Source organism: Eimeria tenella, genomic scaffold (assembly GCF_000499545.2).
Source record: "Eimeria tenella Houghton genomic scaffold, Eth_scaff15, whole genome shotgun sequence".
Lineage (NCBI taxonomy): Eukaryota > Apicomplexa > Conoidasida > Eucoccidiorida > Eimeriidae > Eimeria > Eimeria tenella.
This window is the reverse complement of record NW_013541522.1, coordinates 302,198-369,593: the sequence shown is the minus strand read 5'-3', so window position 1 is coordinate 369,593 and position 67,396 is coordinate 302,198. Positions and strand designations below refer to the sequence as shown.

At 51.8% G+C, this 67,396-nt stretch overlaps 11 protein-coding genes across 11 annotated transcripts; 9 read left to right on the top strand and 2 right to left on the bottom strand.

Annotated features, from left to right (window-relative positions):
- Positions 1–506: 506 nt before the first annotated feature.
- Positions 507–6,676, top strand: ETH_00030260 (26S proteasome non-ATPase regulatory subunit 2, putative; the record flags this gene model as incomplete). The annotated part of the gene is made up of 15 exons (XM_013373514.1): positions 507–533; positions 695–766; positions 1,099–1,168; positions 1,297–1,451; positions 1,610–1,690; positions 1,847–2,768; positions 3,203–3,358; positions 3,698–3,888; positions 4,092–4,224; positions 4,462–5,003; positions 5,156–5,333; positions 5,489–5,568; positions 5,667–5,818; positions 6,042–6,427; positions 6,597–6,676. The coding sequence occupies 15 exons, from the start codon at positions 507–509 to the stop codon at positions 6,674–6,676; spliced, it is 3,225 nt and encodes a 1,074-aa protein (XP_013228968.1).
- Positions 6,677–9,339: 2,663 nt separating this feature from the next.
- ETH_00030255 (uncharacterized protein) lies at positions 9,340–18,499 on the top strand (the record flags this gene model as incomplete). The annotated part of the gene is made up of 23 exons (XM_013373513.1): positions 9,340–9,505; positions 9,620–9,817; positions 10,266–10,442; positions 10,550–10,954; positions 11,081–11,361; positions 11,460–11,609; positions 11,722–11,775; positions 11,897–12,266; positions 12,400–12,858; positions 12,952–13,001; positions 13,109–13,193; positions 13,312–13,335; positions 13,488–13,807; positions 13,943–14,479; positions 14,593–15,011; positions 15,128–15,366; positions 15,465–15,752; positions 15,841–15,968; positions 16,105–16,648; positions 16,804–17,283; positions 17,397–17,723; positions 17,898–18,335; positions 18,393–18,499. The coding sequence occupies 23 exons, from the start codon at positions 9,340–9,342 to the stop codon at positions 18,497–18,499; spliced, it is 6,246 nt and encodes a 2,081-aa protein (XP_013228967.1).
- A 2,963-nt stretch (positions 18,500–21,462) lies between these two features.
- ETH_00030250 (glycine hydroxymethyltransferase, putative) lies at positions 21,463–26,545 on the top strand (the record flags this gene model as incomplete). Its single annotated transcript, XM_013373512.1, has 11 exons — positions 21,463–21,723; positions 22,013–22,201; positions 22,387–22,500; positions 22,624–22,836; positions 23,094–23,192; positions 23,287–23,630; positions 23,732–23,843; positions 24,080–24,304; positions 24,486–25,564; positions 25,774–25,905; positions 26,164–26,545. The coding sequence occupies 11 exons, from the start codon at positions 21,463–21,465 to the stop codon at positions 26,543–26,545; spliced, it is 3,150 nt and encodes a 1,049-aa protein (XP_013228966.1).
- A 1,750-nt stretch (positions 26,546–28,295) lies between these two features.
- On the top strand, positions 28,296–31,554 carry ETH_00030245 (Serine hydroxymethyltransferase, related; the record flags this gene model as incomplete). The annotated part of the gene is made up of 9 exons (XM_013373511.1): positions 28,296–28,391; positions 28,542–28,815; positions 29,037–29,220; positions 29,487–29,645; positions 29,841–29,883; positions 30,201–30,354; positions 30,630–30,716; positions 30,989–31,099; positions 31,424–31,554. 9 exons carry the CDS (start codon positions 28,296–28,298, stop codon positions 31,552–31,554), a joined length of 1,239 nt encoding a protein of 412 aa, XP_013228965.1.
- Positions 31,555–33,751: 2,197 nt separating this feature from the next.
- On the top strand, positions 33,752–35,645 carry ETH_00030240 (uncharacterized protein; the record flags this gene model as incomplete). The annotated part of the gene is made up of 7 exons (XM_013373510.1): positions 33,752–33,845; positions 34,060–34,260; positions 34,368–34,540; positions 34,711–34,760; positions 34,905–34,942; positions 35,222–35,302; positions 35,521–35,645. The coding sequence occupies 7 exons, from the start codon at positions 33,752–33,754 to the stop codon at positions 35,643–35,645; spliced, it is 762 nt and encodes a 253-aa protein (XP_013228964.1).
- A 1,016-nt stretch (positions 35,646–36,661) lies between these two features.
- On the bottom strand, positions 36,662–38,197 carry ETH_00030235 (uncharacterized protein; the record flags this gene model as incomplete). The annotated part of the gene is made up of 3 exons (XM_013373509.1): positions 36,662–36,924; positions 37,025–37,366; positions 37,600–38,197. 3 exons carry the CDS (start codon positions 38,195–38,197, stop codon positions 36,662–36,664), a joined length of 1,203 nt encoding a protein of 400 aa, XP_013228963.1.
- A 1,268-nt stretch (positions 38,198–39,465) lies between these two features.
- On the top strand, positions 39,466–39,873 carry ETH_00030230 (myosin light chain TgMLC1, putative; the record flags this gene model as incomplete). The annotated part of the gene is made up of 1 exon (XM_013373508.1): positions 39,466–39,873. The coding sequence occupies one exon, from the start codon at positions 39,466–39,468 to the stop codon at positions 39,871–39,873; it is 408 nt and encodes a 135-aa protein (XP_013228962.1).
- Positions 39,874–41,815: 1,942 nt separating this feature from the next.
- On the bottom strand, positions 41,816–44,687 carry ETH_00030225 (lanthionine synthetase C-like protein 1, putative; the record flags this gene model as incomplete). Its single annotated transcript, XM_013373507.1, has 3 exons — positions 41,816–43,693; positions 43,916–44,288; positions 44,518–44,687. The coding sequence occupies 3 exons, from the start codon at positions 44,685–44,687 to the stop codon at positions 41,816–41,818; spliced, it is 2,421 nt and encodes an 806-aa protein (XP_013228961.1).
- A 1,651-nt stretch (positions 44,688–46,338) lies between these two features.
- Positions 46,339–49,750, top strand: ETH_00030220 (uncharacterized protein; the record flags this gene model as incomplete). The annotated part of the gene is made up of 3 exons (XM_013373506.1): positions 46,339–46,964; positions 47,130–47,343; positions 47,564–49,750. 3 exons carry the CDS (start codon positions 46,339–46,341, stop codon positions 49,748–49,750), a joined length of 3,027 nt encoding a protein of 1,008 aa, XP_013228960.1.
- A 2,557-nt stretch (positions 49,751–52,307) lies between these two features.
- ETH_00030215 (uncharacterized protein) lies at positions 52,308–59,228 on the top strand (the record flags this gene model as incomplete). Its single annotated transcript, XM_013373505.1, has 11 exons — positions 52,308–52,913; positions 53,355–53,475; positions 54,288–54,485; positions 54,773–54,856; positions 55,470–55,546; positions 56,316–56,439; positions 56,865–57,024; positions 57,279–57,536; positions 57,931–58,077; positions 58,659–58,752; positions 59,004–59,228. The coding sequence occupies 11 exons, from the start codon at positions 52,308–52,310 to the stop codon at positions 59,226–59,228; spliced, it is 2,094 nt and encodes a 697-aa protein (XP_013228959.1).
- Positions 59,229–62,352: 3,124 nt separating this feature from the next.
- On the top strand, positions 62,353–64,433 carry ETH_00030210 (uncharacterized protein; the record flags this gene model as incomplete). The annotated part of the gene is made up of 2 exons (XM_013373504.1): positions 62,353–63,609; positions 63,864–64,433. The coding sequence occupies 2 exons, from the start codon at positions 62,353–62,355 to the stop codon at positions 64,431–64,433; spliced, it is 1,827 nt and encodes a 608-aa protein (XP_013228958.1).
- Between the last annotated feature and the right edge of the window lie 2,963 nt (positions 64,434–67,396).

Sequence of the window (67,396 nt, the reverse complement as noted above, 5' to 3'; positions counted from 1 at the left end):
AAGGCTAACTGTCTCCCAACTGTGCCACTCATATACGAAGCGGCAGTTGTCCTTGTGCTGCCAGAAGGCTGCCGCATGCACCCCAGGCTGCACCGCAGCCAATAGCTAAAGGAGTGCCGCTGTCACGCTTGGAAAAGCACGTGATCGGCCCATAGATCTGACAAGTCAGGGGTGGCCTTGGGTTGCTCGCGGCACAGGCGCCCAGCGTAGAAAGAAGGTAGGTGAAGGGGTCCACGCCAGCAACTCGCTAACATTCCCAGGGAGCTGCCAGTCCTGGGCCTCTCGGGCCTCCCCTATCGACATATATGCGTGCATAAGTGTATCCGGTAGATATCAATTTGGGGCCCGTCCCCAGCCTTACCTTCGGTTTTTTCCATTTTGCTCGCAGTATTCTTCTAATCGTGTGGCACTCAGGTCATCCGGGCCGTCTCCGCAGAACTCCTTTCCTGTGCGGAACCCTTGACGTCTCTCTTTTCCTACGAGTATCGGGCTCATAAGAGCTGAAAATGGCAGGAGAAAACGACAAGAGGGAGGTAAGGGCGTCGAGATAGTTCGACCAGTTCAGCATTTGTGGTCAGGACGTCGATACCTCCAGCTTTGGTGTATCAACATAAGACTGCCTCACCTGAAGGATTATTGTTGTACCTTTTAGTGCTCACATTCGGCGCTACTGCTTTTACGTGAGTTGCGTCAGGCAGTGAAGGTTGCGGTCCCGTCAAAAGACCCAAAAAAGGCCGGAAAGAAGGCAAAAGGCACAGAGGAGATGGTATGGTTGCGTATTGAATTATATGAATGCTTTCACTTTTCCTACGTGTAAAAATCCCCCTGTGTTTACCTTTTGCAGGAGCGTGTATGTCCACTCACGAAATCATTCCCTCTGTGGTGCAAGCCCCCTCTTTTAAGCGAGTTTTACTTGCTGGCCACAATTAGCATCCGCTTTAGCAAAGCTGTGGAGGCCTCATTGATACGCTTATCTCTTCTTTAGAATTGAAAATTCTCTAGCTGTACCTAAATCTGCACTGTGCTGCTTAGTAAAGCCCGTGCAGCGTGGAGGGATGGTGAAATTTGGGACTGTACTTGGCTGTTAGCTCTGCGCAGACTGAGGATGACAAGAAGATCCAAGAAAATATTGACCTTCTTGTGGAGAGAACCTGTGACAGCGATCTTGGTGTGTTCATTTCTAGTTTCTCTCACCTTTCGTTGCTAGTGTGCATTGAGGGTGTTGCTCTTTGCTCCGCCGAAATCCCTCTGCGGCAGAGTGCATGCGGGATGTTCAGTGCACGTGCTGTGCTGCAGAGATTGTGGCGTTGGCGCTGGAGACGCTTTCGCGGGAACTTAAGGCCGCCACCTCCTCTATGACCAGTGTTCCCAAACCCCTTAAGTTTCTCATGCCCCACATCGACAGACTCGTCGATCGCTACAAGCAGCTTCCAGATGGGACAAACCTCAAGGTAGCGTGACAAGGATACACGCTATTGCTCATCCCAATCAAGCAGCTGCGATGGAAATTGGCAGGCAACCGAGTGACGAAGGGGCTGCTGCGTAGGAGCACAAGTAGAAACGAAGTGTATTGCGTTTTGAAGTTCCACTGTTTATTTGCTGCGTGCAGCGTGACTTTGCGATGGTGCTGTCAGTGACCTGCACTACTAGCGGGGACTCTCGGCGATTGTCTCTGCACTTTTGTCTGGAGGTGTGCTTCATAAAAACAGCGAAAATGCGGTGGCAGCAGTCGTCATAGTTCCATAGATTCGCCTCAATGATTCTTTTTTATTCATTCGGAAGTCCCGAGAATCCTTTGCAACCAACGCCTAGACTGGGATTTCCGTTGCTTTTTCTTTGGCTGCAGGCCGAGTGCAAGGATGTGACTTCGTGGGGTTATGAGTACTTGAGAAACCTATCTGGGCAAATTGCTGGAGCCTTTGCCGAGCTGCAGCTGCAGGAGGCAGTGACTGGCACTGAGCAGCAGAACGCAGCAGGGGGAACAGATGGGAGAGCCAGCGCGGCCTCAGGAGAGGCTGTTGAAATGGATGGCCCCGCGCCCTCAGAGCAACAGCTAAACGGTGTAACCAAAGAGGTTGATACCCAAGAAAAACCTGTTAGTGGGCTTGCGTCTGTGGTGGTTCCCCTGCCCACTGCGGAGCAACTGCTGCAGCTGGTGGAGGAGATCGTGCCGTACTACATGCAGCATAATGCTGAAGTAGACGCAATTGACCTTCTCACTGAAGTGGAAAAACCTCAGTCTCTGCTGCCCCTCCTGGACACAAACAACTACCAGCGTGTTGTAGCGTATCTCCTTAGTCTCTCCAACTACGCGGCAAGCCCTGAGGAGTCCGTAAAGCTGCAGATGGTCGCGTTCGACGCTCTCATGCAACAACAGCAACACTTTGATGCCATGCGTGTGGCGTTGAGGCTAGGAGACCGCGCCCTAGTAGACAAGGTTGTGAAGGACTGCAAGGATTCCCTGGTACAGCAACAGCTGGCACTCCTTCTCTGTCGGCAGAGGGTGGATGTGGAATTTGAAGACGAGAAACTGCAACGGCTTGTTAGCGGTAGTAAAACTTCGCCGTTCTTCCGCTTTCTGGCGAAGGAGTTGGACGTCTTGGAGCCTAAGGAACCTGAAGATGTGTTCAAGAGGCACTTGGAGGACCCTCACGGCAGGCGGGCCCGTCTTGCTGGGCTTGAAAGCGCGCAACAGAACCTCGCTTCCTCATTTGTGAATGCGTTCGTCAATTGTGGCTTTGGTACAGACAAACTGATGACGACTGACGGTCAGTGTCACATAGTTTCCCCAGGTGCAGACCAGAATTAATCTCAAGTATGTTTCGAACTAAGTGTCTGGGGAGTAGGGTTCGTACATATTGGTTCACCTGACTTGGTTCTGTATGATTCTGGGGAGTAGGGCACGTACATACAGGTTGGCCTGGCTGCAGCGCACAAGGCGTTGATATTAGTGGTGCCATGCTACAGTGGTCGCTGCTGTTTGTGCACAGAATGCACAAAGCGAGCTTATTGGGGTCTCACGAGCTTTTCCCATGTTGAAGCGTTGCTGGTGTTGCGTTAGGTTTAATGTAGTCTGACTGAAGCTGTGGCACTGAGTAGTTGGTGAATAGGACTGGCTATTGCACAGTGGGCGCATGAACCCTATGGTCGTGTGCCGTAGTGACAGTATGTGGCCCTTGCACTCGAACGTGGTAATCTGCAGGAAACAGCTGGCTGTTTAAAAATAAGGACAGAGGGCTGCTGTCTACAACAGCTTCTCTTGGCGCGTTATGCCTATGGAACGTGGATGAGGCACTGCAGCACCTGGACAAGCACCAATACAGCAGCGATGTGAACGTCAAGGCAGGCGCTCTCCTCGGTTAGTGAAATTTGGCTACTGCTTCTATGCCCCGAGTTTATGTGCTGATAGGCTTGCTATTGAAACCACTAGTTGGGCAGATTTGCAGCCGTAGCTGTTTTTCTCTCAAGGATTGTAGTTGGGCAGCCACTGAGGCAGCTACAAATTATTGGTTTTCAGTCGAGCCTTGCCACTAGCTTGCAAGGCACTCACAGCATGCATTACGGTTGGACTTTGCCCTATTTTCAAATGGGCGTGCGACAGTGGCTGAATGGTAGTATGGAGGAGATGTGTATTCATTTCGCACCATTGTCGCACTGCGATGAGCGCGGTCTCATTTTGCACTGGTATGGTTTTCAGGGTTCGGAGTATCCAGTTGCAACGTCCGTCATGAGTGCGACGCTGCTTTGGCGTTGCTGAAGGATCACTTGGAGGCAACAGAGATGACGGCGGAAACTCCCCTTCTTAAGGCTGCAGCTGCCATTGGTTTGGGCTGTGCTTATGCTGGGAGCTGCAGGGAGGATGTTTTGGAGCTTTTAACGCTCGCAATCGTATGCTTTTGTGCCAGTGACGCCCTCACTCATATGCACAGTTTCCAGGTTGTATGAGTGCGTGCACTTCCAAGCTTGCCCACATACCAAAAAGAAACAGCAGCCAAGACGTTGAGCGGCCTTTTTAACTTCGCGCAACCAGGCTTCCTGATGAATACAATGTTTTAGTCTCGAGCTTTGCATGAGCTTCCTCTGTGTTTCAGCTTGATGGTTCCCTTCCTCTAGAGTGTTCGGCTTTCGCGTCACTTTCGCTAGGTCTCTGCTTCGTAGGGAGCGCCTCGGCCGATGCAGCGGAGGCGATCCTGACGGCTCTTATGGATCGATGCACTGCAGCAAGTAAGGCCGTTTGTAAGCATGAAACCAGCACTTCATGCGATCGGTGCTCCTAGTGTTTTTTCGCCTCATGGCTAAGACGGCTGTGATTGTACTTCTGCCACTTGTACCTTGCATAGAAGTTCAGCGTCACTGCAGGGTATGCCTGTTGGCCACCTTTTGCGTGGAGTTGCTTCTCATCCTTCTGTGTCTGCATACACGCGTGCCCTAGGCCAATTCTGTGCTGCCTTTGTGTTTCAGAGGCCATGGATTCTCCCTTGGGGCACTTTTTATCAGTTGGTTTGGGCCTAGTATTTTTAGGGACTCGAGACGCTGCAGAAGGGGCCTTGTGTGCTGTAGCCGCCCTGCCTCATGCTGCTTTCTCTGCAGCTGCGACACGTATTATCGAAGGCTTGGCAGCTGCCGGTAGCGGTGATGTACTGAAGGTACAGCGCATGCTTGGAGTGTGCGCGGAATCTCGCCCAGATGGGCACTGGAGGCAGAAACAAAAGGAACTCAACAACGAACAGCATCCGGAGGAAGCAACGACAGGCGATGCTGCTGCTGCTAACGGTACTGCTGCACCAGGAGTGGACAGCGCCGCTGGTTCTGCAGTGGGCCGGGCTGCTACTGTCGGCTCATCGAGCGAATCTACATCTGGAGCAACAAATACAACAAGTACAACTACGGTTGACGATGATGAAGACCACCCTGACGATACAGACCAGGCCGTGGCAGTTTTAAACATTGCACTCATTGCTTTTGCAGAGGAGATGGGTGCAGAAATGTCGCTGAGATTATACGTACGTCGACAGGCAAACTTACTTTATTCATATTAGCAGCAACCCTGTGCCAGCCTTTTTCCAAGTGGTAAATTGCAGCTCCGCCTGAAGGCCTCTAGGCACGCTTCTCTTCATGTGGACTGGATTTGTTTTCTGGCTGGCCCGATTTGCAGGATCACATCCTTCAATATGCTGATGCTCACATGAAGCGCGCTGTGCCCTTAGCAGTAGCGTTGCAACACCCGAGCAACCCGAAACCCCAACTCATTGACTTGCTGAGCAAACTATCGCACGATGCTGACCCTGACACCGCCCTAAATGCGATTTTCGCAATGGGCATTCTTGGTGCCGGTAGGTTTTAAGCAATGGGAAACCGACCTGGTGCTAATTTTTGTTTACGACAGTGCGAGGAATGCCTGTTTCTTGGACTAGATAAAAGGCAGCAGAGTCTGGCTGAGTTTTCCTTGTGCTGACCATTGCGTATGGAAGGTGAGTTTGGCTCTCAGGAACGAACCACTCAAGGATTGCTTCACTCCTTCGTCAGCTGGCATCTTATTATGGCAAAGATCCCAGCGCGTTGTTTGTGGTGAGTTTACCTGCCACCTACAGAGGAAAATGCACCTCGAATTCCTGACTTTGCTGAGGAGCATTACGTGCTAGCGAGCAGGTGGTGTCTCATTACAGGTTCGCCTTTCACAAGGATTGTTATACCTGGGGAAGGGCCTGTTGCATCTGGGTGCATTGCACTCTGACCGTCAAGTTATCTGTCGGGTTGCTTTGGGAGCCTTGGCAATCATCTCGTATTCGGCTCTTCTAATGCGCCACACAATTCTAGGGTGAGCACTCCTAACGTGCACTTAGAAAACACTTCTGCCTTGGTAGGACACCATGTTTCGTTTACTTTTGAGTCTGCCCAGCCAAATCTGCAGTAACTTTCAGCTGAGGAGTCGTGAGAAATGCGGGCCTAGCCTCCCGTAGTTGCCTGGGGCAGGCTATGACGGAGCTGGGGCTTTCAGGTTGCCGAATGATTTTTCCTTGCATTCATGGGTTGTGTTTCAGGAAGTTCCATTTCATACTCTACTACCTGTTCCCAGCAGTTCAGCCAAGGTGGCTTGTGACTGTTGCTGAGCGCGTGGAAGGTGTGGGTTCTGATGAGAAGCCTGATCCTGCTTTGAAGACCGAAGGCCCTGCTGTGGTACAAGACGAAGCGGAAGCAGCAGGCATCGATGCTGCTATGGAAACAGATGGGGCTATGACTGATAAGACCCCCACAATGGAAGGAGACGAAGACCTCAGGATGCTTCCAATACCTGTCCGCGTTGGAGAGGCCGTTGATGTAGTGGCGCAAGTTGGCAGGCAGCCAAAGACCATCACGGGGTTCCAGACCCACACGTCCCCTGTCCTCCTTAACTTTAGTGAAAGAGCCGAGTTGGCAACAGATGAATGTAAGACTTTGTTGTTCTGGCTCAGACGTACACCGTTCCCTGTTAGACAGGCATTTTATCATGTGTTTCTAAGCACCATTTGGTAATCGCCCAGTAGCAGTATGAGCCTAAAGGTCTCTACATGCGTCCTCAAGTGTCAAGGGCTGCCGATATGCTGTTGCCTTCGCAGACTTGCCAGTTGCTCGTGTCCTTGAAGGCATTGTGCTCCTCCGCAAGAATCCTGAATATCAGCCGCCAAAAGCCCAGTAGTTGGCGGCCTGTTTTGTTTTAGCTCCAAGATGAATTCGGGTGTTCCTCAACTGCCATGTTGACCAAAAGGTACCTATGCTCACAGCTGCGTGGATTGCTCTAAATGTCCCAGTGCTGGGCATCTTCTTCTCCTGTGTATTCGGCCACTATTAGCTGAGAATCCTGATCACTAGCGTGTAAGACTCGTCCCCAGAGATGGACGAATATGGATGGTTGCAGTGTCCAAGGGTTAGTTGACTAGATCTGCTGAGCTCGCATCACTGCCGCTTGGGCGCAGCGTGATACAGTGCCATTGTTCATCGGCATTTAGTTGCAGAGATCTTCAGCAGGATTTCTCAAACGCGCCCTGGTCACGACGCTTTCGGGTACCTTCGACTGTTAAAGTACCTAGAACTACGAGCCAGCACGTAGAGTACCTATTGTATCTTGTTCTGCGGTTCTTTAGCAGCTGGTAGTTGCCCAAAGTAAAATAAAGATACTCAGTAGTTAAGGGGCATCCTAATGCTTTAGTGAACATGGAACTTAAGGGGAATCAAGCTTGGCTAGTTGCGAAATGCTTCTGGCGTCCATTTATTTGGCGGCTGTAGCAGTGTTACTGACACGTAGAGTAATGGAGGCGTAGTCTAGGTACCGCGTTGCCACGAAGTTCAGCTGTGACTTAACTGAGCCCCCTGCGAAAACGAATTGAAAGTTTTACACCAGCTGAACTCGGTAGAGGCACGTTCTGAATTGCAGGCGTGGCTTGCAAAGCGTTGCCTTCTGGACACCGGAAGCGGGACTAAGGAGGCATCTTTACAGTCCGTTTAGAGAGTTAAGGTGCGAATGAATGTGCAAAGGCAGGGGAGTCGGCTCTCGATAGGACTGGATGATGTGCGTCTTCAGCTATATATCTCTAGCACCGTGCTTGCGGAGTGTAACTTGCTGTCGGCATGATTGCCCTCAGCACTGAGGGCTTCCGATTGTGCAACTCGAAAACCTTACTACCTGTTAAGCTAAATGCGCAGGGCATTTTCCATTTTTCCTCGTCTCTGGACACGACGTTCGCTCATTTTTTTTTCCATAGCAGTTCTTCACTGCTGCATCAAGCTGAACAGGCCTGGCTTTTCTGCTTATGCTTGGCACTAAGAGGACTGCCGCTGCGCACACAATGCGAGGGGATTATTTCTGTACATCATTATGTTTGGAAACGTCTCCACGGGTCGAAGAGCTGCATTACGGCTCCTGCGAAGACGTCGGCTTGGGCCGTTTTACATTTGCTGGGTAGGATTGCAGCTTACCTGCTAAATTTCCCACTGCAGACTATGCAACACTTAGATTCGCACTGCGTGGCTGTCCCACAGCAATTATCAGCAGGGTATGTATTCTAGTAGCGAATTAGGGAGGAGATCAACATGGCCTAGCCATCGTCAAAGGAAGTAAGCCAGCCGAAGTTTACCTTGGTATATGCTTAACTCAACATCCGCTGGCAAACATTGTGGATAGAGACTGTGGTCGGAGAATTTTTGGGAGAGATCAGGAGAGGCTGCCTTGGTCTTCCAATGCTTAGAGGCTTCTGTTGCCACTAGGTTGTCCACCGGCCCTTCTAAAGGTAGGGCCACTTGAGCCGACATGCTCACTATCGGCTCAGTAGCACGCTTCGTTTAACTTTATTCCATACAAAATACTTGCATGCTTACGCGTTCCCGTTTTTACTCTCTAACAAGCTAACTTGGATTTTTCTGTGCACAGCACAGGTAGCTGGCCGTTGCAGGAAATATATGCCTGAGGGCACTATATTTCGTTAATAGAAGAAAATCTGACGTGCATGACAAATTTATCAAGCCAAGATTTTTAAAACAAGGTAGATTTGGGGAGTTTTAGATCTTTGCACACTACGAAAATCTCACTCCGCAGTTTGTTGGACCGCAGGTCTTTCCGAGCAGGTTGTACAGGAAAACTACGACAAGCCTCCTCTTATCCCCCCAAAAGAAGCATAATCCAACATAGAAAAGCTAACTGAAGGTTTACCTACTGTATAGGGGCAAAACTCGTGTGCTTGCTCTTTTGCTCCGTGACCGCACAGTGATCTCGAGTGCTGCCTATCGGACGCTACAAATACTAGCGTCCCACGCATTTTCCACGCCTTTGAAGAATAATTACGCAATGAATACTCTTATATTTTCAGCATTACAGGATGTTAATGCAGGTTTACCGAACAGGCGGCGTAATCTAGCTGCGCGACCCAGTGTCTGGACGAAGGTCACCAGCCCGCCAGCAAACGCATCGCCAGCCAGTGAGCGCGCCGCAAAACCGCTTGTAGCGAGAGATAACCAACCATTCGTTCAGCAGTCATTGTTGCGATTGTTTTAGCAAGGATTTTTATGTTTTGTCTTTGCTTTTTTTGCAATCACTTGTTGGTCGTTGTGGTCCTGTGAAGGCCAAAGGAAACATATCTGGCCAACGAGTCTCTTTTATGCCAGCTGTGCCGACGCTACGGTTGACTCTCCAGTTCGCCATATCTAAGCCGGCTTTCTTTTGACAAGTTGATATATGCATTGAATCATCTGCATTCAAAGGCCTGAGTGCATTTCCAGCCAATACGTTTACAATAGAAGGGCCGGCAGACGAGTGTCTCCATTTGAAGAGCAACCGGCCCCTTGTCCGGAGACCCGCACATTTCCACAATGTCTAACAAGGGCAAGTTATCCTGCCTTCTCCACGAAGTATGGATGGGACTGTTTGTTTTAGGGTTTTTAACTGTGTGGACTGGGATATCAACTGTCGCTAAGGAGCGCAACCAAGCGATATCTCCCCATTTTGGGCCACCAGAATGGCTCTCGGCGCAGCCAAGTAAGTCTTTTTTGCAGCTACTCTTGTGGTTTTCACCGCAATTTACAAGATACAAAGCCAGTCCATCGTTTCCTCAAGGCCAACTTGTGAGACGTGTTTTGCTTTCTTCTGCAGGCCACTCGGCAGGCGAGATCTCTCGGCTCGCTGTAATTGGAAAAAGTGAAGTCGAATCCTACGGAGGAAAAGAAGTCGATGACAGCTATGGCCAATCCATGGTGGAAACTGGGAAGGAAAAATCGAAGCTTGTTGGGCTACTAGAGCATGAGCAAATCATGTACTACTCTCAGAATCTTCAACACGCCTTCAAAAGATGTGAGTAGAACATATGTATCGTTCGCAAGTTGTCTTTAATTGATACAGTACATCAATCGCCTAAGGCATGACTTTTACTTCTCACTACTTATTTCGTAGCTGAAGGGTCCAATGGAACGGTAGAAAAGTGCAAGTTAGCAACTGCTTTCCCCAAATTGCCCTTTAACCAGCGTTTTTCCCGTATCGGTGTGTGCGTATTAGCCAGCAAATTCACCCATTCCTTGCAATTTTTGAGAGAACTCTTTTCAACAAACCCATTCCTCAAATTTTTCGCCGTCCGCTACCGTGATCGAGTTAAGATCGTAGATGCGCTCCAGAGGGCTGCAGAGAGATGGAGCCCAATGCGTAAAGGTGCGTCGAATAAATGCTTAGCTTGGCTGTACGCATTGTTCAGCCTACAAAAGCGATTAAATGGATCTCCTGTTCAATTGTCAATACATGTATTCAGACAAGGCAGTGGCTGCGGAAGAAGTAATGGCGTCACTTGCTTTGAAACACACTTACACATTCAAAAAGTCGCTTTTGGATAGAAAATCTTACGCGCAGAGGAAAATGGAAATTTTAGAAGCTCTACGTGCCGTCAATGCTGGCGGACAAGCCTTGGATCTTATTTTGGCAAATAAAAGTAAGAGTCACTTCCCGACAAAATTTCTTGCGGTTTGCAAAACCCTTCATTAAACAAACAGCGACTTACCATAAAGTAACCCTGAGTGAGTTCTACCAATTTCTCAGGCAGACCACTGTTTTCGTGGGCAAGCTCTCTTTGGAGGAATCCTTTAGCAACGCTTTCAAATGTGGTTACTGTTGCATTTAACGAAACATTCGAGAAGACAGCAGGATTTCCAACTGATGAAGTTAAAAGTGCTTGCTTTTCTTTCGGATATCGCGTCAATAGCATTGCTCCCTACACCGCTGTTCTTCCTGGGGGCATTTTTGGATCAATGTTGAAATCACTTTCTCGCTCCTTCATGCTCGTTTTCTACCCTGCTTATGCAAGCTTCCGAGGGATTTTCGCCCTTATGATTGGAGTTATCTGCAAAACTGGGATTATAGCTTCTTTCGAAAAATTGGTTAAGACATTGGTTAACATCGCGCGCCTCGGACTACGTGGCACGCGTATGCTGTTACGTCGATTTGGTAAGCATCCATACATTACTACACCAAACATCACTCTAGTAAGGACACGACATTTCTCTGTCTAAGGCTCGGAGTCTCGGATATGTTTCACTTCAGCCGTGCAGTGTTGTGCTGGTCTGTTTTCAGCTGTTCGTGGAGACCCTGTGGCATCTCCACTTGTGCAAGATCTGCTCCGCAGATCGTCTCCGGCAATGATTACTCTGCTATTCCAGCTTTATGCCGTTGACGTGAGAGACATCACAGAGAAAGGGAAGCTCGCAAGCGAAGCCCTTGCTGCAGGCACCGCGTCCTGGAACTACGCTGATGGTCTGTGGATAGGAGCATTCGACTTTGGACGGGCATTTATCAACACTGTCAGAACATACAAACAGCGGGCAGAAGCTTTTGTTGGATACTGTGAAAGTAGGGTGAGCATCCAACTGTATTTTCTCATTTCACATTCCTATCGTTACATGGCATGCGTACCTCAACCTAGCAGCGCCAAGGACAATCTGCTTCTTTGCAGGCAATGGAAACTCGACCACGTACCCCGGAGGAGCAAGCAATGCTAGATTTAGGCCAAGAGGCAGGCGCTTTCGGGACAACGAATGACTTGTCTTCAGGCTTCCAGGAAGTACCGTCAACGGAAGAGCTAATGAACGCTTTTGACGCAATTGTAGGTGGATCACCGAACTTCATGTCTAAGACAGCAACGCACCACACTCTTCTGTTGCTTTGTTTTCTCGCACTATACATATATATTGTATTGACTGTACATTCTTATGCAGGCTCCCGGCGTTTCGGTGGAGCCTGAAGAAGCTAAGCGTCGCTTGGACTCTGCCGTAAGTAGTATAATCCTAAGGCACCTGGCGCTTGATAACAACTCTTATCTTGCCTTAATTTCTGCATACAAATACACCTTGATGAAAGTTTCTCCTTTTGTGTGTTGCGATACCTTTGCAGTGTCGGAAAAATAGAAGATTCGTTGTATCGTTCAGGGCCGATCCCATGAGATATGTGCAGTCACTTGTGAATCAAACGGTCAAAATTTTGAAATACGATTTCAAGTTTTTTCAATCCTATATCGGCGAGATGATGTCGATCTTTTACGATACTGCCTATCTGTTGCTAAATGCTGACGTGGCGAATGTTTTAAATGAGAAACTGCCTCTTGACTCGGTTGGCGAACAAGTTCAAGCTGCCATCGGGAGATTCCAAATGCATAGGGAGGCTGCTCTTGAAGCTAGCAAGACTTCTCTACCAAGGAAAATGTTCAGAGAGCCATGGCTTGTCAAGTCCGCCAGGGATCTTGCGCACGGCTTTTTCGAGAGTGGTACGGCATGAAGCAATTATGGCTAAAAGATAAAAGCAACAAGAGCGTTAGAGACTCACGACTCTTTTGTTCTCTCTGTAGCTGCGATGAGCAGTTGAAACTTTATGTGGGCAAATTGCGCCTTATTTTTCAGCTGGCGGTCTATCTCTGTATTATGTAGTTGAGGATATGGGCAGCGAGACTCTCAGAACCCGTCGTGACAGAGCGGCATTCAAGTTTTTGAGCACTGGCGCTGGGAAACTACGGAAGGCCGTGGAGTCTCTTTATGGACAATTCCTCTCAAGTCGTATCATGATTACGCGCTTGGAAGGGCACGAATCAGTCAAGACTATCCAAGATTTTCTGGGAAAATGCAATCCAAAGCTCGGTGTTCCAGATCCAGACGTGTGCGGTAAAATTGTGACCTCTGAAGTTGATTCTGTTGCCTTCGTTAAGGAAGCTCTCTATGCCCTTCATGCGCCTATGGCGGCTGCCCCGGATGATATAGCTGCTCTCCGAGACACCGGATTCGGTGAAGTCTTCGCTCGTTGGAATGAATTCTCGCAGCTCTCCAAGCGTGAAAGAGCTGTAGCCATCGCTGCGAGTGACAAAGGTAAATCTACAAAAAGCTGCCATCACATAGTAGACACTGTCTCCTTTCTTTGTGCAAGTTGTTGTTTTGGTGTGAATGCTGTATGATTCTCAGCCATTATGGAGAGTTTTTTGACTCACCTGCGCCGCTCCGTTATAAGCAGGGTAAGTGCGCTATTGGTCACCTTGCATAAGCGGCGTCATGTAATACGTCAAGCGTTGAGGAGAATCTTGCTAGCAAAGCCAACTCGAGTGATGTTTGATACGTGCAGCTTGTCTTCGCACGATTCGATTATGCCGACAACTTTTCAAGTCTAATCCTTCACGACACCAACGGACGAAGCCTGAAATTTATACGTAAGGAGCTTTCATTCTAAATACCTATAATTCCAAAAGTGACTTATTGCTAACCTGTTGCTAAGCGTCTTTGTACATTGCTTCTGTTCTTGCTTGCGATTTTCCCCATGTATCTCAGCTGAAAATCCCGACGACGTGCGAGGTAAACAGAAATGACCTGTTCGCGCTTGTTTATCCGTAACCCTGGCTACACAGCTTTAGCCTTCCATTTGCACTGATTAAGTATGCCGCGTATACCAACATAGTTTCTCCGGCAAAAAACACCTGTTCAAGGCGTTCTACTTTTTGCTGCAGCTCTCAGTGGACGTGGAGAAGAGGCATCCAGCTTTAGGCCTTCACCACTCAACACCTTTTGCTGGTTTCACCTTGAAGAGGGCTCAAAGGGAACACTGCAGTTCCCACTTGTATCTGAATGGGCCGCACTGGAAGGCGCTGAAGCAGCAACGGGTGCGGTAGCTCCGACAGAGGGTTTGCCTGTACATAAAATCGCAGGGCGTATCCATTATCGTGATAGACGCGAAGAACTCTCCACAATAAAGAACGACCCTTCGGCTGTGCGTGATGTGGTGGTCGCTAAATTCGTCGACTATCAAGGCCGGGCTTCAGCTGAAATGGTTAGTGCTCACCAACCTTTGGCGACTAGTGCTCCCGTCATTTCTAATGCTAGCTCGTTAACATGAATTTGCCTTGATGGTGGCAGCTGTGGCAATTCTCAGGCTGAGTGCCATGACTGTGTTGTCGCATAACAGATGGCGAGCCTGCTTCACCTAATCCACTCGAAGTCATCCTCTTTTTGGAGCCACAGCCCGTCGGTCTTCATGCAAAATGTTACTCCAAAAATGTTCTTTGATGCCCTTCAAGCTGTCTCCACTGCAGCAAGCACAAAACCACAGGCTGGTGTCATGTTGGAAGGACGTCTGTACACCTTCCCACTCAACTTTTCGACTTTGAAGAGCGTCTTTCTGGGGGCGGTTAACCGGCTTATTACGCGCATGCATAGTCTCGACTCCAAAGATATGGTTGCTGTTTTTGCCATGACAGTAGCTGTCATGACATACCACAAGATTCAGAAACACCGCACTGGGAAAACACTGATAATGAATCTTTACCTAAGGGACGTCCTGCACCTTGTACAAGCCAGCAAGCGTAACGCACTGTTCACGGAGGCACCTTATTGCGCATGGCTTGAAACAGAAACTCAAAATGTTGAGGAGCTTATGGTAAAGTGCTCAGCGCTTCGCTTCCTCAAGATTGGCTCCGTAAAGGATATTCCAGATACTGATAAGGTAAACTTCGCCCATTTTCTTTACGTCTAAGCACAACTGCGGAGTAGCTTCATGAGTTTCACAGAATTGCCATGTAAAATCCATGCGTTTATGCAACAAATGCGCATTTTCAGGGCAATGTGCTTAACTATCTTGCATCTTTTTACAACATTTTGGAAGCTGTCCGTGGCTCAACAAAATGGATGGACTTTCTTAACATTCATACCTTTGCTCCTGAGGCCGACATCTACGCCGCCACTGTTGCCAAATACTCTTACGAAGATTTCCTAGAGGAGCTCCGTGTAGAGCAAGCGGGTGCAGAAGCTGAGGACGTGGTTACGAAACTGTACACTGATATCCATCCCGCATTAGGCGGGCCGCAGCGGTATGTCAGGGATCGCAAGGACCTGGTTACAGCATTGAGGAGCTTTGCAGAGAACATCAAGAAACTACCTCCCAGCCTAAGAAAATTACTGCAAAACTACGTCAATTCTTGCTATGGCAAACTTCGAAGATTTATCGGAGCAAAACAGTTTACTCTATTCAGAACTATGTGAGTGCAACGCAGCGCTTGCTTGAACCCTGTCTGAAGATACGAATGAGCTCTTTTCTTCCTTCAATGGAAAAGTCACACTTATAATAATGATGCGATGTTCTGCTGTGCTGCAGTCGACCCAATGTTCTTCATGCCTCAACATTCTTCGCTGCAGTTCAGGGTGCTGAAGGGTTGGTGTTTCCAGACCCGAATTTACCCCGTGGAGTCTTCATCGACTCCCTAGATCTCGTTGAATATGGAAAAATTCAACTTGCCTTTGAAGAATTGGCCATGATACTGTCAGATGCTCAATCGATGCAGAGCATCATAGCTGAACTGCGCTCCGTCCCGGTTCAAACAGTAGAAGCGAAAGGTAATTGCACTTTCATAAAGCATAGTTTGTTCATAATGTCAAATAGGGAAAGCCCCCTCTCATACGTTCGTATTGCACATGCATGTGGACTGTCTCAGAGGAATATAACAAGCTGAAGCGTAGAATTGATGCACTACCACTAGCGACAGTCGAAATAGCTGCAGGGTGGTCGCTTCGTTACATGAGCGAAGGCAAAGGAGGCATGGATACTGCCATTGGCATGCTGGCTCTTAAAAGCCCAGAATCAGGGCAGCTCAGCAAGGCCTTGCAGTTGTCTTTCGCGAGCGTTGAAATTCTGACATTTCTTAATAGCTCTCTGAGCGTCGCTCAAGTCTTGCAATTCTTCGACAAAGCCACACCGGAGGATTTGGCGCAGCTTCGGATCAGTAAGAAAATTTGCCTTCCCCCTTAGGTATTGACCAGTACAAATTAGTACCAGAACAAGACTGGAATTACTTTTTGTACTGGCTGCAGCGCTCGGAGCTTTCAAAGCTATTGCACAAGGCGAACCACGAAGTACTGCGCTCAATTTGCATACAAAGCACTCACTAGATCGAAGCATCACGAACGTCATGGAAGCTCTCGATCAACTCCAACTTTCGGTAGGAGAAGAAAACAACCCGACAATTGACAGTCGTCTTCTTGTACTCGGCACGAATAGCGACAACACTATTGCCTCAAAGCACTGGTGTAGCCCCAGATGCTATATGTGCGTGCTCCCTTTGCGTGCTTGCTCAGTTGGAGGGACAGACATTGTTTGAGCAATGCGATAGCCTGCTGAGACACAAACCCGAAGTGTATTTCAACGGTTCGCTGGTTTCTAGTAATATGGACGAATCAGTTGTTCTGTGCTATCTTCTCTTGGAGTTGGTGAACCGTCAGCAGGCAAAAGAAGAAGAAGTCGCTGCAATAGACCTTGTGCAAACAACAATGATCGACAAGAAACCTGTGCAAATGTATATTCAAGACCTTGTAAACACACGCATCAAGAACGAAGTTCGTCTAGGGATTGCCAATGACGTGGCACCCTTTCTTCGCGGCTTGCTGACTGCCTTCATGGGGCACCAGATTGGCCTCATTAGCGCTGCCCAGTTCGCATCTGTGGATATCGCGACGGGCGTTATGACATTTCTTGTAGTCCAAGCCGTCGAATATTCCAGCTTGAATCCCCACAATCCTCTCAAACCGGCAGAGGTCTTCAAGAAAATTGCTCGCGTCACATTCGGAGCAGAGGCTTTCGAAGGACAGAAGAGTTCCAAGATAGTTGCTGCAACCGTCTCCTGTGAGTTAGGACAAAATTACTAACTGCTGTCTTGAAAGGCACACCAGAGCACTAACGCTGCGCAGTTGAATTCAGTGGCAGCCTTCGGAAAGTAGCTTTCTCCCGGCATGCAATTGCTTCTTCTTGGTCTATTGTGTCTCATTGACTTGTGTTAGATCCACCTTGCATGGAAGACTGGTACGCCATGGTTGACGTAGACAAGCTTGAAAAGCTAACAGAAAACCCTGCCCTCTTAACAGGGGAAGCAGTGGCGAATGTTAGCGCGTCTAACCGCTTCAGCGACATTGCCGACTTCTTCTTCACATTGCGTCAAGCGTCTCCAGTCGTGCCACAAACAATGATCTCAAAAGCAAGAGATATCATAATGAGAAATGAAAGTATATCCTTACTTGAAAGAGTTGGACTCACTGTCCTTATATCTGATCTTCTAAAGCTCTCAGAAAGGGCGAAGGTTGACTGCCTTCAAGAAGCTATGTCAGACATTGCGTCATACTTACCACTCACAATCCAAGGCCAGTATCTGTTTAGGTACGATTGTTTTGTTAAAAAGTTCATCGAGGGAGCAGCAGCACCTGACGCAGCGAAACATACATCGAATGAACTGATCAATGAAGCTCTCAACGCTATCGAAGCAGGTACGATCATTTCCCGCTCGAAGTTTAATAGAATGAGTCAAATGCAGTTGTGCTAAGTGTGAATATCACTAACATTTTTGCTTTTTCTACGGCATTATTTTTTTCCTGTACAGCTTACAACGAAAAGGCGAACGAAATATTCAACAATCTTTTAAGCAAGACTGAGGAGCTTCAGACAGCGCTAGAAAGAGGATTTCAATACCTCCAGCACGTACCAATACTGGCTTTCGGGAAACGAATAGCTGAAGAAATCATTTCTGCACTTTCCCAGCGCAGTCCTTGGGATTCCGTAAGCGATCGCCTGCAGCTGCTCAAGGAAGTCAACTGGTCGATTACAGAGAGGACACCTCTTCGAAAAAGGGCGATAGAGAAGCTAACGCGGCCAAGGTTCTTCAACCCACTACAACTAGCTGCAGACATTCTCAGCTTTATGGCAACTGGTAAGCCTAAAATTCCCCATAATTATTAGCTATTTGAGCAATGAGGAGCCTTATCATTTACGCACACTTCCGTAGCATGTATTATTCTATCAGCGACCGCTTACAGTTGCTCAAGAAAGCCAGCACTTGCACAGCAGAAACCGTTTCTTTGGTGTGACACTCCTTCACATTCAGGGTCATACGAGAGGCGAAGACTTCCCAAAGCTCTACTGATTAAGCGTGTCAGTGCGGCTGCGAAGAAAATAGTGAAGCGCCTCCGGCCCGTTGGCAAAGCTCAGGACAGGGAAATGAGAATTGCAGCAAGCGAAAAGCTTCGTGAGCAACTTGGCGCAGCTGCACCGGCTCAGGAAGTAGAAGCTGTACCATCTGGAGAACAGCCGGGAACAGAGATCCCAACAAGCGAATTTGCTGTCGGCGAAAGCAGTCCCTTGGGTTCTCAGGAGCTCGCGAAACCAGTAACATCAGAAGAACTGGAAGCTGGTTCAGTGCCGCTTCGCGAAGAAACGGTGTCTAGTCAGCAGGGTGCGGCTGCGGAAGAAAAGGCGTCTGATATCTCGGCAGATGAGTCACGTGAGGGCTTGCCTACACAAACTGGCTCACAAGACATCAGCGGTGAAACAACTGATGATGAATTTCTAACGGCTCCACTTCTGCCCTAAACCTCTACAGCACATGGAAAGGAAGCTCAGCAAATTCTGTCAGCACTTATAAAGATTGAGACTGACACACCCATGGTGAAAGATATTATCCGCCTGCCAGTGGAGTTTCAGGATTGACTGCCGCTTAAAATGGTTTTTGTTTATGCACGGAATCGGTGACGCACGACCTCAACCGACCACCAAAAGCCGTCACCCAGCGTCATATATATTTTATAGCTTTCACTTCGAGAGAGAAGTGTTGGCATTCTGACTTTTTGCAATGCTCATGGCTTTCGCAGCTTTGCGCAAACCGTTCATACGCTCGTCACTTTAGATTCTTTTTTAAAGCTTTACATTTACGAACTGGAGCTTTGTTGCGTCTCAGAACTTCTTGCATTCCAGCTGCAGAGTTTATTTAGGCGCTCTATCGGCCACACATAGGTGATCATCTACTTCTTTGCTATCTTCATGTGCGTGGGCCTGTTAAAGACCTAGCCGTTATCACAGGCAGTGAACTCCCCGCATACTTTCAGTCTTCCGAGCAGGTCCGTCAACCCACTACTGAACAAGTACTGTATGGTGCAGCACTGGACCACCGTGAATCATTCAAAACACAACTTCAGTACCATAGTCGATGCTTCAACATTCGATTCGATAGAAAAATGCTTATATCATGCTACTGATCACTGGCACGGCGCTTGTCCCACTTCGCGCAATGTGCAGACTACTTCTGCATGAATGCTTCTAATGCGCAGAACCTAAAATGACACTTTCCCCAGCTGAATCAGAAACGAAGTGCCTTCCTCGCTAGAGAACTATGTGAAGCTGAAAATAGCCAGTAACTGTCCATTGAGGGTAGCAAAATTACCGTCAGCGTCCGGGGAAGAACTGCATGCTACTAACACATTAACTTGTCTGTTGACAGCCCATAGGAAACTAATGTGAAAGAATGCCTCGATTGGATCACATCTAGCACGGCATTCGGTTTTCGCGGGTTCTGAGGCGAACGACTATGGGTTACATGTCCAAGCCTGCTCATGCAGAATTAGGGCCCCTTTCGTACGTCGTCCGAAAATACTATTGGGCTCGATACCCAGCGTGTTTCGCGAGAGAAGCTAATTTGCAATTAGAGCTGAAAGGGCGAAACTCTCACAACGCCACGGAATCCCCTCGTCCCCAGCAACGCAGTTCAAAAGGGGGTAGCAAGCACTTGCCACCCATTTCATGAGAACAGTCTACAGCATTATCGGCATAAGTGCGCAACAAGGCTCCTCTAGTTGCACCTGTAAACGCCCACCTACGCAGTTGGCAATGTCCGAGCCTCAGCGCAGTGCTTCCGGTCCGTCTATTCCAAGCTGGTAACACAACAGCAATGCGAAAGGCATAGCTCTTCTTCCAAGGAGAGTCTCCGATAAACTACCCGAAAACACTATCGTACTGTTCATTTGCCGGCCGTCTGCTCGGGCCACGCGGGCAGAGATACCCGTAAAGGAGCTTCAGCAATCAACGCACACTTCAGAAGCACTGCACATCTTCAGCAAGGATACACAAGTAATCATTATATAACTTCCGCCTTTAACGGCGGGAAGTTCCACGCCTGAACTGACTACAAAAGCCTTCCTTGAACCGTTCTTGCTGCAGGTGTCTGGCTCGGGCGCGTTGCCTCTTACAGTCCTTACACAGAGCAACCGAACGTAATCAGCAGTGAATGTGAACCCAGAGACACGCTCTCTCATGCCCACCTGAAGCAAATTCAAGCTCTATTGAATTCAAGATCTAAATATTCATGGGGGGGATGGTGCGTCAGCAGCAGCCAAACTTCACTTGTAGGCGGTAGCCGTGGAGGCGGCTGTATGTATGCTTGACCTGGAGCGGCAAGAGTAACTGAAGCGGCAAGAGCTGACCCTGCTGTGCGCTATGGCAAGCAGAGTTTCGCTTGAAAGTTACTTTTTGTCTGTTATTTGGCCATTGCATGTCTGCTCGGCCCTCCCTGTGGCTCTCGCCACTCGTGGGGCGCTGCTTACCACCGACTCCACCAGTGAGGCTTTTCTACCTGTATTAAGCGCTAGCAGCGGCAGAGGCTCTGTCAATAAGTCAGCAGAAGCTGCTCAAACACCCCGCCTCTAACGTAACAACTGCAGCGCAGCCCCCTCTCAGCCGACCGGCGAACCCCATCGACCACACCCACGCCTGCTGATCTGTATGCTGACCTTCTCTGTGAATAGAGAGCTGCCAGGCCACGTAGCATCCATACAGGCATCGCCGCTTGCTACGGGCTTCGACGGGCGCATCGTAGTTTCGCCAGTACTTCCTTCCCTTGAGTCCCACCAGCTGTGTGACTCAAGGCTTTTCTTGGCACTGAAGATTCCAGCCATCCTAGGGAGGCCCTCTTGCTTGCATGTCCATCTCCACAGTAAAGAGCTTCTCGACTGCGTCTTCAGCGACGCCAGCTGAATGAACGGGGCTGGCTCGTGATATTTCTGTTCGAATGGCTTCTGTATCTCGCGAACACACCCAGGGCCGTCCTGCGTAGGGAGCATCGCTGCCTCGCAGGCCGCGAGGGGGCCTACGGGGCAACACACAAGTTGTGGCCCTGCGAAGCAAAGCAACCAGTGGCCAGAGATGATCGGAGAAGCACTCTCTCTAGCCTGGTACGGCTGAGCTCCCCAATGTTGCTACCGCACCACAGCAGCCTGAAACGATAGCAGCAGTTGCTGCAGCACCAGCAGCAATTTGTGGCCGTCTTGTGGAGCACTTTATTAACGCTTCAAGCTACTCTGTACCAACCGCTAGCGCCAAATCCGGGCCACAGAGTCACGCGTTCACTGGGGCCACTACTTCTAAGTCCCACCGCTGCAGCACTAGCAGTGGCTAGCGCTGCAGCGACATTTAGCTTAACAGGACACGCTTCCATGGCAGCAGCGAGGCATCCCATGCACTCCTCATTTGACAGAAACGACATCAGATGGGCGCACTGACGCTTCGAACGTCCTTCACGTCTTGCCAGGAATCTTGAGCTGCCCCGAGCGGCTTTCACCGCAAGTGAAAGCAGTTGCAACGAGTGTACATCAGTGGTCTCTGCTGCACGTACACCGTAGACGATGCCTGCTGTAGAAGGACTGGCCGCTGCTGGCGGGGCAGGTGGAGGAGGCGGAGTGATGATGCTGCCGTCCCACCCGTTGTACTACTTCTCCACCCACAACGCTTTAAGAGGAGCTGATGGAGATGATCTACATTTCCGGGTCTGCTTCGAAGAGCTTCACGGGTCGAGGTCCTGCGAACTTGATATTTATCCTTTCTATGACGTACAAATGGTCAAGAGGCTACTCATTAAAAAGCTCAGGCTCCCAGCGTCCATGCAGGTAACGTCAACATTCAAGCAATCGCGGATTCACAGCGTCAACAAAAGTGTCATCAGTTGCACTTGCAGGTTGATTTCCTGTCTTGTGCAACCTCACCTACTTTGCTTTCTGTTGGATTGCGACCCAGTGGCTAAACAAAAGTGCGATGGAATGTATGAAGGTGGTGTCTGTATGGCAGTTGGATACCTCGTGCACACAGCATCTATTGTGTGATGGAAAGAAAGAGAAGTGTAAGGAATGGGCATCTTCCTCCAACACAACATGCATAGGACCTGGGTTTTTTGCTCAGGTAAAAGATGTACGGTTAATTTTCAGGGGAAGTGAGCTGCCAAACTGGCGGCCGATGACGGTTTTCTTCGAGAATCCTGTGAAGCGACTGCTCTGGGCTGTAAGGGGGGGCAGCGCTCAGGCCTCTATCAGGCCCTTCGCACGCAGTCAAACCTTTCGCAGCAAAGAGCTTCTTAGAATTTTGGAAGAAGTAAGACTGCTGCTGCCAGCTGTAGCGAGATACATTGCTTGTGGGCCCCCTACGCGAGAGACTTAACCATAAGATGTCACTTCTAATAGGTGGTACGATGTGCAATTCATTTTGCTATCGCATCCACTTTCTTCGACCAAGACAGCGGTCCGTCTTCGATCTTTGACCCGTTTATCGTGCTTCAGGTCCGCCTCGGCTTCCGCAGGAATGTGGCGCCTAAGCTGACTATGGATGGGACTGGTGGCACTTATATTTTGTTTGACGGTCGTCGGCGTCCTGTGGCAGTGTTCAAGCCCGAGGTCAGGGAAAGAAAAAACAATCGAAGGACATCGGGCAACGAACTTTTCCGTCAAGTGCCGAGTTTGCCCAGACGGAAATATCTTGACCCGTGAAATTGTTGCATGTGTTTTTCGTGCTTTTAGGATGAAGAGGCATTTGCCCCCTGTAATCCCCGGGGCTACGAGGGACGCTTGGGTCAGCAAGGGCTACGGGGAGGGGTGCTAAGCGGTGAGGGGGCGGGTCGGGAATTCGCTGCCTACCTCCTTGACGCAAGCTATGGCGGGTTTGCTGGCGTCCCTGCAACTATGATGGTAGAGGCGTGTCACCCAGCCTTCTGTAGTAAAGGCCAAATCGAAGTACGCCGTTCGGCCTGACCTTTTGTTTGTTTATCTTGTGGCATTTCTCATGTAGCGAGGACATTACTTGCCCTGTAGCATTCCCAGTTTGTGCGCGTTTTCACGGACAATTTAGAGATGCAAGAGGCTGAGGTAGAAGCAGGGGCGAAGGCTGATGGCGAGGCGGCTGATTCTGCGGCATGACAGACCACTTGATGCATCCCGTGAGCTCACTTACTCATCTTTTTTGCACTCTTGTCCTGCGGCGCGTTGAGCAGGTCGACGGGGACGTGATGATGAGTACATATGTCCGCAGCGAGTCATCTCCTAGCGTCTCTTGGAAAGTTGGCAGCTTTCAGGCGTTTGTAGAGGCCAAAGTAAGGCTGATCTGCCGTGAACGCATTGTGTAGAAAGTATGTGCGTGCGCTCATTCAGCGTGTGACCTTCTGTCGTCTGTGTTGTCTCCTGCAGGAATGTGTGGGGAACTTTGACGCGCGTCTGTTCTCTGTTGGAGATGTACACCGTATTGCTATATTTGATTTACGTGTTATGAATCTTGACCGGAATGATAGTAACATTTTAGTGGCTCCAATAGTAGGGTATCAAAAGGAGCCATCGGCTGGCAGCAGCTCGCGGAGCCTTCGGGCTTCAGGAGGGGTTGTTAAGCAGATACAGAGCAAATTGCTGCGCAGTGTTTCTGCTGTGGGCTCTTGCGGAACTCAACTTTGCGTGGCTGACAAGGCCGCAGTAGTTGGTGCTGAAACCGCTGCTTCTGCGGCTACTGGGGTACTTACACCTGATGGGAAGCCTACAAAGTAAGTCGAATAATCTTCCACAATACTTTCTGGTCACGTGGCGAGCGTCTAGCAGTGGAACATACCACAAGAGTTTTAGCGTGACGGAGATGTTGCTTCAGGTGGTCCAACCGCAGGTTTCGATTAATTCCAATCGATCACGGCATGATCTTGACGGATGTTCTTGACGTCGCTTCGTTGGACCTCGTGTGGTTTGATTGGCCCCAGAGCAAAGTAAGTACACGGCTAGTGTTATCTGCATAACTGCGTCTCCTTCCGGCGTCTCACGGACTTCCTACTATGAGACGTTTAGCGCTAGTCCGCGTGCCAGTGTGTGATCTATTGGTGCATTCACTTTGGACACCAGTTTAAGGAATCTTCAACCAGTGTGAATGGTCGACCGTATGTTTACACTGAGCAAGGCTCACTGTATAGTTCCGTAGTTCTTGGCTGCTTGTGCGTTTCCCCAGGAGCCATACAGCGAAAGCGAGCTGCGCTTGATATACTCTTTCGACGTAGACAAGGACTTGGAGCGTCTGTCACGCCGAGTTGCTTTGAGAGACAATTGTCTGAGAACGCTGCGTCTGGCTACAAAGCTACTGCAGATCTGCGCCCGCCACCACTTGACTGTTAGGGAGACAGCAGCAATTGCTGTGCGTGATGACTTCGACATTCCGTCGCCTCTGGAACACCTTGTAAGCTTCAGACGAGGTGCAGTGTATTATTTCTTGCCATGGAGAATCCTGTGAATATTGGGACGAATCTGCGTTTGGAAATAGCCCCTGCCCAGTGGCAACCGGAATGCAGGTAGGATGTGGTGCGCACTGCAGCTCAGGTGCATAAACATCACAAACGTGCGTTTATGGCTTTACTCAGATTCGGCGAAGCCTGGAAATATCTTACCTAGCTCTAGATTCCACATCGCTGATGAGCACTAACAGGCTAGGCTTCGGAATTATGGATCTTGCAGAGCTACAAGGAGATCCAGGCACACAGCAACAGGGGTTGCGGCGGGGGTCATTCGAGGCCAAATTGAAGAAAGCGTTCAGGAAGAAAAGGAGGGATGAAGATAATGAGGGTACCGTGCCTGAGACCACAGGAGAAGGTAGTAGGATTTGCAGTCGCTGCGGCGGTTTTTTTGGTGCAGGTGTAGCAGCGGCATCTCTCCCCAGTAGCGCGTCAGTCAGCCGCGCAAATTTGCTATCGGTTACACCTCAGCGGGTAGAACAAAGTACAGAACTGGAAGAAGGCTCATTGGTCAGGTCGTGCACAACTATTGAGGATTGGGCTGATGCACAATCCCCCATGGAGGCAGACGTTGTAGGAGATCCTTGCACGGCACTGAAAACACGTGGTACTGCTCTTGCTTCGGCGAGGACGGCGGATTCGTCACGAGACAGCAGGCTCCCTGCCACTGAGAAAAGTAAAGAGCTTGCCCACTCTGGCGTGACTACGGTAGATGATGGTCTCCCTTTGGCTACCCCTTTGTCACCTTGTCGGTGCGTGGACAGGCTGGGACGCAGTAGCAGCAGTAGTATGGTTGATTCGGCGGACAGTAGCAGCGACAGTGATTTAAGCAGCAACAGCTTAAGCTCTAGTAGCAACAACGAGACGCACAGCAACTGGATGAGCAGTGGTAGTGATGCCGATAGCAGCAAGTCTCTTTCTGAACCGGAAAGGCGTCCTGCACCTCCGGCAACTTTTGGGAGCTTCCAAGCACCGGGAGCTGCAGGCGGCCCACATCGGAACCGTCCCAGTGCTGCTCTATTCCGCTACCCGTCGAGGGAGTCTCGTTGGGCTGGTCGCCACAAACGGAGGACTTCTCGTAACCGGCGACGCAAGGCTGAGGCAGAAGCAGAGATGAAGGCAGACGACGCGGCACCTACTGCCCCGGCAGCGCCTCGCAATGAATCAGGCGTATTTGGCAACACACACACCAAGGGTACTGTCAGGCGGTAAGTTGTTTTGCTGTTTCTCACTAAGGTAGCTTATAGTGGAAAAGTTTTAGTGCGGTTTGTGAAGGCTTGAATGCATTAAGTGGTGGAGTGGCTTTTTAGAGTTGCATGCCAAAGCAATGAATTTGCCGAATCAGCTCTTGCTACCACATGCAGGTGACAGCTGCTTTCACTTTTGCGTAAGATCTCGATACTTGTAATTTCTTCAGGCTAAACGGGACGGCGCGGGGCACTGGCTGTCGGCCTAAACAGCAGCCCTCCGCCACAACCAGCACGTGGAGCCTGACGGATTCAAGCGGTCGTGTAATCCTGTTGGACTGGCGCGATGGCCGAATGGAAAAGTAGGTCGAAGTGCGCAGATTTTGTGTTCAATTGCGTGCACGAGCGCTCTCCGCGTACATGTTTTTGATTTTAAAGGATTGACGACTGTATGCTCTTCACCTTTTTGAATGCTAGTTGACTCATTTCGCGTTGTGGCTGGGTGTCAAGAAAGGTCAGTATGAAGTAAGTTACAGCTGAGGGAAAAAAATTCTCGCCGTGTTTCTGGGGCAAAAGGGGAAGGGGGTCCAATGTGTTGTTTGAATGTGTTGTATTTCTAGGCTTTTTTTCGAAGTCTATGAATCGCTGCTGAGACAGCATATCCTCCATAACCACCCTCAGTGGTTCACATATCCCTACAATGGGGAAGCTATTGAACGAAGTGAACGTCGCCAGCAGACGTTTCGGCGTGAGGGGAGCGCGTCTACGGTGGCACCCCATAGTACATTACCAGCAGTGCAAGCTAGTCCGCCGCCCGCAACAACAGTAACTCACCGCAGGCTTAGCTCTGAGGCGAGTGATGATGCCGCTATTACAGGCCATCAATATGCCCACAAAGACCCCAAAACTCTGCATCCCCGCCAAAATTCGCCCCGGCAACAAGACGACAAATCACCCGCAGTGTCCCGGCAGACACGTTTTAACATTACACCGGACGATTAACTTAGAAGCTTGGCCCATTCTTGAATGAGTTAATGAGTGGTTAGCCGCATCCCTATGAGCAGCTCAGCGTCTTCTTGTGGAGTGCACCCGTCTTTGACCCTGTATGCATATGAAGGCTAATTGCGCGTCCATCCTTGACCCTGCATTGACCGCGTTCGACTGTACTGGGCACACGCGCTGATGATTGCATGTTTTAATGTGTGGAAGTTGTAGATACGACAGTTTGTGGCAGCGCCAAGGACGCATGCGGGTGATCAGAGCAGAACTAATCGGATATTGATGGTCTTGTCTGTTTGATTGTTCCTTAGAATGAGGGAAGACGGCAGGCGACCCGTGAAGTGCCTGGAGGCCTAATATGCAAGTCCCTCTCCCCATTAAGGGTCCCAAAAGGACTGCAGCGCATTGGAAAGAGCGGCGATACCCTCTTCCAGTTTTGTGCTGGCGACCCATGGATCGCATGTCATAGCAGGGAGCCACGCGGCTGGCGCTTGCCAGCCGCGTAACCGTTTTTTTCTAACTAATGCATTGGCTGCTTTTCCTGCCATGTGCTCGAAGCCTACTTTGTTTGGAGCAAACATCCTTTTCAGTTGTGCACGGCGTTTCTGCTACGTAATTGCTATGATGGTTTCAGTCCTCGGGTAGTATATTCGTTAACAGTTGACTTGAGGCTGGCATCCCGTCTGATGCAGAGTAGGAGCCGCAGTGTACTCACACACCCCCACGCGTGGAGCCGAAGTGTACTCACACACCCCCACGCGTCATTGACTTTTGCTACAAAACACGCGACTGAAATGTACTGTTGGTCCACCTAGAGGGGGAGAATATTAGTGTTGATGACATGTACGGAGCTTTCAGCCTTTCCAAGACGCTTAATGGGCCGAAACTGGACAAGCCTTAGAGGGCTAAGTCCTGTGGTCGTGGGTCACCGAGGGGCGAGCTTCCTGAATCCTCATGGTTTAGTGCCGTAGACCCGGCTGTCACGATGAGGAAAATGTGCGTTGAAGTCCTAACTATAAGACATGCAGATATAGCGATGGAGATCTTCCGGAGCGGCCACCCCGGCATTGGCTACAGGTGCTGCGACTACTTCACCCTCAGCACATGATACCCCTATCGGGGCAACAATTACTTAAATTAGTGAAAGTTGCCGTATTTTACGACAGGGTACTAAGCAAAACGTTTCTGTGACTCCTTGGCACCGCAGATCCCATGTGGTCACTGAATTGGACTGCTGCCGAGCAACCCCACCAAAAAGCACGTCGCGCGTTAGTCGGTGCTTCATGTGACTCAACCTTCCGCCACAGTACCTAAAGTTTCATTTAAATTACAATACCTTTGGCTATTACACCCCAAGACAGCCTCGTTAGCATGCAGTTGTTCCGGGCAACGTTGTAGGCGGTGAAATGCCGCTCACAGGCTCGCCGCGGGGATCACTGCATCGTCCCCCAATGCAAGCAAGGATGGCTATCTCTCTGGCTGACCTGGCAAGTATTAATTATGTGCCATATTGTGCTAGGACCAGTTCGTCTTGGCTGTGAACAAGCGAGCCGCTTTACTCTTTCAAGGACTCGAGATTGAAGGATCGGCAGCTAATGGATCTTAATTGTTCGCTGCATACTCTGTGCCAAGGCCCATCGTCCCGATGAACTCGTGTGGTCTGATTTGACGCACTTGTAGACCTCGATTTTGCACATGAGACTGGGGATGGGGAATTCACAGCCGGCAAAGTTTGTGGAGGTGATGTTAATGCATGCAGCCTCTCAAGGAGGCGGACCCTGAGTTGTACGCCCTTCTAGCGAAAGAAAAAGAGCGGCAAGTTGACTGTATTGAGCTTATTGCCTCAGAAGTGAGCCAGACACAGCAGCCTTGGTTCTAGATGACGCGTTGGGACGGCCAGCTCTGCGTGGTGCATGCCGACAAAAGATAATCACCTTTAGCTTTGAATTTGGGGCCCAAAAAGGTTAGCCGCTCTGCCTTCACCCGTGCCTGTTCTCAGAATTTCGTAAGCACAGCAGTGCAGGAATGTCTAGGGAGCTGTCTGACGAACAAATACTCCGAGGGCTCCGTGGGAGCCCGCTACTATGGTGGCATGGAGTTTGTTGATCAGATCGAGGCTCTTTGCATCCAACGGGCCAAGGAGGCGTTCGGCTTAGACCCGGAAGAATGGCACGTCAATGTGCAGCCTCATTCCGGAAGCCCTGCAAATTTCGCCGTCCTCATGGCTCTACTGCAGCCCCACGACCGGTTCATGGGCCTCGGACTGAATGACGGTAGCTCGGCACACAATACACAAAAGGAAACGAAGCTGGAGCCATAATTGGCCATCGCATATACATTCGATGCGGATGAATATCGGGACATCAGCAGAGGCCTGTGCATCTTCGGAACTCAGTGCGGACAAATGCCAGGACAGTAGCAGACCGTGCTGCTCCTGTGGGACCTTGCTGTTGCACAAGTTTTGCACTTCGGTGATTTGCTGTCATGCGTTCAGGCGGCCACTTGACACATGGAGCGTACACCCCATCTCGACGCATAAGCGCCACGTCACTTTTCTACGAGTCATTGCCGTACGGCTTGGACCCCAAAACGGGGCTCATAGACTACGACGACCTGGAGAAGGTAGCCACTGTGTTTAGGCCAAAAATGATAATTTGTGGGCACTCAGCTTATCCTCGGTACGTCATCGGTGCGGGCTTTGCTACGGCCATGTTTCTCAGCTGTCACCAGGGCTTCGTGACCTGGCGTAACGAGCGCTTCATGGCCGGGTGTTCAAGTGCATTTTGGGAATGAATCAATAGGCATCAGTTGCGTTCAGCTTTCACTGGGCTTTGCAGCTTTGCAGCTTGCCACTGGCCTTTCTTCTTTTTTTCTGAGCTTACTGTTTTCGTGTCATTCCATTCGCCTGCAGTACCTTTGCAATTTTGGGGCTGAATGTGCGCAGGCTGCTGGACTACAAAAGGTTTAGAGAAATTGCAGACAAAGTAGGGGCCATCCTTTGGTGCGACATGGCTCACTTTAGCGGCTTCGTCGCCGCTGGAATATTTGAGTCGCCTTTTAAGTACTGCGATGTAGTGACAACGACAACTCACAAGACGCTCAGGTTCGAGAACTTTATCCGTCTGACGTGTGGCAGGCACTTGTGCACTATTTTTGCCTGTGCGATTACCTGGAGTGGCAGTTGTGCTTTGTTAAGTTATCATGCCAGAAGGATCCCCTTTGTGCTTCATATGCATGCCCTGCACCACATCAGCAAGCAGACAGCACGGTCCCTCCTATGCTTCCTCCTATGCTTCAGATGTCAGATGCTCTTGCTGCGTCTGTTTGTAGGGGCCCTCGTAGTGGGATTATTTTCGTCAATACTAGGCGCGTACCAAATGGAGCTTCTAGAATTGACTCAGCAGTCTTTCCTGGACTGCAGGGAGGACCCCACGAGAACCATATAGCAGCTGTTGCTCACCAGCTCAAGCAGGCGCGTGACGCAGGGCACCGTTTGTCGTCCTCGTTCAGAAAAGATTGGTGTAGCCTCGTATCAGTGATCAATAATGATTTACTTACCTACGGACACTTCGTGACGTCACTGCAGCTGCAAACACATAGTACGTGAGGTGCGGCCATAACAACTAAGTGCGCGAGGGAGGGGTGCATCTGCGTTCAGACCTGCACGCCTGAATGGCGTGCATTTTCGCGCTGTGTATTAGAGAACTGCAAGGTCCTAGCGCGGGAGCTACAAAATCATGGTTTGCAGCTCGTCACTGGTGGGACAGACAACCACTTGCTGCTCCTTGATTTGAAGCCTCAGGGCCTGACAGGTGAGGTGAGAAAGCGATAATAATGGAGCAATTTACGCTATTGACAAGGGTACTCAGGTTGACGCAGTGACAGTCTGCGTACAATTTTCTCTGACTAGCTTTTGCGGGACCCTGCGTGGATACTAATCCTCTGCGCCCAAATGAGAGGGCCAGCTCAGGAAATTTTGTGTGTAGCTCGTCCCTCAAGCATCCAGATAGATTCATATGTCTTAATTCTAATAGTTATAATGACTTATGACGGCAAAAAGAGAGGTTATCGTTTCTTTTGCGAGCAGGCGCGAAGCTTCAGTTGATTTGTGATATGGCAAACATCACGTTGAATAAGAATTCCATCGCTGGGGACTCATCAGGAATTCCAACGGGTGGGCTAGGGTATGAGTGTTTAGGGGCTTAACGTAGGGGTTCTATACGGATATGGAGGATCATCATAATACTACTTGGAGGATCATCAGAGTAGTGTGGGTAGATTGTGCCACCGATGGCACCACTTGTTGCCGAATTGGTACAGAGGCAGCTCGCTGCGGAACCCAAAATGGCTACCTCGGTGCCACCCGTGGCCGGTTTAATCATTTGCACGTGGTTTGCAATTGCTAAGTGAATATAATTTTATGTAGAAGTTTGCCCCGATTCTCAGGTGTGCGCATTGGGACTCCCGCTATGACGACTCGCGGCTTCGGCGCTGAGGAGTTTAAGCTGGTTGCAGATTTTATCAGGGAAGCAGTTGACATTTGCTGTGAGATTCAAGGTATGCCTTAACTAAGAGCACAATGTGCGTGCACTTGTACATGCGAACAGGTGTACAAACAGGTATGGGGATTATTCGTAGGAACGTGCGCGTTCGTATATTGAAAAGCTTGAATAGAAGAGACATAACTGATACGTATATACACCGGCCTAGCTAGCCTTTGGGAAACTTGCTGAAGAAAGCAGCTTTGTTCCCCTCGGTGAGGTGGTCTTACAGTGAAGTGAAGCGACACACGTCCGGGAATCACAAGCAGGAAACGAGCCATTGACAGCCGCATCGGCTGTATGGTTGTGGTGTGGACTATGCTGTTGTGTTTGCTTGTAGAGAAGTCGGGGAAGAAACTCGCAGAGTTCCGAAAGCATGTCAGCCCTTCTCACCCTCGCATTTCAAATCTGCGAGATCGGGTAAAGGCCCTCGCTCGTAGCTTTCCCATGCCCGGTCGTCCTGACATATGAGAGCTGTGGGGAAAAATTAAGTGCAATAAACAGATAGTTTGGCCAAGTTGCCGGCCGTGCCTGAGGCCCAACTATGAGCTCTCGCTCCATAGGGGCCCTCTTCAAGACCGGTCCTCCGTGAATATGTTCAAAGCTTGTGCAGTTGAGGTCTGCGTAGTGGGAGCATTATCTCGCTTATGAAAGACTATTTTCAGCGCCTCGGCACGGGGTGCACGTACAGTTACTTGTTTCTGCTCTTTGTTTGGTACAGCTAGTCCCAGGATGTGTGAGTCTTTCTTAGGTGTATTAGTTGTGCCGCCGTAACGGAAACGTGATCATGCGTGTTGCTAACGCAATATGCAACATTGGTTTTTGCTGATCAGCAGCAAAAAACTTAGCGGACTGGGGCGAGCAAATGGAGATGCCCCTGCGGGTGGACGAGGGTTTTAGAAGTAACTAGTTTTGCGAATAGGACTCCGTTTTCAGTGGAAACCGTTTTCTGGTCGCACTAGGTCTCTTTTGTTGGGTCGGCCGTCATAGTCTGCGCTACGCAGCAACAATTATACAAAACACTTTACAGAATTCATGCCTCAGTGAACTCCGGTGCCTTCAAAAGAAAACAGGATTTACTATACGCGCCATCAGACGTGCTTTGACTTTTGATGGTGTAGTCAATTCCCCAGGCAAAAAGCCTGCGGAACGCAGTGTAAGCGGTCAGACTACCTCCCCCAGGAGAGGTAATCTACAACAAAAACGAATGGCGTAGGCGGTGATTATACAAACATTACGCGCAGAGGTAATCTACAACAAAAACGAATGGCGTAGGCGGTGATTATACAAACATTACGCGCAGATGCATATGTAATGAATAAAGGCACGTATTCACACCGTATATGGCCTTGCCATTTTCAGGAATATAGAGAAACCATGGTGAATGCAGCTTTCCCATGTGCCTACGCTGCACAGTTTAAGTCCAGCAGTTTGTGCGGGGAAGCGGAAAGAACTGACCACCATCCTTCAGTCGCTTGTGGCGGCGAAAATTCCTAAAACATGGTGTGTTTACCCTACTTATTGCCCCTGCTGTTTATCCGGTTCGCGCCGAGTTGACCGGTAACACGTAGTCTGGTTCGACTATACTTCGTACGTCAAACCCCACAGACTGGTGCTCTTGCTCCCCTTACCTCAGTCGAATGCACTTTTAGTGAGACACAATTTGGGATGCGGTATTTTGGGTTATTCAGTTCTATTCTTGTGCAGTTGTATGCTTCGTCCCCTGCCATTTGATTTTTGCGCCTTTTATATTGCATCTCTGTACTAGTGTCATGTGTTATTACCAACCAGTGGCTTTGGTGTATCCGTTGGCATCAAAATCACCGTATTGGTGTCGCTGCATTCAACTTATTGGGTCGTGATACCTTCTGCTTCTCTTTTTGAACGCTGGTCCAGTGGACTGCTGCCACTGCAGGCAAGGCATTAAAATGTTCCTCTTTGTCATCATTTTGCTTGTTTACTCTTATTTCCAACGTTTTATCTCATGTAAGAGCATGAACCAGATAAGAGCTCGAAGCCCTGGACACGCTCAAAGGCAGACCCAGGGAGACCCAAACAACCCCCTAGTCGGTGTGGCGGCCCCATGGTCGCTCTATTACGAAAGGTTAGCAACACGGAATTCCTTTTCATCAGCCTGCTATCTTCCCATAATTAATTATTTAAAATATCCAGATCTCGGGTATGGTGACAATTTCTGCTGTTGGCTTCGGGGGAAACTGTCGATTGCTGTGGCTGGCCACCACGCCGCACTGGCGGAGGTGCTACTGCCTGTTTGTCGTTTGCCTCCCTTGACAAAGCATTGCCCTTTTTGCTTTATGTTTTGCTCATTTTGAAGGAAATGCGGAAGGAATTAAATAAGGGGCAACATGGATTAGCAGCGGCTGAAGCAGGCCCAGTAGGAGCCACCCATGCAGCTGACTGGGCGCTTCGCGTTGAATTTTCTCAGTTTTGTCGGACAGCAACACGACTGAGTATCAAGGAAGATTTTAGTTGAGCAACTGGTATTTCAGTAGTGGGACCTTCCCAGTCTCTTCCCGACAAGGAGTCCCACTTCTCCGTGTGCGAGGGAAGGCGACCATTCTACAAACCAGCATTTAGGTCCAAACGGGCATACAAGATATATAGTTCCTCTTAAGCTCCAACAGCGGCACAGCTGTGTTTTTCCAAGATGTGCAACGTTCTAGGGGCCTGCTGCGGCGGCGCAAAAAAGGCGTTCGGATGCTGCTCTCTCCGGACTTTTGTCTTCATATGGCTTGGCATCAGTAAGCTTCAGCGTTTACGACGTTCTTCATTTGAAAGAAGGAGCTGTGCCACCACATTGCAGCAGCATCCAGTGACACTGTGCCAATGCCTTCGTGGAATGTGGTTCAAGACGTATTGCGCAATTTCCGTAGTTGCCTAATATTGCGCGGCAGCCATGTGGGACGTCCAGAAGTATCTACGGGTGGTATTTGCGTTTGATGTTTCTCCCTATAGGTGTCATTCTTGCGTTGGTGCAATTCGTGGCGGGTGCTTACTTGACATCGTATTTGGGCCCAGTAGACTCACTGTTGGAAGATATAAGGGACAGGATAATGACTCTTGATGACCCCACTACGGCCCTGAAGTACTACAACGTTATATCTAACAGTCTGGCTGTCCTCTGGAAAACAATGACTTTACTTACTACAGTCCGCGGTAGGCGACTTACCTCCAAGGAGGGCTGTACCCATATCTAAGCAAACAGTGAACGATTTTTCCGCCGTTTTACTTAAAAATTTAACCTGTATGCAAATTTTGTGCAGGGGTATTCGACACTGTCGCCGTCTTTTGCTGGGGCGTCGGATTCTACAGACGGAAAATAATGCTCCTATATGTCTTCATCGGCATGATGACTGTCGACTTTTTTCTCGACTTCTGCCTCTTTGTAATTCTCATGATCGTTGTCAATGCCCTCTACATCGCTTTTTTCTTTCCTGTGAGCCAGAGACCCTCCAACGTCCCCATTCTGTGGCATACCGTACCTCCTAGCACCCACCGACGCGTTCTTAGAAGTACTGCTACTAACGGACCACTTCCCTGGTTGCCCTTGTCACACAGGCTTTATAATGTTTTCCACGTGAGGAATGTCTTTTCTGTCTCCTTCAGTCCGCGTTGGCGCTGCCGTTTGTTCTCTACGGCTGGGAAGCGCTGTTGGGGTGAGAGTCGAGTGTACTCTGACACGTGTACAGTTGTGTGCATAGGCGCGCACTATGGTGTCATTCAACCTGAACCGCCCCTACAGGGTGGGCTTTTTGTCCAGTCTATGTTGGCTCGTCCATGCTTTCTGGTGTGTTTTTCAGGCCGTATGTTCTACATCTTCTCCTCAGTCATGCATTCGGTGGGCGCAGCTCTGCAGAAAACTGCTAGAAATTGACTTATGTGACAGAGACGTTCTCAATGCGGCTTCTGGCACATTGCTAATGCGCTTATGTTCTTCGGGCTTATATCTGCTAAATTTGTTTACTTACCACTTCAGCCGCGGCCCGAGCCCTCTTCAACAGCTGCCCGAGGCAGGAGTCTGTCGCAGTGCCTTTTGTTCTGTATCCAGAGAAAAAGGACTCTGGATTCTATTCCGTGTACTACGTAGTATATGGGTAGTGGGTGCTGTTGTACGCAGTTATGAGCGTAGGGGGCGATGGAACAGAGATGAAGAGTTGGAAGGAGGTCAAGGAGCTTCAAGAGAAAGCGACTGCCAAAGGTACGCCAGAATCGCCCTGCACACCCTGGTCCGAGGGTGGTGTGTGCGCAGAAGCAGAAAGTTGGGGGACGCAGCGTGCACCAAACTGGCTGGGCAATGCTCTTTTCGTGCACACGCTATAACCCGTGATGCTGCGTGAGTTTCTTATATGCATTTGAAGAATTTCCTCTTTTCCCACCCAGCCCCTTGATTGTTTTTCTGTGTTTGGGAACTTGCAGAAAAACAAGGCAAATCTGAAGAGGCCAGGCTGTTGGGAGACTCGGCAGTGGAAGGGGAAGTACTGGATGGAGGGACAAATGCTGACGATGAGGATACAATAGCTGTGGCGCAACAAGAAGTATAAATTCATTTGGATAGGTACATGCAATTGCCTTATGCTTAATTATGGTGCAAGATTTGGAATTCATGTCGATTTCCGGATGGGACCTTTATTATTTCACCTACATTGCAGCTTTCGACTGCGAGCCGATGCAGTCACAATGAAGTGCTTTCCTGCCGGCTTTCCGAAGAGGCACGGGCAACAAAGCATAAGTAGAAAGGATCCACTCCACTTATACTCAGCCCTTTGCATGTCAGCTAGAAGTGTAGTTGTATTGTCAAGGCCGCAACGAACGGCACCCATCTACGAAGTCAGCCCTGTTCGGCTCAAGGCTTAAGCTAGCGCGGTTCTTCGAGACTCGTGTGAAAATGCATGAGCACTGAATCGAGACGAACAGCGTACAGGAACATGTGCGCATGTCGTAATGCAGTTGTACTTATGAATTCAAATTAACGTTGAGAACTTTGGGTTCCTGAAGAGCAATTTAGTATGCCTTGACTCTTTCCAGTGGGTATTTTCTTAGGTATGTTTCATTTGTTGAAGCTGCTGGCAACAGTCAGATTGTCAGCTTCTGGGGCACTTGGAGTGTTTCGCGGGTAGCTGCTGAGAATTATAATTCTACTCGTTTCATCTTACCCGCGACATCCTTTCCTCTTGATCTTCTGTATTTTGCTGTAATTAGACTGCCTCATTGTCTGACGGGTGTAGCTAGCTAGGCTAACGGCATAGTTCCATTGCAGCTTCAAGTTTCTGCTTTCGTGTTCTACAGTTTTGGCTGTTTCAGCTAGCTGTTGGAAAAAGAAACCTCAGGGATCTAGGCATCTTGTGAACTCGTTTAGTCGTGCTCGTCAGTGGAATTTGAGTTTGCGGAGAGGTGAGTTTAGCGCGTACTGATCGTGCTCTTTACCAGCGGAAGACGGAACAGGGCAGGAATATCTCACGAAAGTCTGTCTAACTTTTCCACGCTGCGTGAACAAAAAAAAGTCCCACTGTATGCATATTGAAAATTTGACGCTTGGGCAGCGGGAAGGCTACATCAACTAGCCGCGAACAACCAGGATGTAGGTGCTTGCGCGTGTCGGTCTGACATCAGCACCCATAGAACCCCTGGCACAGTCGATGCGGGGCATTGTGAACTGGTGAAAAGCGGAAGTTCTTGATAAAGTACCTGCATTCACATTCCGCAGCTCTTGTGCTGCCTCATAGAGATTCGCTGACTCATACAATTCGTCCTGTCGTACGTTTTGATATATCTGTCTGGCAGATAAGCCATAACCACCGGAGGAAGAAGACCTTGAGTACCCTGTTAAAACACGGAACGAAGAACACAGGTAGCGGCAACAAGACGTGGAACATCACTGAACTACACAGTCTGTTTCACTGCCACACACACAGCCAGGAACATGGGCTCATCTGAGACTGCTTTCTAGAAGGCTTCTGCCACAAACGAGAGCAGACAGAAAGCTTGTCTTTGCCTGTGAGAGGAGAAAGGAAAAGACTGACAGTAATAGCGGACAGCTTCTTTTTCTCGAGCTCTAGGAACAGCCGCGATGCCATCGACATCTTGCGCAGAGTGGACCTTCTACGCATTATATCCACCACTGTCTCCTCCACTGCTGCGTTCGATAGAGCTTTTTGCAGCTCGTGCATGCGGTCAGCGGGTATACGTTCAGAAGGGTCGTGAGCATTCACATAGTTGCCAGAAGTCGCATCAAAGGTAAACTTTCGACTCTCGAGGGTCCGCGCTAAACAGAAAAGATACAAATATAACAAGGTACAATAAATGCACGAAATCTAATGCAGATAAAATGCAAATAGAATCCAAGATAGAAGTAGTAGATGCGAAACAAAATGACACATATTCGGCAGCCTCGTTCAAACAAAAACCTCCCAGCATACAGCCAAGCCCTGGTTACGCATGGGTGTCCCCAAACGAATACATTTTATACAGAAAATCGCCGTAGTGATTTCTTTTTACCTTCTCCTCCCAAAGGTTCCACAGGAGTATTTGTGACTGCGTTCCACTGAGTGACTCCTGGCACGTAAATGCCTGAGTTGCGCATTTGTATGCCTGATGTCTGGGTCTGCATGCCAAGCTTAGAGCACTCCCTGTCAAATCTCTTCGAAGTGAATCCAGTGTACGAGGAGAGAGCTCGTGTGTAGTCCCAGGAAGGTGAAGTTGCGGGGGGACGCTGCCACTCGCCCTCACCCACCATCTTACTCAGGTCTTCTGTTTCTACCGTGTTCTGCTGCAGTTGCTGCATTGCAGCCTGGTTTAGCGCGTCCGCATTCATGAAGGCTGAGTCTCCCCCGCCTTGCTGCCACTGTGGGTATCCGTACTGCTGCTGCTGTTGCTGGTATTGTTGGTACTGCTGCTGCTGCTCTAGCTCCCACTGCTGCTGGTCTACCCAGTGCTGCTCCTGTGAAGCACCTTGCTGCTTCTGCTCTGGAGCCTCCTTTTGAACGTTCTGGCCGCTGTAAAAGTGCCGCAAACTGATATTGGTTGCCTCCATATCGTCCGTCGAGACCCCTCTGGGGGTCACGTACAGCGAGCTGCTGCCCCTGCTGCTCTCCATCCTGCTGCGTCAAACTGTTGAGAACTGCAATTTAAAGACGCATATATGAGCAAATCGATTGCAATAGATGTCGCGCTTTGTTGCACTTGACTGAATCACAAAGCTGGCGGCGCGAGGGAGCAGGCATTGGGTTGTTTGTGGTCCGTGCACATCCTTAAGCTCTAGCATTTCTGTGGCGTTGTTCTTGCAAAGGCTAGATTAAGCTTAGTTCTTTACAATGGCCATGTGAATGGGTGGCGCGGCTCAGCGGTGAGTTGTTGCCTGCTTGAGGGGCACTGAGGTGCCGCTGGGCCCTACAGTGCCACAGATAAATTATGACCAGAGCAAAAACCATTGCTTGACTTACTGGGAAACGCGCAAGGAATGTAGAGCTGATGAGGAGGTTCTGTGTAGGAGTCCAGTCCTTCGGCTCGGTGCCGACAAGGGTGACGAGGCTCGACCTGAACTGTAAATAATTAAGCTTCAGAAAGGAACGACCGCAAGGGAAAATCTTACTGATGAATAAGAACTGATAGGAAAAAGGGAAGTAAACAGAACTAACAAACATGCCATGCTACAAAGCCGGAGACTAGCGAACAGCAACTGCGCAGCAGCAACGACAGCAACAGGCGCTGGGCTCGATGGCTTTATCTGCGCCTTGCACGCCAGTCCCGTCGTATTGGAATTACTGTTGCACAGTTTGCACTTTTTACGTTAGTCAAGAGAACCTGAAACATTTGTGCATGTAAAAATTCTAAACCGTCTTCCTGCGAGACCTAGCCAACAACTTGCCGCTTCGTCGTTTTGTTGTCGCCTTGCCTTCTCATCTGGGCCCCAACCTCATTCCAAAGTACTTATATTAAATAGAGTTCTGTTTTCTAGGGGCAACAGTGCAGCAAAAGAGTCAGACATAGCGGAGATGGACTCGGGGGGCTCTGGGCCAAAGCTGATACTCATACTTACTCTGATCGTGGCGTGCTTGCTTCCCTTCGCGCCTTATCTCATCCACTTCCGGACGCTCTCTCTGCACCCTGTCTTCTTTCCCCTTTCATGCGTCATAGGTCTGGCGCTCTTGGTGGCTGTTGTTTATTCGGTTTTCCGTTGTACAGCCGTTGAGGAAGAAGCGAGGCGGGAGAGAGCTTTGGGCCATCTCAGGGGCTCGCGCTACCACAGCAGTAAGCGCTGGAAACAATAAGGAATTCCCTGATAAGTTATATCTTTAAGGCCTGCCTAAGACCGCGCGATCCCATTCGTTTCCCGCGGGCGAGTCCACGCTGAATCTGAGCAACATGGCTACCGACAGCAGCATCACCTCGGCGTTCAACGCCGCTGCTAAGGGAAAGTCCTCATTCCCTGCAGATCAGCTGGCCACAGCAGCTCGAGCAGCAGGAGCATCTCCTTCCCTGGCTGAGTTGAAGGCATTTTCGAGTAAATGCGGGGCTGAGGTGAACTCGGGGATGTTCGCAGACTTCTGTCGCAAGACTTCGCATGTAGACTCAGCGGATGATCTGTTGAGTTTATTTCAGTCGATGGATCTAATGGGTACAGGAAAAGTGAGGAAAACGGATGTCAAGAAATGCCTCATGAACTTTGGCGAGGCTCTGTCGGCTCAAGAGGCAGACGCCGTCTTAGACGATATATTTCCGAATCAAGAAGATATTGATTATCAAATACTTGTACAGAAGCTACTACAGTAAACAAGCAAAAGAGGCTTTGGCGCATGCAAAAACGTGACGGGCACCAGAGGTGTAGGCGTACATAAACATGCTTGCAGTATGCATATACATACTTAAGGCTGCTGTAAGCATATCATTATGTGGATGATATGTATATTTTAGAGCTCCCTTTCACTTCTCCTTCCTTGATTCCTCCGTGCACGGAGCCCACGAACAGCCAGAGCCGGCGCGCAGTGGAAAGAAGGGAGATCGCCAAGAAACAACGAGAAATATGCAAAGAACAAAGGATATATTTTGTTTTAGGAAAAGTGACAGTGGCAAGCGACAGCGTGACCTTGAAGGTGGCTTGATGCTCCCAGCAGAATTCCATTCTTCAGTGGCAGTGAAGGCACATCGGTTAGTGGTAGCAGCGCATGCAAGATTACCGCGTTCGGCAACCGTCATGACTGGCGGGAGGTCCACAGAGGTGGAGAGAGTAGTCCGAAATTCTTACTATGAGAGTGTCGACGACATGCCATGTAGAAGCATGTGTGTAAGGCCACAGATAAGCAAGAAAGAGCAATTTTGAATGCGATGTGTTTTGAACTTATGGCTTTTAAGCTGCATCACCCGGGAAGCGCGTGGCTATTCTATTTTGGCTGGGAGCTCCGTCCCGTCTTCGTAGCGTCAAGTGCGTAGCCCCTTAGCTATATTTTCAGCTCCTCTCGTCGTGCATGGTGAACTCTGCGCGTGCGCCTTTACTGCTTAGTGGCAGCGACCCTACAATGAGCTATCTTTTCGGGCTTTGCGGTTCCTTTCCTGTCTAGTGTGGCGATCGTCTTTTGCGGCTGCCGTATGTACGACAGTAGCAACTGCCCGGTGCGTGTAGACTGTCACTGGCGAATGTAACTGGCCAGCTACAGGCGACAAACATTCAGGCAACGTAGTACAGAGACTTCTCAATTAGAGGCTCAATTGAGTTTGAATCAAACTGTGCACAGTTCAGTCCGCCCCGGAGAGATGGGCTTGGATAAAGACGGTGGGCACAGTGTAATTTCTACAGTTCCCCCGCCAGCATTCCAATTAGTCATTTATTTAGCCCGTCAACTGATAAACCATCTAATCAACACGTCAATTGATTGCTTGGTCCGACCAACTCAGGAGACATTAATAATGAGGCGCTGAGTACAGCAAACACGCAACGCCAAAAAGTCACGCTTTTACTCCTTTTGGTTGTAGAGGAACATCCCTTGCACTTCTAAAAGGTGCCACAGTATAACTCTTCTGACACTTCTGTCTCCGCCATGAGGAAGCCTTCAACCATCATGCAGGGCCGAGCTGCCTCTTCATCTGTCCTCGCTGCCTGTTTGTCTTCACCACTTTCTGTCCTTGTCTCAATTAATTGTCCATGTGCCGAGGAGAGGTGGGAATGAAGCCGAGGAACTACTCCTCTCCAATACTTGTGGGGCCGCAGTGCTTCCCGAGCACTCGCAAGACCCAAGGCCCGGACGCCTCTCCGCAAACACGGAATTGAATCGGAAATGCAACATGAAGACACTGCGACGAATGCTGTCCTGCCCGCATACTGTTCTTCACCGTACAAGTGTAAATACAGCTAAACAGACAGCAACAAAACGACAGAGGTCCTCACAGCACGTGCTTAGACAACCTTTAATAAACACTGAAACCATAGAACAACAAAAACTGGGACACTAAACGCTGAGAAGGCATTGGCCTCCTGCGGCTTCCCGGTTTTGCGGTCAGCCTGCACTTTGAGCGAGGAGACAGTCGAGACAACGAAACTCTCCCCTAACTACAGAACATAAAACAAGCAAACTGCCTAACCAGCCGTTGCAGTAGAAGCGCGCACAGGCGAAGAGCAGTGAAGGCTCCACTGTTCCCACCAGCCGCCTTCTGAGAGCACACTGCACTGAAAAGCCATGACCAATGCGTTACTGCAGCACGAGCAGCTACAGCAGGAGGCTCACCCACTGCGCACAGACTGCTCCCACGGCAAAGGTGGAAGCTGGTAACCAATGTAATACGCGGTGGTGGGCCTAGTGCTGCCAGTGCATGCAGCAAAAAGCGCCTCCGCACAGTCCCTGAGAAAGACCGAAAAGCCCGAAGCTCCCTCAAAGAGACTCCAAGGCCGATCAGGCAGATGCAGCAGCTGCAGGTGCCGAATAATCCCTTCCAGGGCAAACAGCAACGCGCGACGCAGCCACCGAGGGTTGCCAGAGCTGTTGTAGGCGCATAGAAAAACCATGCCATTGCCCCCTATGCCGTGGCACACACCCAAACCCTTACACAACAGACCTCGCTGCCACGTTACGTTTCCCATTGTGTCCAGCCACACCATGAAGAAGCCCAAATTCTCTCTCGACTTCAGTTCCGCGTCTGCGCTGGTAGATGAGCGACGGCGGTACAAATTCGGCATGTGCTGCTCCTGCTGTTGCTGCTGCTTCTCTCGGTGCTGCTCCTCCTGCGTTGGCCGATCTTCTGGAAGCAGGCCGTTGTCGCTGCTAAGAGAGCCCTGCTGGTGCCGCTGATGCTGGGCATGAGCCAGTGCCTTTTCTCTGTGCAAGTCCACTGCCCAGCAAATCACAGGCACGAGACCAGGGGCCCCATGACACCACTGGACAAGCAGGTCTCGGTCACTGCCGATGCTGCTCTTGAGATTTGCTGTGTCTGTGAGGTGGAAGCGCAGCAGCGCCATCAAAGAAGAAAGACACAACCGGCGCACCGTGTCTCGCAGTGCAGCAGCAGCAGCCAGCCCGTCGTGGCAGCACAGGAAAGCACTGGCTGCAGGACAGAAAATGGGCACATCTTCTCTTTCCCTGTGCTGCATTGCGCTGCACACGGTCGCAGAGCAGGCAAGCAGCCGCGCAGCAGCTGACTCCGCTTCCTCCCGGATTGCTTCCTTGCTTTGCTCCGCCTCCCTTGCAGCTGCAACAAGCGCTGCCGCAGCAGATCCGCCGGCCCTCGCCGCCGGACCAGGAAAGCAGCCCGCCGCAGCCGCGTGGTACAGAGTGTCTACAGCCTGCAGGAGCTGGAGGAGGATTCCACAGATGCCGTGGGCTGCGCCCAAGTACTGCTTGCCATGCCACTCATACAGCAGCGGCAAGGGGGAAGCCTTAGTGAAGGCAGAAGCAGCAGAAGAGTGCAGGCGCTGTTGCTCGCGCGGCTCTAGAGATCTGATGCTCCCCTTCTCTGCCACTACAGCTTCCACCCGACCATGAGCCACGAGCTGCCCGACTAGCTGCGCTATCAAGGACAGAACCAACACGCGCGTTGCCTGTTGCTCCTCAGGGAGTTTCTCCAGCCAGCGGGATGCGGACTCTTGGAGCCTGCCGTCTATGCTGCTGCTGCTGCCGCCGCTCTTGTGGCTCCTGCTGCTGCCGCTGCGCTTGTGGCTGCTGCTGCTGCTGCCAAGTCGGAGAGAGCCACCGTAGTTCAGCGAAAGAGGCCACGCGATGCGGCCGCTGCCCACACCGACAAACACTGTGGAAGCAGCTCGCAGGTAAACCTCCTGCAGATGACTGCTGCTGCTGCTTTTCCTGCTGCTGCTGGCTGTGGTGGTTTGGATGCCTTCATCACAGTCTCTGAAGAGCCCGGTAGAGCAATCCTGCATGCTTTCTGCTGCGTCTTGTTTCCCGTCTTCTCGCGACTGCCTTCGCACCAAATCAGAAAAGAAAGAACGACATTGGGGAGGTGGAGGCGGTAGCCACAAAGATCGAGTAAACAGCAGCGCGTACAGCAGCCCCGCCCGTCCATACAGCAGCTCGCACTCCTCTGGCTGCATGCGTGAGACTGCAGCAGCAGCAGCTGCTGCCAGGCGACGCAGCACCAGGAACGCCTCCTGCTGCAGCAGAAAATAGCACAACAAGCTTCTGAGCAGCGCGGCCCGTGGGTCTTTGCTTCATCGAAAAAGCGGAAAAAACACTCCTTGCATGCACAGAAACAGCACTGGGGTGTGGGCGGTGGGAAACTACCCGCGGGCATTGCTGCGCATGGAGCAGGAATGACAGCAGCAGAGCCGCGGGAAGCAGCAGCACTAAATGAGAAAGTGAAAACTGCTGCTTGCCTCTCTTTTCAGAAGATGAAGGGCTACAGCGGTCAGCGCCAAACGGCCAACTTGCCCCTGCAGAAAGGTGAAGCGGCGGCGCAGGGATTTTTCTGCTGCTTCTGCTGCTTCTGCTGCTAAAGAACCAGCAGCCTCCACCCCATATCCTGCAGAGAGAATCGCAAGAGCTTCATTCAAGGCTTGTTCTGCGAGAGGCGGCATTGCAGCATCCTCCTGCGAAGGTTCTTGCGACGTGGGCGGCCACACTGCTGCTGCTGCTGCTGCTGCTGCGGCTGCTGCTGCTGTGCTTTCGCTCTTCTCGCCTTCGTCTTCACAGGCAATGCTGGACCGCCGCCGCTCCCACTCAGCTGCTTCCAAGATCCTCTCCGCCTTCCTACGCTCCACACACGCAAAAGCAGCAGCGGCGTTCAAGAGGCACAAGCAGCAGCAGCAAGGCAGTAGCAAAAACGGCCGGCGCGCAGAGCAGAGGCTGCGGAAGATGACTGGCAGCCCCAGCAGGAGCACCGGATGCAGAAACAGCAGGAACAACAGCAGCAGCAGCACAAACACGAGCAGCAACGCCACCAGCAGCAGCTGCAGCAGCAAACTGGAATGACCCTTGCCTGACAAAGGCATAAGCTACCCCGGCGTCGCCTGAGTAGATCGAGCCAGGACCTGAGTTGTTGTTTGCCACTAAGCGATCCATGTAGTCTGCTGCTGAGTCAAGAAGATCCGCGAGAGACAACAAGCTGCTGCTGCTGCTGCTGCGGCCTATCTCCTCCACTGCTGCCATTGCTGCAGCTACTCTCTCTGGGCTCCACCAGCCGGAGCAGCCCAAAGAGCCCGCAGCAGCAGATGCAGCCCGGCGAAGTTCCGCCGCGTCATCACTGAGGAAGGGGGGAAAGCAGCGACTTGTCATTGAGCCCCTCCGGCTTTTGCTTCTCCCGCTGCTGCTGCCGCTGTCTTCGCTAGTGCTGCTGGCGCAGTTGCTGCTGCTGCTCTTGCTTCAGCTGGAGTCCCTGTTACTTGTTTCCTGCTGCTGCTGTTGCCGCTCCTGCCGTTGCTGCCGCTGCCTCCGTTGCTGTAGCTGCTACGCATTGAGCTGTAGCGGCTGCTGCTCCGGCAAAGAGGATCCGGCCTGGGGAATAAAACAGAATGATGTGCGGGGTGGACCAACTAAATTGCACGACCCGTGAATGTGCATGCGACAGTTGCCTTCGCTGCGGCTGCTGCGTCTATTGCTGCTGTAGCGCCTGGTTCCCGCCGTTCCCGCAGATTCTTGTGCTGCTTCTACAGCCTTCTACAACCCTTTCTGCAATTAAATAGATAAATAGAGATTAACGCAGTGTATGTATGACTTGAAGAGCAAAATCGGCGAAGGCGTCTTGCTGTTGACCGGCAGGGTGTTCACCGGGTGAGGCCGGGAAGCAGCAAGAGGAGGTGAAAAACTGGGGAGACGGTGTATATACAGCCGAATCAAAACAGCACGAGTCATCTGAATTGAGAGAAGGAGCTTTTAGTTGGCAATCCAGAATGGTTTAACAGAGCAGCTCCCACCCCGTCTCTGATCGAGCTTGGGGGCCCTTTGTGGCTGTGCTGCTGCAGCGCTACCATTGAGTGACACCGGTGCATATCTCTCCCTTTTCGCCTCTTCTGTCTTTTCCTGTTAAAGCTTATTCCTTATTTCGCTCTTTTGTACGTTAAACCCCCCGCAGACACACTGCCGGCGTGTGCGGATACGGGGGACTGCCAAGGCCACCACTGCGAGCAACACGGGCCCGCAAGAACAACTGGAGTGAAGACGGTCGAGTTTTGAGGCGTTTAGAGTCACTCTGCTGCAGCATTACTCGACTTAGCTGCGGTCAAAGTGCCCAGAGGCAGAGGAGGTCTTCAAGCTGTCAGCCCTGCGGGAGGGGGGACCCCGACGCCGCTGCTGAAGGGCAAAGGCAACGACGGAAACGCCAGCAGCAGCAGCAGCAGAAGTATCAGTAACAGCAATAATTGCAGCAGCAGCAGCACACGATCGGAGACGTGGTCGATGGGTGGGCAACAGGCTGCGGAACCTGCGAGGCTGGGGGCAGCAGCAGCAGCACGGCGCAAGCCGACGGGCACACCCGCAGAACTAGACAATTTTGAAATGGAGAGCAGCAAAGCATAGGCAGACTGCAGCAACAGCAGCAGCAGCAGCAGCAGCCTCCGCGGCGGCATCATGAAGTAGCAAAAGCAGCAAAACAAGGTCGGGAATGACGGGCGCAGCAGGAGCGTAGCACCAAAAGAACACTGACACAATAGTGGCTGCTTACAAATAGCAGCAAATGTGACATAGGTACGGCAGCAGCGGCGACAAAAGAGCAGCGGCGAAGGACATTGCAGCAGCACCGCTGCAGCAGCAGGTAGGTTCAGCTCTTTAACAGGCAATTATCGTCTGGTGGTCAAAAGGCAACATGACCGTCTCCCCTGCAGCAGCAGCAGCAGCCGCCGCCGCCGCCGCTGCAGCAGCTGAGGCAGCAGCACCGCAGCGAGAGTCGACTGAGGAAAGTGCGCACCAGCAGCGGCCAGGGGATGTGGCTGTTGTTGCAGCAGACGCTGCTGCTGCTGCGGGCAGACTTTTCGAGAATCACGTGAAGGAGCGGGTGATGCAGATGCTGCTGCTGCTGAAGGAAGACCCGCAGCCGCAGCAGCAGCAGCTGCCGCTGCAGCAGCTGCCGCTGCAGCAGCTGCCGCTGCAGCAGCTGCCGCTGCAGCAGCTGCCGCTGCAGCAGCAGCAGACTCTCGAGAAGCCGCTGCAGCGTAAAACACATGACCGAGGCCACGCAAGGAAGGAGCGGCGCAGCATTTCGGCGCGGGCGGAGAGGGCCCGCCGGCCGCCACACAGCAGCAGCAGCAGGAGCAGCAGCAGCAGGACTAGCAGCAGCAGGAGCAGCAGCAGCGAACGGGATGAGAAAGTTCAGTGCAGCAGCTGCAGAAGACTGCAGCAGCGCCTCAGAGTGGAAAAGCTCAAAAGACGTGCGGGGGATAGCGAAGCGAAGCAGCTAATTGCCCGCGTGGCTTCTCAAGTAGTTGGCCTCAGGTGCATATTTCTTTGAGATTCATTCTGTCTTTTATTTGCTGCTGACTATTTGCTTCGTCTTGCTGCTGCTGCTCGCCGACCTTCTTTGCTGCTCTTTGCTGCTGCCTGTGGACTATGGCCTCCACTCTGGGTGCACCCGTTTGCCGCTTGTGCGGACTGCTGCAGCGGAGAGGCGCGGGAAGCAGCAGCAGCTGCTGCAGCTGCAGCAGCCACTGCCTCCTACAACAAGCAGCAGCAGCAGCTGCAGAAGCAGCATCAGCTGCTGCTGGAGGAAAGGCGCCGCTCCGCAGCCCTACAGGACCAGCTGCAGGCGCTGCAGACCGAAGTTGACAGACTGCAGCAGGAGTTGCTGCAGCGGCAGGAAGTTGTGCAGGCATCTGTAAGTGTCTCTGTGCTGCTTATTTGCTTTTGCATGTTCACATGCTCTTTGGATCAGGACCGAAGCCAGCATTATGTGCCTCTCCGCCGTTGCTGCTGCTGCTGCAGCTGCTGCTCTCTTCCGGCTGTTGCTGCTGCAGCCGCTGCTGTTCTCTGCCTTCGTTTTCCAGGGATGCTTCCATTCACTCCCATTGCTGCTGCTCCGGTGTTTCTGCTAACAGGATAGGGCCCAGCGGGAGCAGCATCAGCAGCAGCAGCAAATCCTGCTGCTTATGCTGCATCAGCATGCTGCATCACTGATAGAGCAGCTAATGGGGCAGACGGACCCGTTGCTGCAGCTGGCACTGCTGCGAGTGGAGCGTTTAGGACTGCAGCTGCAGCAGCTGCAGCAGCGACAACAACGGCAGAAACAACGGCACCAGCTGCTGCAGTGCCAGCGGCAGCTGCAGTCGCTGCAGATGAAGCCGCTGCAGCTGGCGCCTCTGTCACCCGGGGGCCACGACCTGCAGCGGCAGCAGCAGCAGCAGCTGCAGTCGATGCAGCAGCTACAGCAGCAGCAGCAGTGGCAGCAGCAACTTTTGCCGCGGGGAATTGATAGTGAAAGCGGCAGCGCAGATGGGCTGCGAGCAACGGAGGGACCTGTGGAGGGGGCGTTAAGGACCATGATTTCGAGTGGTTCACAACAGCAACAGCTGCAGCAACAACTGCAGCAACAACTGCAGCAGCAGCAGCAACAACAGCAACAGCACAAGCAGCAGCAGCAGAAGCTGCAGCAGCAGCCAGCGTTGTCGCCTCCTGTGCCTCTTGGGCTGCTGCCGCTGCCGTCTAGGTCCGACACTGTATTGAATGTTCCTGCTGCTCCTCTTCCTGTCTCAGCTGCCAGCCCTTGCTGCAGCAGTGCAATTCTGACCCCCGCAACGGCGTTTGCTCGTGCTGCAGCAGCAGCAGAGGGGCTGCTCGACACGGGAGCTCCCGTAGACTCGCGCCGCTGCTGCAGCTGCTGCTGCAGCAACAAACTGCCCGAAGTGGTGCTTCCCCCAATGCAGAGCGGGAGCAGGCGGCGCAGCTCTTTGCTGTCAAATGCTAGTGTAGGTCGGGACCCCCAGGGGCCTCACGGGCCGCTCGCTGCAGGCCCAGTGCGCGTGACTGCTGCTGCTGCTGCTGCTGCTGCACCGAGCTCGCTGCTCTCGCCGCCCGTCACGCTGCCGCCCTTGCAGAGCCAGCAGCCGAGGGCTTCGGGCCGCCTCTCTGCGCCCCCCCAACTGGCCGCAGCAGCGCTGCCCAGACTGGCAGTCAGTGCTGCTGAAGGGCTTCCCATGGGGGTAGCGGGAGCAAGTGCTGCTGCAGCAAACTGGGGAATGCTGCTGACGCCGCATGCAGCACCGGGCGCAGCTGCAGAAGCTGGACCGCTAACAGTGACTGGGGCCCCCAGGACCCTTCAGGAGCCGCGAGGCCAGGTGGGGCCGACGCAGCAGCTCTGGAGTTTGGAGAAGAGGCTTTTTGCTGCGGATCCGCAGCAGCGGCTCAGTGCAGCCACTCGGGACGCAGCGGCGGAAGCAGCAGGAGCAGCAGCAACCTCCTCAACCCAGCCCACGCCTCCCGCACGCCCCCATGTCTTTCCCACTGTGAGGCAGCAAACCAGGGATGCAGCTGTGTCTCCTGTGACATGCCCGAGGGGTCTTTGCGGTTTGAGCCAGCAACTGAGTCTGCAGGGAGCGACGACGGCGGCCGACGGAATGCAGCGGTGCCAGCACCAGCAGCAGCGGCAGCAGCAGCAGCACGCGCAGCAGCAGCAGCTGCCCGCCCAGGACGGACGGGACGTCCTGGGCGTCCCCGACAGCACAAGGGGAGCCTCTTCTCGGAGAGAAATCCCAAATTTGAGGGAGACAACGAGCAGCTGCTTGAGTGATGCACACCTGAGTGGATCTGGAGTTGCGAGGGAGGAAGGAGCAGCAGCGGGAGCAGCAGCAGCCGCAACGGCAGCAGCGCAGCAGCAAGACAACAGCAGCGCTGCGCAGCAGCTCGGGCAGAGCTCCAGCTTATCAGTTTCATCTGTTGACCTTCAGCAACTCTCCTTGCTGCGGGTCCCTCTGCAGCAGCTTCTTAATGACCAACAGTCTATGCTCGAGCACTTGGACGCAGACTACGGAGAATCTGTAGGGCCAGGGGCCCCCAGTGTGGGCAGCAGCAACAGGGGCTCCCTTCACCCTGTGCAGCCTCCAGACAAACACCAAACTGCAACTGCCTCTGTGCAGGTAGAGCGGAGGAGGCATCTGCACCACAGGGATGTGGAAGTTAGAGTTTCAGTCCCCTTATCTCTGCTTAGCGGGGGCGACGCTGCAGTAACAGGGCTAGCAGCAGCAGCCACAAGAGCAGCAGACACTTCCACAGCGCCAGATGGCGAGTAGCCGGCCCAGGCCCAGCTACTGGGACAGTGGGGAGCCACTGCTTTCGCACGGGGCTGATGGACTTGTCAAGTCTCGAAGATTAGAGCCGGCGCGGCCACTGCACACAGCGTCTGCCTTTACTTTGTTGTGGCAGTTGGGGATTGAGTCCCCCAGCCTGAGTCCTACTGTGTCTTCGCCGACGCGCGCAGTAACGGGCGTTGGGGCCAGTTCTTTCCACTTCAGCAGCAACCTGCAACCTGCTGCCTCAGCACAGCATGTGTACATAACACTGTTCTGATGTGCGAAGTTATGTTCCACACACAGTTTTGATAATGCTCTTGGCAGGGAGAGGCGGCCTCAACTGCCACCCAGTTGAGCCCCACTCACATTTCTCTTGAGAAATATGACCTCTGGTCACCTTTCGAACTGGCGCTTTCGTTGTCAAAGCGGACAGAGGGAGCGGAACGCGTGTGCAAATCGTAGCGAGGGTTATCTAGTTGGTAGCTGCTACTCTGGTACTTCATCACTATTAAGGAGTCATTTAGTTGGTAGCTGCTACTTTGTGACACTTTGACACCGTTAGAGACTCAGAGCTTGAGGATCTCATCAAGGATCAGTTCGCGTCCAAACGCACTGTCCACCCGAGTCATGCGTCGTGTCACGGCGGAGCCTCTTTTTGATGTTTTTAATATGAATGTTAAGTGTTACAATGCACCAAGATGGTTCTACGGTTCATTGGTACATCTCGTCGAAGTAAAGGCCACTCTACTTTCGTGCCACCCAGGTCGCCAGATCTCCCTTCTCTCCTACACCTCATATTGCCCTTAACCTCTCAAATCTCATTCCCGTCAAAACAATCTTGATATCCGAGTCAAGTAGTGCCTCCTGTAAGTCGTGGCTCCTCTCCACCTCCCCTCTAGCTGTTGCGCAGCGTAGAGCTGTTCAAGCATCTCTCCTCACTGTTGTTGCAAACTAGCAAGCGGATGTGGCAAAAAAGCACACAATATATGAATATAATCGAAAAAAAATTGGAGAAAATTGGTGGAAACGTGGAAGTGCTACTGGGAGTCGATGCCGCAGTGAGGTGACCCTGTACGCGATGGGCGTTCCTTTAATACGAAGACGGCACTTCAGGTTGGCCTCCTTCGGGAGTGCCATCTGTTAAAATTGGAACGATACAGAGAAGATTAGCATGGCCCCTGCGCAAGGATGACACGCACAAATCGAGAAGTGTAACCAATTTTTTTTCACTTTTTTCCCCATTTTCTGTGCGCTTAGAGCTGACCGATTCCTTTCGTCTTTGTTGCTACAGCGCTCAACTCGGCGTTCTGAGGATGGACGGAAAACTCCAATGAAATAACAAACGTCTTTGCTGCAGTGCGTTGCAAGAAGTGCATAATATTTTCTTTTATTGGCCAAGCTGTGGGTCCTTCACTCCGCCTTGTTGTCCTGCCGCAGGCCTTTCTGTAAAGAATGTACTGCCCTGTCCCGTCGACTCCTGGATATGCATGTTTTGAATTGGAAAATTGCAGTTTGGTGCTTTTTTTCGTTTGAAATCCTTTTTCCGGCCTCAACTGGTTGTTCACACGTTCGACTCCCTCTGGTGCGGCTTCATGGTCCACAAGGAAACCATATTCTAAGTAGGGAGGTAGAGGAATGAGCCTTTCACATCTGAATATGACTTAAAGCTTCACTTGTCCATTTATTCCAATAACATAAAGTACAAAAGCAACTCTCCCACCAGGTCTTCCAACCCATCTCGGCAGTCACGTTCGCCCCAGCAGCAGAAACCCGCTCGTCTCGTATATCACACAAGCGGATTAGATCTTGAAAAATATTTGTTATTTTTGCCTTTTAAACATTCAAAGAATGTTATTCAAGGCAAAAGAACGGAAAGGCGGTCATAGTGTCTCAGGTGACCTCACCCCGTGATGGGTGTTCCTTCTGTACGAGAGTGGGTTAAGAGGATGGCCTCCTTCGGGAGTGCCATCTGTTAAAATTGGAACGATACAGAGAAGATTAGCATGGCCCCTGCGCAAGGATGACACGCACAAATCGAGAAGTGTAACCAATTTTTTTTTCATTTTTTCCACAGTATTTACACTCGTTCTCACTTTTTAACTCAAGGCGATCTATTTTTCCGTCAACGGTCTTCATTAGCCTCAGCGGAATCGCTGAGGTCTTCTCAGCGACCACAGCAGACGCCTTATGAGGCAGCCATTGCTTGCCTAGAAAGTATTTCGCCTTAGCCATCAACTACAATTTTTAACGAACAACTTATTCTTTTCTTTTTGAATTTATTCCTGAATGGCGTCGAAGACACTGCGGCATTGTGAGTCCCAGCTCTTGGTGTTATGAATGGCTCCGCAGAGCGCAGAAGGAGGAAAAAAGTAGTACACCTTAGTACCCTTTCCAGCGATCCTTTGCCAAAAGGGCTCAGATGTCTTATTTAAGACTTTTCTGCTTTTGCTGCTGCGCCTCTGCCAAGCCTTAGGCTGCAGCGCCATCCCCCGACGCTGCGGCTAAGAGGGAATGGGCTAACCAGCCTTGGCATGGCCTCTGGGGAAAGGGGGGCCAAATGCCAAGGCTCTGCGCTGCGAATGCGGTGCACACCCGGCGCAGAGGACTGCAGCAGCTACGGCTTGCCCTGCTGCTGCCGCTGCTGCTCGCTGCTCTTCTTCTCTCATGCTTCCCCTGCAGCGGCCGCCTCTGGGGGGCGCCCCGGAGCCCGTGGCCCGGTCTGACGGGTAGAAATCTGGCGGCTAAGGCGGGGGCACTCGTTCCAGCTGCTGCAGGTCACCTGGGGCCCTCCACAAAGAGGGCCCCACACTTGGGGGCCCCCCCGCTGGCTTTAACTGCCTTTGTTGCTGGGGGCCCCCAGCGGCACCGCCAGAGCCGTTTTCTGGCGGCGCCGCTGCAGCGCCAGCGCCGGGGGGCCCCCCATCCCCTAACGGGGGCCCAACGGCCCCAGCAGCAGCAGCAGCAGCAGCAGCAACAGCAGCAGCAGGGTCACCTTTGGACGGCGCTTTCTCCAGGAGGGCAGGCTCAAAGGAGAGACCCCAGCGGGTTTGAGTTTGGGCATCGCGGGGGCCTCCAGAGTCTCCAAATGAATTCCATTTTGCCAGGTTCTGCGTTGGAGGCCCACATGAAAGAGTTTATGGAAGATCCCATTAAGAACATGCCTGTGGGCTCTTCTCTCTAGAGCCTTTTGTTTCCTTTCGGATGTTTTCTGCGTCTTGCGCGGCCCTCCCTGCTGCCTGCTGCTGCTGCTGCTGAGACCTGCTGCTGCGCGCCGCTAGGCCTTTGTGTCTTTTCCATCTGTCTTTTTCTCTCGGCCAGTGCCTTAGTTCCATTTAGCCTTTGCTGCACTTTTGATTTTATTTCCGCCTCAGCCACAGGGCCCCCATTCGTGTCTCTTTTCTTTTCGCAGCTTTTGCCTTTGTGCTATTTCTCTGCTGCTGCTGCCTCATTTTTCTGGGTGTCCCAAGTGCATGCAGAACATGCAGTGCATGCGGCACATGCAGTGCATGCAGTGCGTCCAATGCATGTAGTGCATGCATTTGTCTTTCCCGTGGCCCCGGGCCTTTAGCCGCGGGCCCCGCGCCTGTGTGTCTTCTTTTTGCAGTGGGATGTGTATGTGCCTTTCTACAAGCAATTCGGCAGAGGAGTTGACAACAACTGGCTCCACTTCCTTCAAGGAAACTGGACTTTCATCGACACCAAAACATTTGCAGAACAGCCCGTAGGTGTGTCTGTTAAGCATATGCCTTTCTCCCTCAATGCATGCGTGCATGCCTGCATGAATGCACGCATGCAGGCATGCATGCGTGCATGCATGCGTGCATGCATGCATGCATGTATGCACGCCTGCATTCGGGACTGTACGCATGCATGCATGAACGCCTGCATGCATGCAGGCAGCTACAAGTACAGGGGCCGTTCGTACATAGTGCGGGCATATGTTTGCATGCATGCATATCAACAGCTTTATGCGCACATATCTGTCTTGCATGTTTCCACGAGAAGATGCTGGCCATTTCTGTCTTCGGGTTACCGAGTCGTAAACTCGCACTTCTCCTCAGCCCATTTGACACCGACGCAAACTGCATGCATGCACGGGTGCATGCATGCATTCATGCATGCATGCATGCATGCACACGTGTGCACGCAGCTGTGCGTGTGGGCGTCTCTGGGTTTTGATGATCTTGGATTTGTTCCCTGTCTCATAAACTGCACTTCTGGGTTTTTCCTCGGGGGAGTCGAAGGCAGCTTTTGCTGCTAGCTGCTGCTGTCAGTCTTTAGCTAGTGCAAGCATCGCCAAAAAGAGAAAAAAAGATCTCATTGGCTCGAAATGGCCCGCAAGTGCTGCCCACACAGGCGGTGCAGACGCGGGCTGCTGCATGCATGCATGCAGCTGCGCTGCACAAGCCCCGCCGCTGCAGCAACAACTCCTGCGTGTTCTCTTCTGCAGCTCTTCATGGGCGGCAGTTCTGCCGCCCCCTCCCCCGCTGCTGCTGCTGCTGAGGGCTGGAGTGGCTGCCGCTAGTTGGGCGTGCAGGAGTGCTGGACGGGGGCGCTGAGAACTACGGGGGGAAGGGCTCGAGCCTCCCGTGGCACCCGCTGGCTGTGGACCGGCAGAGCGCAGTCAAATGGCCGCAGCACTTAGCCCACGGAGTTGGCTTTCGAGAAAGCCTTGACAAGCCCTACGGCCTCCGCCTCGACAGGCTCCCCGACGGAAACCAAGACGTCTACTTCGGTGCGCCCTTTGCTGCAGCAGCAGCAGCAGCAGCAGCTGCTGCTGCTGCTGCTGCCGGCGCAGACGCGCAGGTGCTGCGGTGGCGGCGGCCACTGCTGCTGCTGCGCTCCGCGGAGGCGGCGGCGGCGGAGCGGGCAGGGTGCGGGCTAGCGTGTCTTTGAGCCCTGCTGCTTGTGGGGCCAGGCTTCCTGTGAACACTGTTTGCTGCTGCTGCTGTAGCTGCTGCTGCTGCTGCTGCTGCTGCTGCCAGCAGCGCCAAAGGGCCCTGTGGCTGCCTGTGGCTGCAGGGGAAACTGACGAAGAACTCGACGCGAGGCTGTGGGGCAGCTGGGACTGCCCGCATGCGTTGCATGAGTGTTGGCCGGAAACAGGTGATGTTTTTGTTTTGCTTTTTCAACTATCTCCGCTGCTGCCTCTCTCTGCTGCTGCTCATCTAATCTTAAAGTCTTATTTTCATTTCTGCCTTTCCTTCTCCTCCATTCAGTCTGCTTCTTCTTCATTTGTTTGCATCAGTGTGCAGGCTGTGGGTTGCTGTTTGCTGCGGGGTTCTGCTGTTTCGTGTCGCTGCCTTGAGTTTGGGTTTTGTGCGTTTTGCTGCAGCATTTGCCTGCTTTGCCTGCCTCTCACTGTTTTAATAATTCTCTCTCTGTGCTTATTTGTTTTCTCTTTCATCTCTGTCGCTTCTTAGCTGCTGCTGCTGCTGCTTTTGCTGCTGCCTCCTGTTTGGGCGCCCCTAACACAGGCGCTGCAGAGAGTTCTTTCCACTAAGGCAGCAGCTGCTGCAGCAGCAGCAACTGCAGCATCCGCTGCAGCAGGTGCTACAGCTGCTGCTGCAGCGGGTATTGCTGTTGCTGCTGTGTGCTTTTCTGTGGGGCCCCCGCGCCGCCGCTTCTGGCCTCTGCTTCTGGATCTTATTCCTTTTTCAATGTGCTTGTCTTCTTCCTAGTTTAATTATTTTTTATTTTATTCTTTTGAAATGCTCAGGGTGGAGAGACACCCTACCTGATGATGACATTACCGGGATGCCGAAGCCTTGGACTCACAAACAGACAGACATTGTGGTGGGTCATGCATGCCTCTGCTGCATGTGCACCTTTTGCACTTTAAATAAATAAATTATGCACAAATTTGTATAATTATATTTCAATTTTATATTTGTCTTCGTATTTTGACGCGCAAGGAATGCAAGTCTGCATTTGGAGCCCTTACCCGAAACACTTCAATTTTGAAGTGAATAGACGATGCATGTCATAGTCTACTTAATTGCAATGTGGCGGCAAAGAGAGAAAAGTAGGAAAAACTGAAGAGAAAGATAAAGACACAGAGCTTCAAAAACAGCCCAAGTCCCCTGCGGGCAAGGCTGGGGCTGGCAAAGAATGTGGGGCTGCGGGGCCTTTTGCATGTTTTGCAAAATGGGCCAAAGGGCCTTTGCATGCGTTCACTGACAGGCACACAGGCACCCCCTCGTAAGCGGGGCTGTTTGGGATTACGAATGCATGCAACTCTAAAGGCCCGAAATGCCTTTACCTGTGCGCGTGCGCATAGGCATGTGCATGCGCGTCTGCACTTGCATGCACAATTGCATGCACGTTTGCACTTGCATGCGCAGCTGCACGTGTGTGGGGCTTGTGCTGAACCCCTGAATGCCCCCGCAGCTGCGCAGCAGCAGCAGCAGCAGCAAGTGGCATTCGGCGAGTTTTGTGGCAACTACTTGGCTCTCTGTGCGCACAAGACCGCGCTGCAGCTTCACTGGCACGGGGCCCCCAACAGGGGCCCCTAGCTGCCTCTAAAGGCCATAGAAGTTCGCCTCTTTTCCCTTTTTTGCTGCAGGAAATGCCCCCCTACCACCGCGACCCCTCCCCGGGGCCCCCCGAAATTCCCTTAGAAGTGGAACTAGCTGCTGCAGGCATGTGGGGTGGCTATGTGCTTGAGCCCGCGTGGACGCGGCACGCCGGTGGGTCCTTTTTTTGTTTTTTTTGAGTTTTTTGTTTTGCATTTTTCTCGTTTTTGCGGGGGTCCTGTCCCTTTGTTTTCTTTCGTTTGTGCCGCACTTGCTTCGAATCAATTGTGCTTTTCCTTGTCTTTTTTCGCCACATTTTCTCATTCTTTTTCCCTTTTTCCGCGCCCAAGGACCTCTTCGTTTGCTGCTGCCTGGCCAAGAAAGCCCGAGGGTGTCCCGCTTAAAAGTTTCAACTAGCTAGCTAGCCAGCTAGCCGCGTGGCTAGTGGCTACCTAGCTGGCTAGCCATGTGGCTAGCTAGCTAGCTAGCCCGCACGGATGCCTGGAGTGCTTGTTTGCTGCTGCTAGCGGAGTTGAAATGCCCTTTTGCTTCCTTAAATGCCTTTTTGCTTCCGAACTTCTGACTCTGCTGCTCCGCAGATGCCATTGCGGAATACAGAAAAGCAGTGGAGTGGTCAAAAGAAGAAGTCCCGAAAAATGAGAAAAAAAGCAAAAGGCGGAAAACTCAGGGGACAAAAAAGGACAAAGAAAAGGATTCTGAGCTGATGAGAAGGACTAAGGAGATCATCAAGGCCCACTGGTCTGTGGGACACTAAGCCGCGTTGCTGCTGTTGCTGCTGTTGCTGCTGCTGCTGCTGCGGCCGTGCTGCAGGTGCAGTTCCTGCTCGGTGGAGCGGCTTCAGCCTGTAGCTACACGTGCCGGCCTTACCTCCTGCCTTCCCTTCTGCTTCTCAGCAAGTCCATTTGCCATTTTATTAAGAGTTTGTTTTGCAATTGCATGCACAAGCAAGAGAATGTGAAAGCTGCTGCTGCTGCTCGCGGCCTTTGCTGCAGGGCCGACATACGGAAGCACCCCGTGTACGTACGGGCGGTGGTGGAGGGGGCAACCCACGAGTCTGCTGCAGCAGTAGCAGCAGCAGCAACTCCAGAAACTGCAGCACGCCTCGCAATGGGGGAAGATATTACCAAGGGTTTGGAAATGCAAGAAACAGCAGACCACCTCGTCAGGGGAGAAGTAAATCCTCCAAATGCAGAAGGAAAAACAATTTGTGTCAATCTGGCTCTGTACAGCTTGAGCCCATACAACTGCTGGTGAGGCAGCAGCAGCAGCAGCAGCAGCAGGGTTTCGGGGCCCCAGCTGCAGCAGCAATAATGCAGTTGTTAATTCATGTACTCTACACCCAAATAGGGAATCCCAACAAGCAGCTGCACACAACTGCAGGCACATTTCTTCGCGGACCTGCTGCTGCGGGTCCGCGCAGCAGCAGCTGCAGCTGCAGCCGCATCAGCAGGTGCTGCTGCTGCAGCAACTGCACCAGCACTTGCACGTGCGGCAGCAGCTGGTTGTGGAGTAGCTTCCCCATGATTAGCACCTGCAGCAACAGCTGCACCTGAAGCTGCAGCAGCAGCAGTAGCAGCAGCTGCTGCTGCTGCTGCTGGTTTCGCAGCTGCGAGCTTGCTGCTTGTTTTGCTGCTGCTGCTGCAGCTACTTGTCTCCCAAGGCCACGGTGGCGGAGCACGAAGAACTTTATCATTATTTAATGACAGAAAACCACCGAGAAGGAAAGTTCACAGATTTCAACACTGAGATCGCAGCCACCCAAGACATCGAGTACGCACTCAGGCCAAGGAGGTAAGTACAAGTTTATTTTTTTGTCTTCCTTTTCTTTTTCTTCTTCTTTTCCTTTTTATTTCTATATTATACTTCTCTCTTTTATTCCTCTTTCGCATTCCTCTTTTGCATTTCTCTTTTGAATTCATCTTTTTCTTCTATCTTTTGCATTTCTCTTTTGCATTTCTCTTTTGCATTTCTCCTTTTGTTTCTCCTTTGCATTTATACTTTGCGTTTATCCTTTGCATTTCTTTGTTATTTCTCTTTTAGATCTCTCTTTTTTATTATTTTTTTGTCTTTCTTTTTATTTCTCTTTTGCATTTCCTTTCGCACTTATCTTTTGCATTTCTCTTTCGTGTTTTTCCTTTTCACTTCTCTTTTGCATTTCTTCTTTGCATTTGTCTTTTGGATTTCTCCTTTTTATTTCTCTTTTTCATTTCTCTTTTGGATTTCTCTTTTGGATTTTTGCACTTGTCTTCGGCAGCCAGAAAAACCCCTGGGCGCTGGCGGCTGTCGCTGTGGCCGTAACTTGCAACGCCCGCTTTGTTGCTGTTGCTGCTGTTGCTGCTGCTGCTGTTGCTGCTGCTGCTGCTGCGCTGCAGGGAGCTGTTCCCGCGGCTGATGGCTCTGTACCGTCCTTTGTGGGCAAAGCGGCAGTACGGGGAGGAGTTTGGAGGGCCCCTGGAGGCTAAGAATGTCCGTCTTAGGATTTGTACTTGTATCTTTTTCAGTTCTATTTGCTTCAGAAGCTTCCTGGCTGCTGCTGCGGCTGCTGCTGCTGCTCTTTCTCCTGCTGCTTCTTGTCTCCGTCGCCTTTGCTGCGGGCCGCGGCCTCCCGCTGCAGTGTATGTACACCCGTGCGCCTCCCCCCGGGGCGGCAGCGCGTCGCCTTGAGCCGGCCTCTGCATGCGCTGCGCTGGCTGGTGCTGCTGCTGCTGCTGCTGCAGCTGGTCGACAGCGACGCCTTCACCTTCCCGGGAAAGCCGCTGCCTTGGGGGGCCTCGGGGGGCCTTGAGAAAGAAAGTTCTGGAGACGAAGACGCAGAATCAGAAAAGGCCAAAGCCCCAGAAACTTGCGTGCAAGAGGACTTCGACAAAAAGCCCCAAAAAAGCCCCTCGGGCCGTTTGCTGCTTCTACAGGGCAAGCTGAAGCCCCACAGAGTCAGCCTTTGAGCTGCATGCAGCCTCTGCATGTCTTTGGCCTCAGGCTTCTTTTGGAGACTATTTAAATGAAAAAAGGGAACTTTCGTGCTCTTTTTTCTTTAATTCATCTTGTTTTCCTTATTTCTGACCCACGGAGTGTGGGGACGCTGAGGTGTAGAGACACTCCGCTTTCTGGGGTGTCCAAGCGTTTCCTCGAGGTGTACGTACACTGCAATGCGCCGAATTTGTTGCGCCGGAAGAAATGGAAGAAGTTTTTCGAAAGGCTTTCGGGTTTTTGCTGCTGCCCCGCTGTGGCTGCGCAGTGCATGCAGCGCCAGTAGACTCAGAAATCCCAAATTATTTCTTTAATTGATTTCAATTGAATATTTGATCGAACTTTCAATCCAAGACAAAGGCGGGGCCCAGGGTACACTCAAGGGGGGCCCCAAAGACACAGCAGCGCCTACAAGGGCGCCCCTTCTTGCTGCCAGCCTGGAGCAGCAAACGAAGACAGCAGCAGCAGCACTCTAGCTGCCAGCAACGCTGCGCAGGCAGTGACAAGGAAGTTGCTGCTGTCCTGGCGAGCCCTGTGGCCCCCGGGGGCCCTCTGGCAGCAGCGGCAGCCTACTGCAGCAGCAGCCTACTGCAGCAGCAGCTTACTGCAGCAGCAGCCGCCACGCTTCTGGGGCCTCTGCAGGCGCGTTGCGGCAGCAGCAGCTGGTCGGGCGAGCAGCAGCAGCAGTAGCAGCAGCAGCAGCAGCAGCAGTTGGCTAGGCCTTCCCGGACCTGCTCTGCACCGCTTTTAAAATAGTTTATGACACAAATACCCTTAAGACAATAAATTAGGTATTCGTGAAGACTCAAAGACAGAAAAAATCTCTTGCAAAAATTCCCCGCTGCTGTCCGCATGCGCTGTGGCAGCCAGGAGGGCGGGGTGTATCGAAAGGGTCACATGGCTGCTGCTCTTCACAAGAACAATTTGTTTCTGTATAAATTCTTTTAGTTTGTACTCTCTTATAAGTACGTTAAAGTTGCTATTTTTGTTGTTCTTCAGTTTTATTGTTATTATATGCCCAAATTGCTCCAAGGCGACTCAGAAAAGGCCAGCATTCCTCCAAAGGATGATTCGTGCTGCTGCTGCTGCCAGAAGCAGCAGAGCAGCAGGCCTTTAAACTGCTTCTTATTTGGCCCCATACGCCGGGAGAACAGCCACACCATACGAGCCATCCGATGGCTGAGCCAGCCGCAGCAGCAACAGCAGCTGCTGCTGCTGCCGCAGCAGCAGCATTAGGAGAGGAAGCAAAAGGCTACAATGCTGCAGCCAGCGGGCCAAAAGCTTTGCTAAGGGATACAGGCAATTCGCTGGGAGGCTCATATTGGGCGGGAGCTCTTGGCCCTCCCAGGGGCCCCAGTGGGGCCTTTCAGTTGGTTAAAAAGGCCTGCAGAGTGCAGCAGCTTTTATTGTTTTAAAAAGAATTAAAGATTTGAAAGTTTCAAGTTCTTTTCGCCGAAACAGCCGCGTGGGCTCGCGTGACTCGCTGCGGCTGGCTGCGCGGGCGCTGGCTGCAGCGCTGCGCTGCAGCGGGCCGCCACTTCTGCCATTTATGCTTAATTAGCAGCTTTTAAAACATTAATTAATTAATTTACTCACTTGGAATTAACTTTAAAAGGCGCGAGTTCAAGTTTGGCGCCGCCACACAGGGTTGGTTGCTGCGAGACACCGCAGCGCCCCCCAGCGCCGAGGTTGCGCAGCGGCTTCTCTTCGCCCTCGGCTTTTAAATGCTGCAAAAATATTAAGAGTGTTAATTTAAAAAGAAATAAATTTGTTCACCTGCGGGAGAAGCCCTGGAATGCTCCGAATGCACGGCGGGGCACGGGCGGCGGTGCGGGGCGCGGTGGTGTCGTGCACGCCTGCCGCGCAGCCCGGGCTGAAATAAGTTTGAAATAGAGCACAAAAGACCCAAATGGAGCTTAAAAATGGCAATTGATAAATGGAATTGGCAAAACTCGCGAAAAGTGCTGGAAGATTGAGCGGCGGGAGCAGCAGAAACTGCTGCCCGAATTGCCGCAGCAGATTCGCTGGCAAGCGTGCAGCGGTGTGCGCGCCAGCTCTACCACTCTTAACCGCTCTTCTTCGCGTTTTCTCTGAATACCATTCACTATTTGATAAAGAAATTATATAACTCCAAAAAAAAGAGCAATATATGGAGATTTTGGGGGGCAGAACGAAGGCAGCGCCCCCGAACGCCTGGGGTGTACAAAACCCACGGCGGACCGATTAAGCCGATCATGGGCGTTTTCGCGCTGAGTTCCAGGGATTCTCATTTTCTCTGCAATGTATCGTTAACTTTAAAAAGAGAAGACCAAAACATTTTCAGAAATGGGCTGGTGTTACTGCAGCAGCAGCAGCAGCAGCAGCCGCTGCCGCAGCAACAGCGGTGCCTCCAGTTGCACGACGTGCCGCTGAGGCCGCGTTTTGCTGCAGCAGCAGCAGCAGCAGCAGCAAACCCCTCCGAGTCTCTTCAAGGCCTCCTCTGTTTTATAATGCTGCCAAAATAATTAGCACATGAAACTCAACCCCTTGTGCTGTTGCTGGCGCTGCTCTTGCTGCGCGTGGTGCTCTTGCTGCTGCTGCTGCTGCTGCTCACGACCAGGTCTGCACTGAGCATCCAGGTGTCCATACACCCAAGACGCCACACTTGCTGCAGCAGCAGACACAATGCCTGTCCATCAACAAACGCTTCTCTTTAACCCCTAATCCCTGCGGCTGCTGCTGCTGCTGCTGCTGCATTACAGCAGCAGCAGCAGCAACACACCAGCAACGAGGACACCCCCCAACCCGCAGAGAACCAGCTGCAGGCACACTCCAACGCGCTGTGGTGTCTTGCAGCTAAACTGGAGGGCCTCATTAGTTTCTGCTGCTGCTCCCCAAATAGGGCTTGTTGCTGCTGCTGCAGGGCAGCAACAAGCTCCCCGCAGCTCCAGTTGCTGCTGCAGCAACTGCGGCTGCGCTTGCTGCTACTGCAACTCCACGGGCAGCTGCAGCAGTGAGGCCGCTTTGCACAGAAGGGTCTTCCGAGCCGCCCCGTATCTTAGGGGCAGCGCACAGCTGCTGCAGCGGCAGCAGCAGAAGCAGCAGCAGCAGCACAGCACAATGCCTGAAGCAGAGTCAGTAGCTGCCGCTGCTGCTGACTGTCACTGCAGCAGCAGGAGCAGCAGCAAAGAGGACGACTGCAGCACATGCTGCATGCATGCAGACAATGTGGCTGTAGGGTCCCCCCGCTGCAGCAGCGGCTACTGCTACGGCAGTGCTGCAGCGGACAGAAGCAACCGCAGCAGCAGCAGCAGACGAAGCTGCTGCTGCTACTGCACACACAGAGGCGATTCTCTGTCACGGCTAAACACAGCTAGCACTGCAGCTGACAGCAGCAGCAGCAGCAGCAGCCCCCAACAGGTTTTATCCCTTGGGGACCCCTTTTCCCCTGCTGCATATCCCTCTCCTACTGCAGCAGCAGCAGCAGCAGCAGCAGACTTGGGCGAGGACGGCCCTTTTGCTGCAGCAGGCGGCGTTGCTGCCCCCGCTGCATTCGCAGTACGTAGCGCTGCCTCTTTGCTTTCTCCGAAAGAAGCTGCAGCAGCGGCAGAAGCTGCAGCAGCAGAAGCGGCAGCAGCAGAAGCGGCTGCAGCAGAAGCTGCAGCAGAAGCAGCAGCAGCAGCCAGGGACGATTCCCTTAGTTGCTGCTCTACACCTAGACAAAAAAGGTCTGGGGAGGGCTGCGCTTCGCCGCACCTGCTGCGGCCCCCTACTGCTGCTGCCACCAGCAACAGCAGCAGCAGCAGCAGCAGCAGAAGCAGCAACTACTTTAGGGACCACAGCAGGTACAGCCAGGCCACAAAAGAAGCCGCAAGAAAACGCGGCAGCTGCTGCTTCGTTTCCCCGCCAGAAGGAGACACAGGAGAAGTAGATGGAGGCCCCTCTCCCCCAGCAGCAGCGGCAGCAGCAGCAGCAGCGGCAGCAGCAGCAGCAGAAACCAGCAGCGGCAACACAACGCGGAGGAACCCGTCGGCTTTCTTCCAGTTGCCCTACCCGTGCACAGCCACCAGCGAGCTGAGCAAAATGCAGCAGAAGCAGCAGCAGCAGCAGCGGCAGCAGCAACGGCAGCAGCAGCAGCGACAGCAGCAGCAGAAATGGGGAGCAGCAACGGGAGAGCAGCAGCTGCTTCTGCCCATCCCCGCTAGGCGTGCTACTCCCCCCTCGCAGTGTTCACAAGGTGGCTGGCCAAGACAGGTCCCTTTTCAGCAGCAGCAGCAGCAGCAGCAGCAGGCAGCAGCAAGCTTCCCCAGCAGCCCCGCAGCCCTTGGCAGGAGCATCGCGAAGCATGTCTCCTTCGGAAGCCCCCTTGTGGTTCAGGTAGCAGCCACACTGCAGCAGCAGCAGCAGCAGACAGCAGCAGCAGGAGCGACAGTGGCCGTAGCTGCGTTAAGGCCAGCAGTAGCAGCACGAGCAGCAGCAGCAGCGTTATTTACACGTCCAGCAGCAGCAGCACTGTCTGTATCTGCAACAAGGCCAGCAGTAGCAGCACAAGCAGCCGCAGCATTACTTACACGCCGAGCAGCAGCAGCAGCAGCAGCAGCAGCAGAAATGTGTGTGTGTAAAATCTGCAGGTGTATGAATACGCATCTCCTGAGGGCTCTGGAGCAGCAAGCAGCAGCAGCAGCCCCCCAGCCCTGCTGGACTTGTCAGTTCCCTTATGTACAAGTGCGCAGCAGGGGCAGCAGCAGGAGCAGCAGCAGCAGCAGCAGCAACAACTGGAGATGTGTGTAGACCTGTCCGCTGCTGCTCTGTTGACGCCTAGCAACAGCTCGGACGTGTCTCCCATGTCGCTGACTGAGCAGCAGCAACAGAAGCCGCAGCAACAGCAGCAGCAGCAGCAGAAGCAACGGCAGCAGCAGCAGCAGCAGCAACAGGTATATGTGTCTTTGCCGCCTCCAGGGTCGCCCCCCAGTCTACGGCGGTGCCGCGACTGGTCTCCTCCCCCTGCTGAGGACGCAGATAGAAGTGCTGCTGCTTCCACAGCAGCACCAGCAGCAGCAGCAGCAACTGGACCTACCCACGCAAGCAAACCATATGTAAGCAGCAGCAACAACTTGCACCGGCAGCAGCAAGACTGCTTCCCCAGTGCAGCAGCGAGCTCTCCTGCTGTTGCCGCCGCAGCAGCAGCAGCAGCAAAGTAGCGGCAGCAGATCGTAGGGAATGCTGCCTTGAGAAAATGCAGCGCATGTAGTTGTTTGGTGTCTATTAAGGTACGCAAAAAGCTCGCTCTTATATCTTTAAATGTCATACATGCAGGACCTTCTGTTCCCCCTTCACTGCATGCATGCATGCATGCATGCATGCGCGCATGCATGCATGTGTGCATGCATGCATGCATGCATGCATGCATGCATACTTCGCGCCTCCAGTCTATATCAGCTGCGGAGGCGGATGTGTCCCGTAGTGCCTCCTGATGTTCTGTCTTTGTTTGTGTCTCACGGAAGGCACCTGAGGCTTTTGCCGCAGCCCCGTGCGCGCACGCACGCGCTGGCGCATTTAAAATGCATGCATGTATGCATGCACGCGTGCATGCGTGCATGCGTGCGTGCATGCATGCGTGCATGCATGCATGCATGCGCATCTTCCTGTCGGTGTGTGCTCGGCCGCATGCATGCATGCACTGCTCCTATTTATGCATTCGACTCGCCTGCGTAGCGCGTGACTCTGCGGCTGCGTACACCCGAATTGAGGTGTATGTACACCTGCCCAGCAGCGAAGGGCATTTGGGGTGTATGCGCAGATGTGTGGGGCGCCACAGCGCGTACATACACGCACGCATACACGTATTTATGAGCATTTGCGCAAAGTTTATATAAAATATGCCCTAAATATTAAATTATATTTATATTTATATTATATTTAATATTTACATTATATTTATGTTATATTTATATTATATTTATATTTGCATGCCATTTATGTTTAACTCGCATATTTGAATCGAGCTATGACGCCTCTGTCTCGGTAATCTCGCGGGCCCCAGCCTCCAGACAGAAGAGAAAGTGCTGCTGCTTCCCAGCTTTTCTGTCTTGGCCCTGGAGCGCATGCAGCAGCAAATAAGACGGGGCTGTCTCTAGTTTGGGGCTGGCTGGGTCCCCGCCCCATTCTTTGTCTTTCTGCGCGGCCGCCGCATGCATGCATGCATGCAAGATGCATGCAGCCCTGTTGCATGCAGGCTTGCATTTATAGGGAGTTATTGTTTCTTTTATACAGACTATTTGCACTCGTCACGTCTCGTGTTCAAGTGAACTCCACGGAAAGCTCGCGGGCGCTGCTGCTGACAAAACCCGCTTGCGCATGCGCATGCATGCAGGGCGCATGCATGCGCGCGTGCATGCGTGCATGCATGCAAGGCGCACGCGCGCACGCGTGCATGCGTGCATGCATGCGCTCTCTGGGGTCTACCAACACTGCGCGCTGCCCGTAGTCTGCTGCCTTTTAGTCTCCCTGCAGAGTTGCGGGCACAGCTGTGGGGCCCCACAGCCCCAAGACATGCAACAGGCTCTCTTCTTTCTTTTTATTTTTTGCCCCGGGGCAGGCAGGTGCATGCGCCCCGCCGAGTCCAGCCCCGCGGTTTGCGTGCGCGTGCGCATGCGCATGCACCAGGTGTACGTACACCTCGACTCATTAATTTAAACATGACATTTTGAGACGAACCTTAGGAAGCCGCGAAACCAATTGCGACAATTTCCAGTTGCTGCTACTCCACTTTACTTCCTGCGAGGTGTGCTGCAGCTGCAGCAGTATCTGCAGCAGCGGCAGCAGCAGCAGCACACTGCATGTAGCAGCCAGTTCCCACCGCTGCTGCTGCTGCTACGGGTCGAGACGTGTGCGCCTCACGCTTCACTTGACTGTGCCCGGCACGACGGCCCGGAGAGCAGCAGCAGCTACGCAGCAGCAAAATAGCAGCAGCAAGAATGCAGCGGCAAATTAGTAGTGCACCAAGCGTGGCAACATACACGCAGCAGCTACGCTGCAGCAGTACGTAAGCAGCAGCACAGCACCAAATAAGCAGCAATAAGTATGCAGAAACAAAGCAGCAGCAAGCATGCAGCAGCAAATAAGCAGCAGCAAGTATGCAGCAATAAATACGCAGCAGCACGTATGCAGCAGCAAATAAGCTGTAGCAAGTATGTAGTAGCAAAGAGGCAGCAGCAAGTACGCAGCTGCAAATAAGCAGCAGCAAATAAGCAGCAGCAAATACATAGTAGCAAAATAAGCAGCAGCAAGTATGCAGCAGCAAAATATGCAGCAGCAAGTCCGTAGCAGTAAGCAGGTAGCAGCAAGTACGTTGCAGCATATAAGCAGCAGCAAGTACGTTGCAGTAAATAAGCTGCAGCAAGTATGCAGCAGCAAATAAGCAGCAGCAAGTACCTAGCAGTGAATAAGCGACAGCACGTAGCAGCAAATAAGCAGCAACAAGTACGCAACAGCAAATAAGCAGCAGCAAGTACACGGCGAAAAATAAGCAGCAGCAAGTATGCAGCAGCAAAATAAGCAGCAGCAAGTACGTACCACCAAAATAAGAAGTAGTAAGTACGTAGCAGCAAAATAAGCAGCAGCAAATACACAGCAGCAAATAAGCAGCAGCAAGTATCTAGCAGCAAATAAGCAGCAGCAAGTACGTAGCAGCAAATAAGCAGCAGCAAGTGTGCAGCAGCAAAAAAAGCAGCAGCACGTATGCAGCAGCAAATAAGCAGCAGAAAGGGTGCAGTAGCAAGTATGCAGCAGTAAATAAGCAGCAGCAAATAAGCAGCAGCGAGTATGCACCAGCAAATATGCAGCAGCAAGTATGCAGCAGCAAGTATGCAGCAGCAAGTACGCAGCAGCAAATAAGGAGCAGCAAGTACGTAGCAGCAAGTAAGCAGCAGCAAGTATGCAGCAGCAAAATAAGCAGCAGCAAGTATGCAGCAGATAACCAGCAGCGAGTATGCAGCAGCAAATAAGGAGCAGCAAGTACGCAACAGCAAATGATCTGCAGCAAGAATGCAGCAGCAAATAAGCAGCAGCAAGTAGCAGCAAATAAGCAGCAGCAAGTAGGCAGCAGCAAAATAAGCATCAGCGAGTATGCAGCAGAAAAGCAGCAGCGAGTATGCAGCAGCAA